The 71,573-nt window shown below is 40.9% G+C and overlaps 3 protein-coding genes across 7 annotated transcripts; 1 reads left to right on the forward strand and 2 right to left on the reverse strand.

Annotated features, from left to right (window-relative positions):
* Nucleotides 1-4,252: 4,252 nt before the first annotated feature.
* On the reverse strand, nt 4,253-34,544 carry tnrc6ba (trinucleotide repeat containing adaptor 6Ba). 3 transcript variants are annotated; one of them, XM_042507374.1, is made up of 22 exons: nt 34,287-34,544; nt 30,239-30,325; nt 26,911-26,932; nt 25,699-26,136; nt 21,513-24,398; nt 19,249-19,413; nt 18,891-19,087; nt 17,498-17,572; nt 17,113-17,328; nt 16,800-16,919; nt 16,460-16,585; nt 14,286-14,456; nt 12,784-12,897; nt 12,483-12,687; nt 12,082-12,249; nt 9,929-10,075; nt 9,663-9,806; nt 9,383-9,475; nt 8,167-8,370; nt 7,291-7,358; nt 6,939-7,078; nt 4,253-5,913 (listed from the first exon to the last, which is right to left on the reverse strand). In XM_042507374.1, exons 2-22 carry the CDS (start codon nt 30,293-30,295, stop codon nt 5,340-5,342), a joined length of 6,330 nt encoding a protein of 2,109 aa, XP_042363308.1. In that variant the 5' UTR covers nt 30,296-30,325; nt 34,287-34,544; the 3' UTR covers nt 4,253-5,339. The 3 variants fall into 3 exon arrangements, with proteins under 3 accessions (XP_042363308.1, XP_042363307.1, XP_042363309.1); XM_042507373.1 differs by having other exon boundaries at nt 30,239-30,328; XM_042507375.1 differs by lacking the exon at nt 34,287-34,544 and adding an exon at nt 32,397-32,479 and having other exon boundaries at nt 30,239-30,328.
* si:ch211-141o9.10 (probable endonuclease 4) lies at nt 34,333-38,199 on the forward strand. Of its 3 annotated transcripts, none has more exons than XM_042507378.1 (8): nt 34,333-34,422; nt 34,803-34,960; nt 35,621-35,830; nt 35,927-36,109; nt 37,140-37,271; nt 37,549-37,653; nt 37,759-37,888; nt 37,965-38,199. In XM_042507378.1, exons 2-8 carry the CDS (start codon nt 34,804-34,806, stop codon nt 38,023-38,025), a joined length of 978 nt encoding a protein of 325 aa, XP_042363312.1. In that variant the 5' UTR covers nt 34,333-34,422; nt 34,803; the 3' UTR covers nt 38,026-38,199. The 3 variants fall into 3 exon arrangements, with proteins under 3 accessions (XP_042363312.1, XP_042363311.1, XP_042363310.1); XM_042507377.1 differs by lacking the exon at nt 34,333-34,422 and adding an exon at nt 34,617-34,709; XM_042507376.1 differs by lacking the exon at nt 34,333-34,422 and having other exon boundaries at nt 34,666-34,960.
* Nucleotides 38,200-48,808: 10,609 nt separating this feature from the next.
* Nucleotides 48,809-52,099, reverse strand: LOC121959099 (transcription factor 7-like 2). The gene is made up of 5 exons (XM_042508281.1): nt 51,545-52,099; nt 50,329-50,396; nt 49,657-49,740; nt 49,214-49,367; nt 48,809-48,934 (listed from the first exon to the last, which is right to left on the reverse strand). Exons 1-5 carry the CDS (start codon nt 52,097-52,099, stop codon nt 48,809-48,811), a joined length of 987 nt encoding a protein of 328 aa, XP_042364215.1.
* Nucleotides 52,100-71,573: the final 19,474 nt, after the last annotated feature.

Consider the following 71,573-nt stretch of genomic DNA (forward strand, 5'->3'; position numbering starts at 1 on the left):
ACATAATGTGTCCAAAGACTGTTGGAAATGTGAAAAATTCGATGATAATTTCTGTTTTTACAGCTTCAGGCCGTGATGAATTGTGTAATGTTGGCTATTTTTAAAAATTTGCATTAAAATAATACAGCCATTTAAAGTTGGATGCCCCAAAGTTGATCTATATGTACATTACCATTTACCACAGTAATGTTTCAGTCTACCATAATCTCAGAGTAAAAATACAGTTTTACTGCGTACTCAGATTTTGTCATATTTTGAATGAGGTAGCTAATTAGCATGCTAACATGCTAGCATGTTCAGATATTGCAGATTCATGCAGCAGCAGTTAGCTTCTGAACTAAGCTGTCAGGTATTGAGGCGTAGAGAGGCACAGAGTAAGTTGTTGTTGTGAATTAATGTGCATGCAAATAAATTATAAGGGGCTTTATTAACAGTTTATGTTTGTAAAATTGTAAAGAAGTAGAAATTGAATTGAAACAAACAAACAAACAAAACCACAGGCCCCTCCCCAGTACTTACTCAATGACATGCCTCCCCCTTTTTGCACCACCCCCTCCACTCTCAAAAGAAACGGACAGTCCCTTACGCATTAGTAACAACAAACTGCAGCCCCATTACAAAAACTGTTGATTAAAGTTATGTTTTGTTGCTTATAATAACTAAATGAGCAACAAATAAGAAAAGGATAACAACATGTCGAAGCTGCTTAATATGAGTGACTTTATCACACTCTTTGAGGGACTGTTCATTATTTATGTGAGGGGAGGTGGTGGTGCAAAAAGGGGGAGGCATGTCAAATAATTTCTTAGCACTGGGAAAGGACTTATGTTTTTTATTTTAGCTTTGGGGGAGGGGGGCATACAACTTTAAATTGGTGTATTTTGCATTCATTTTAATAATCACATTTTCTTTAAAAAAAAAAAATCACCTTAATTACACAATTTATCATGGTCAGGAAGTTATCATAGGTTTTTTCAAATTTCAAACAGTCCTTGAACACATAATGTGAGGCAAAAGCTTAAGTCAGAAAAAAACCCCAAACATCATAACCAAATCCGAGCTTAAAATAGTTTAGATATTTCATCAAAAACACTCCTTTAAAGTTTGGCATTTTTACAAACCAATCAGCATGTATGAGTGAAAAACCTTGTTTTTTTCCCCCCACTGGGATTTCCTCTTCAAATTTTGACTTACAAACGCCAAAAGGTCAGGGTTTTTTTTTTTTTTCGAACAGCTAAGTTGTGGTAAAGATAAAGTCATACATTTTCCCCAAATCACTTTGGGAGGCTAAGGAAAATTTGGGGCTTCGGGTTAAAAAATAAAACAAGTCATACCACAGCCACTCCCATCCTCTGATAAATAAACAACAGTCCCTAACGGAGTTCAAAGTAGTGGCACCGTTTCCTAAACTTGCACAGAACTTGAAGGCTAATCAATTTCACGTCTGTTGGACTAAAACTAGATGCTCTGACTCACTGCAAGTAAAATATAAAACTCAAAGACATCTTTTTACCAGCATACGTACGTTTTTATAACCAAAATAAGTTAAAAGCATCACTATGAGGTGTTAAAAGCATAAAGAAAAAGGCTAAGGCGGCTTAGCTTTGCTAGCTTAACAGCTAGCCTAATTTGTCATGAAAACATTTATCAGGAGAAACATTTTAAATGTATCTTTCAACAGCAAAATTGTGTTTCCTTCTGCTAATATCTCACCAGGTTACAGCCATAGATAAGGTGGTTGTTTTGTTGTGATCTCTCAGTTTTCTAGGGGTGAAATTTTCCTGAAAAGTCTTTAAAACGCAAATAAGATGCTGCGCTTGCGCCTGAGTTGCTCAGACAACAACCTCGGTCCCTTTGGGCCCTGTTTACTTCCTGTCCGCTACCCAAGAAAACTATTTAAAAAAAAAGACTGATAGGTTCAAGCAAAATATTTTATTTTATTTACCTTTGTCAGCTACTGCATTTACAAACATTCCAACAGGAAATGCACATGGACTCATTTTGTCAATGTTTATATCGTCAAGTATCACACATCCTATGAACAATAAATCATTGTTCTAAAAATATCATCAATTACAGTATATGATGTATTCATAGTCAGCTCTCATTTGACTTTTGCTGTTATTTATTTTTGTGTAGACTTTTAAAATTCAAAATAATGAAAATAAGCTTTATTAACAGAAATTTGTGTTTGACCAGTCAGGCTGTGATTGGCTAAGGTTGTAAAGGGCTCGTTGCTGCGTTACAATTGGGTTGTGTTTACTGTGTTCTCAAGAAGAGACTATTTGTATGACTTTGTGTACAAGACTTTCCATGTCGTAAACACAAGCTCACGAGTTCCTTTTGTGCGCAGCATTTATCACAAATTATGAAATTTCTTTTTTTCTTTTTAAATCCAGGGCAATTGATTTTTAGGAACCAAAATGACTCTTTTCTAAAGCAGTAAAACAAAGAGGAACTGATGAAAGATTCTTTTCTGCAATGTAACTGTTTCACTACTAATTTGAAGTTTAAACAGAAACTTGAATTACCAGTTGTATGTCTTTGCACACCAGTCAAGTACAGTTTACATCCACGTCTGTGAAAACACGTCTCCTTCACACACATCTTCCCCCCAGCAGCACAGAAGATCTACAATATCAGCACAGTTTCGAGATTAGTGTCACCAATTCAGTGTCTGACCAAATGTCTCCTGTTTCATTCCTGTTATGAGGTTGAGTTTTGTTTTTGCGCAATATTATGATGTCACACTGAAATTAACCTTTGACCTTTTGGATTATAAAGTGTCATCACTTCATCATTTTATTTTATAGGACATTTGTGGGAAATTTTGTCTTAATTAGTGAGTGAATTCTGGAGTTATGCCCCAAAACATATTTTCTGAGGTCAAAATGACCTTTGTGCCAAATTTGAGAAAAAAAAAAAGTCAAGGTGTTTAATGAGATGGCATTCACGAGAAAGAGACAGATGGGGGTCATGGTGACCTTGATCTTTGACCATCCGGTTCCTACTCCCAGTTATTCATTCTTGAGTGAAAGCGAACGTTTATACAAAATTTGAAAAAAAATCCCTCAAGGCATTCTTGAGATATTGTGTTGACGAGAATGAGACGGAAGGACAACACAAAAACATGAAGCAGCGATACACATAAAAACAAGTCAGAGCGATCAGGGGAATAAATCAGGGACTGCTCCAGACTTATGCAGCGTTCAGCCTCACATTAGCTTTTCTAGCACTGCTGACAAGTGCAGGGAAGTTTTAGAATCTGCAAGAAACAGACTCATCGACCTGCTCCATTTACTGTGCGTGTAACAATGCAGCATTGCCTGACAGTGACTGACTTCACAGTCCCACGGCACAGGGATAACACGTGAATTCATTAGATATTTGGCATTTCACCTGAAACAACAAAAAGAAAATATGAATACCTGACATCCTGAAGGTCGAAGACTCATCACATCAAACCACAAAACACTACAGACTTCAATTCAACCTTTATTATCTTGTTCTTTTCTGCTTTAAATTAATTTCCTCTCCTTTTGTAACATCTGAAATAAATGAAAACATCCTGAACAGGAGTGATAATAAAGACTGACTTAATTTAAATTGATACATAATAACAAAAAAACAAACAGTAAAACATAACAGGTAATGTCTTTAACGTGTCTGTAAAACACTGTTCCAGCTCAGCTTGGTATGGTAGGATTTGGCATCTTTAATAGAAATGCCTTCAGTTGGTTGCTGCATCTTAAAACAAAATATTCTCTTATTGCATTTGGCAGAAAAAAAAAAAAAAAAACAGGAAAAAAATGCTGCTAAAAAAACACAACTTAAGAGACATATGCAATAGTGCCAATGTTTTTGAACTTTTTAGCTATCACAATATCCAGACAGTCACGCAAACGTGAGTACACACGCACACCTTTTCTCTCAAATGTAAGCTGTCAGATTAACATCGATTCACTTCCCTGACTGGAGCAGATAAGTGTTCAGAAGCACACATGCACACGCACAAGCGCACACACACACACGCTCACACACACACACACACACACAAACAAACACACTTCGCATGTATCTCTCATGGACAAAAAAAAAAAAAAGAAAAGAAAAAAAAAAAACATTCAACGTTGTAGCAATTAACACAGACACTCCCGATATCATCATCATTATCTTCATCGCATCCTCCTCCATTCGGTCTTCACTCCTTTCATGCACACACAGGCAGGCAGGAGGGCACCTTGTACAGCGAGTAAATAAGTGATCATCATTAACATCATGACAATATAGAATAACCAACTTGATTTCTTGAGTAAGAAAAAATACAATAGCGAGGTCAGTGTTTGAAGGGCAAAAACAAAAAAAAAAAAAAAAAAAAGGACATCTCTGAATTTCCACAAAGTTTCACACGTTTCTTTTAAAACAGAAAATGATAAACAACCGACGTACATCGACGAGGAGATACAATTTTGCTTGTCAAATATAAGAGCAGTGTGTAACTGATGAGAAGGTGTGAAGGCTGCTGACATGGCGGGCGGGCGGCCGCTGGTTGGGAGCCAAGGCCACTGCTGTTGTAACATTTAGTCGTCCTGTGTAGTTGTGTTGTAGCTCTGTTTTCAAAAAATGGAGGGATTTGTGGAGGATGTGTCAACAACAAACCCAGAGGCATATAGTGCAAGTTTGGCTAATTCTGTTTTGACTTTTTTTTTTTTTTTTTTTTTACCCTGGGTCCCATGTTGATGTCGGTACCGACTAAAAACGCTCTCCAGATCTCAAAGGTCGCTGATCGTCCGTTTGACTCAGTAGTGTGGCGCAGTCCCAAATTTCCTACAGATCCTTCCCCACTCTCAAGCTTCCAAACGTGAGAACTTATTGTACGCCAGCCAGGTCTACGAGGGCTCAGTCTGCAAGTCTGAAATTTTTTTTTTTTTGAGATTCGACCATTAAATAGTAATACAAAAGAAAATAAATTGTGGCACACTAAAAACAGCAATAGCTAAACTTGTACGACTCTGGCTGAGCCTGTCTACAGTGCATGCCTGAGTGATCGGGTCTCTGAATGCAGACGGTGGGATTTTGGAGTAAAAAGACAAAGAGCTATCCAGTTGAAAGAGTTTAATGGATTTCACCTTTTTCCCCGGTTCAAGTTTTACTGTTGACTTCATTTAAAGTTAAGCGGTTTAATGTGTGAGAATGACGTGTGTATAATGTACTGCATGTAGCCTCTGTGTGTCGTATGACCAGTGTAGCTTTAATTCATGTCACCGCTCTACGTGTAAATAAATACAGAGTGTGACATGTGTATTACAACTTGGGTGTAAAATGTGTCAGTCGGCCCCTCAGATGGAGTCAGCCCCCCCGCCCAGCAGGTCCCCTGGCAGCAGTGAGGCGGGGCTGCCCATCTGGTGACGATCCTCAAGCGCCGGGGAACCCCAGAGGCTACTGCTGGGGTACCCTGCCCCGCTCATCCCCCCCCCGCCCCCCCACAGACCCTGCCTTCCGGCCTCCACACCTCCCGCCCCGCCCACCGCGGTCCCGTTGCTGCTCCACTGGGCAAAGATGCCCAGCCCGGGCCCCTGGGTGGCAGCCTGGTCCGATGAGCTGCCTGTGCTGTCCAGACTCTGCCACCCGGAGCTGGAAGGCCCGCCTCCTCCGTTTCCTGCTCCTGCAGCTGTGGAACCTCCTTCTACTCCTCCTCCTCCCCCGCCGCCGCTGACTCCTGCTCCACCTCTCTCGCAGCTCCCTCCGTTGCTGTTGGCCCCCACTGCGGAGGACGTGGTGGGCCCCGAGCCTGCAGAGCTGGCTGTGGTTCCTCCACTCCCTGCTCCTCCTGCCTGGGAATGTGCAATGTAGCGGGCCACATCCTCCTCGCTCACAAACTCCGCCAAGATGGTGGTGTTACCCAGAACACACCTGAGGCAAACAAAAAGGCCTGTCAGTCACACCTGAACTGTGTACGAGTCTTTAAAAAATGGTTTTAGTGATTAGTGAGAACAATCCATCTGATCAAACAATGAGCAATTTCCACAATAAATTATACTGTAAAACACGTAATACAAATTATCATTGTGGTACAACTGATTGTTTTTGTGACATTTTTATTCTATTTTAATGGATTCAATCAATTTATTGATCATCTGTCAATAGGGATGCACTGATTCTGAAATCTGAAACTCAGAATTCAGAGAGGGGAAACGGAATAATACAAAGGGACATACAGACGTTTACATTTTTTAGAAAGTGTTGTTGACGTCCCTATCCTTTAAACAGCAATATTTATTCAAGTTTCTCACCAAAAACTACATTTTACAGATTACATTGAACACATAGTGAGAACTTTTTAATTTCCCCTCATTTTACTGAACAGAGCTTGAATGCAACAAAATGAAATGCAGAAAAAGAAAGAGAGGGGCTGAGCGGGCCAATATGCTGTGTGCAGCTGTACAACGAAATGAGTCAGAGTTGCGGTGATTTGACAAAATTGCAAGGCCATGCAGAATTCACGGGGATTGATTGATTTTGTGGGAATCGTTGTGATTGCATCATCATGAAATCCCAGCAGGGGGTCTGATTAAAGGCATTACAAACCCCCGAGGTGCTGGGTTCAATGACCTTTCTGTGCACGTTTTGTGACATTACACAGATTGTGACAATTTTTATTGTCATGGACAAATTATTAAAGACCTACAAACTACTCAATAACCCAACAAAGTTCTTTCTATTTATTCAATTGAAAACCGAACGCCTACCCAATTAACGAATATTTGAATGACCAAATATTTGGGTCTAGCCCTAATGATCCGTACAAAGACAAAGTGTAAAAATGACACTTCAGGTTTTGTAACAAATGTTTAAATTAGTGAGCTTTAGAGGATACTGGTGTCACTTAGATATTGGTCATAATTATAAAGATATTAAAACAACACACTGAGCCTTACATGTGGAGTGCGCTCTGGGCCTTGGCTGCCTCCTGTTTGGAGCTGTAGCGAATCAAAGCGGTGCCCTGGGTCAGGCCAAGGTGAAAGGTCAGCAGAGGGCCATGCTGCATGCAGATGGTCCTCAGAGTGGAGCCATCGATCTGCACAAATATAAAAAGTGGACAACAGTGAACTTAAACGGAAGAATGAAATGTGGAAATTTTTTTGTACAAAGTGCAATTAACAAAGACAACCGAGCAGTATTACAACAGCTACAACTCTAGACATTTACAAACATGTTAAAACCTAACTAAAAAAAATCTGTTTTTCCCCCACAGTAGTTGTTTTTGTTGCATGTGTCTCGTGTGTCTACCTGTGGTGTGAGGTTGCTGAGCACCAACCAGCAGCTTTCCCGAGAGCTGCCGTCACTCCAGGTCGAGGCTGCAGAGAGAGAGCAAACAGAAAAAGAAATGTGAGAGTTTTCCACATTCCTTGTAAACACAATCCAACTCTGTTTTTCCCCCTCGGCTTCTCAAATGTAATGAATGATGAATAACTTTTCCTGCTGCTTCAGCCGAGGCTCAGCTTCTCTTCCAAATCAAATATAAATGGACTCTTAAGTTCAAAAGAGCACTGTGTTGTTTCTCAGAAATCAGAGCAGGTCGTTTTATCTGCTGTGCACATTCAAAACAGTTGAATATTTCAAAAAGCACGGTGACTGGATCAGAAGGGACACTAAAACAACATGAACTAAGATTACCCCTCACGGTTTTATGTCTCTGTGAAACGGTCAAGGTCCAGTTAGTGTAAATCCATGTCTGTCAAAGTTATTTGTGGCCATGACACTGGCAGTGCTTCAAATCGGCTATGGATAATTAGCATATGAATCCCTGAATTATGGCCAAAACCATTTTTTGTGAGGTCACAATGACCTATGACCGCCAAATTTTAATCAGTTCATCGTTGAGTCCACGTTAACATTTGTGCCAAATTTAAGGAAATTCCCTCAAGGCGATCTGTAGATATTGCGTTTACAAGAATGGAACGGACAACAATCTTTGACCCATGACCACCAAGGTCGGTGGTCGGTTCAACCTTGACTCAAGGTGGTCAAACATCAAGGTCACAGTGACCTTGATGTTTGACCACCAAAATCTAATCAATTCATCATTAAGTCCAAGTGGATTTCGTGTTCGGGAGAATGGGACAGACAGTCAACCTAAAACCCAAAAATGCGTGAGGGAATTACCAGTGGTGCTTGAGCCACCGCCCCAGCCTCTGCCAGCCAGTCGAGGGGCTCCACCAGACCAAGGGGAAGGCGATGGCTGCTTTTGACTGGCTAGTCCTGGAGGTGGGCGGGACAGCTGGTTCTGGCTGCTGCCCCGGTTAGCTTTCCAGGACTTGTGTCCGATAGGCTCTGGGGGCCAGCTGGTCTTGTAGTCTGTGTACTTTGCTGTGAGGTTACATTAAAGGGAATGAGGGTCAAGAACAATTTAACAGTTAGGACAAAGGCAAAAGAGTATAAGATAAAGCTCTAAACTGCGATGCCACAGAGTATAATTAAGACGCCATGATGCCCACGCCTGAAGAAGAAGCCCTCGGCCCCTCACTCTATAAACTGATTCTCCTGAGATGCACCACAGAGCGCCACTGGAAGTCTGTGTAACTGTGTAACTCCTCCCTCAGAGTGTCTGACACTCTGAGCTAACAGACTGACACTTGGACTTAATTCACACATCTGCAATCAAAATTCCATCATTTATTTATAATACTTGCAATAATTCTTTTTTTTATCACTGTCTGAACTACAGTATTTGGTGCTATATTTCAACTGCAGCAATCCTCTGTGCAATTATTCAGATGCGCAATATTCTTCCAATTCTTGAATGTAAGCTATATTTTACATTTGACACATTATACTGTATATTGTATATGTATATATTCTAACCTATGTGTATCTCTGTTGTTCAGTGTAGCATTGCACACATATTGATTTTTTTTAATATTCTGAACTGATACAAGTTTCATATATTGTATTGTAGCATAAGGCTAATTGTCTAACGCACTTAGTATAAGCTTAAAGTGCTAATTGTCTATTACTGTATTTCTTCACATTTATATTTCTACACACTTACATACTCAGCATATCATACATACTTTACTTTTTTTTTAAAAAATATTTACATATTGTTCTTATTGCTTACTATTACTTAATTTCTATTTTTACATTTACATTGTTATATACATGTGCCTGTACTTATTTCTACTTGCTATAATTCTCTATGCTTGGCATCAGAGCAACTGTAACGAAACACAATTTCCCCCCAGGGATCAATAAAGTATTTCTGATTCTGATTGTGTCTATATCAAATAACTGTATTACTTTATAATACTGCCTCAGGCATACAGTTTTCAGCATTACAAATTCTCAAGCTTGAAGGAATGAGTTTTTGAGTTTTAATTACCTGAGTTGTGTGCGTTGTTGAGGGGACTGTCTGAGGCACTGTAGGGCCAGGCACCAGGTGAAGGCAGCAAGGTGTTGAGGGGAGGGGTGGAATCTGCAAACAAAAGGCATCGACCAATGCAAAAAACCCAAAAGGCTGACGACTATTCCAATAAACAGAATCATTTCTTGTGGTACAAGACTACAAACTATGAAATTAACAAGATTAATTAACCAACCTACTGCTATATATAGTGACAAACTTTATGAATGGGCTAATGAGGCGGCTGTGAAATACTTACCAGTATTGTCTTGTAACAACTGGTGCTCAGTATCATTGAGGTTGGGGGACACTGCGTTTCCCATCATGCTCCCTGGGGTCATGTAAGGGTCAGATTCAGGGTCGACACGGTCGATTCCCTTCCAGGGCACACCAGGCTGGAACTCTGAAGAAGAAACACACACTTGGTGTGTTAAAGACCATTTTTTTCCTTTTTTTTTTGATTATTTGAATCCTTGTCCGCTCCTCTAGCTGAGGTTATCACTTGAACTATAAACTTTCACTAACCGGGGGGCCAGCTGGCCGTGGTGGGAGGCTTGGAACCCATCTTGTTGCCAGGGGTACGATGCCAGTTGTCGCCCAGCCCGTCTCCAACCATCATGTCATACTGAGAGTAGGGCGAGCCCCCTGGCATCTTCATGGGGGTGACAGGACCTGGAAGGTGATGATAATGTATGTTACATCACTGAATATCAGATAGGCTCACTAATATGTGACCTGACAGCTAATCCCATTGACACTATCTGCCTCAACACCCTTTGATTATTATCAGTAGAGGTGAGTAATGTCGCCAAAATCATCTATCACAATATATGTAGATTTAAATCACAGTAACAGCATATATCACATAACCGTTCTGTAAGTTCAATTAAAACATGGTTTAAAATAACCACATCATCCTTCTACACATTTGATCTGCTTTTATTTAGAAATTTCATACAAACAAAAAAAACAACTGCCTCAAATGAGACAATACTTGAGTTAAAAACAAAAGGCTCAAAACTAAAATGATATTAAAATGAAGCTTCAACGTTCCTGAAAACATTCATTTCAGGTTTATGCATTTACAAAGTCCTCCTCCATGTCTGACCAAATCACGTTACCAACCCAGGGCGGGATTCTCGCCTGATCTTGTGAATCCAGCCTTTACTTGCTATGAAGCCTACCAGAAAAAGCTCCTGCGGTAGTCATGGTATTGTCCAGTCTCTACCAGTGGACACATTTCTACTGTCACATGGTATATCTGGGTTTTTCCTACATATAGAATTTTAAAAATTCTCCCTGCATACAGCTCTTAACAAAACTCTGCAGAGAGTCTTTATGGATGTGACTTTTTCTAACAAGCACGGCACTTGGTTGATTTCTGTCATTTGCAACTGCAATGGCGGCATTATGCCTGGAAATGTGGAGGCACAGTGTCATCATCAGCAAGGTGCACCAGAAAAGGTGCTGCCAAAACGCGCCAAAGTAAAAAAAAAAAGAAACGAGCTGTCTCCTGTTGACTGGGTGGCAGCAAAGAAGGTACCAGCTATATAAATGTGAAAGAAAGCTGATGAGGTTATTTTCATTTTAAATGGCCAGCTGGCACTTGAGCTGCTTTCACACCACCAAGTGTTCACTTGCTGCCTAGTCATTTCGATGAGTAAATGGTGGTAGTTTCCAACAAGGCTGTATTGGTATAAGGCAGCTTCCACCTACATGAACACAGCCCGATTTTGCTGAACTCTGCTGTGTGCCGGGTTCATCGTCATGAACTTCTGGTGGTTGCAGCCTGGCTTTGGCCGATAAAATAGCTGGCATTATGATAGCAGACAGAAGACAAGATGGAGGGGCAGATAATGTTGGTCTGAATAGCCTACCCAAAGTTACTGTGCTAATGACTTAAAAGGACAACCAGAAGAAAAACTGGGCCAGGGAAAACATTTCCACCAAACTCCAATGGTAAATATTTCACATATGTAAAAATCTTTGGTAATTTCTGTGGTTTTGCTACAGTATGCAGCTACAAGCTAGCTCGCACTTCTGCCAGTGTACACAAAAACACCTTCCCTCTATCGCAGCCATAGACCGCAGCAGCAGCAGCAGCTGCTTTTAAAAACACTTTGCTTTTAGGGGAAACCCTCTTGCAGATCAGTGGTTATCAGGGAGGTTAGTGGCAGCAGTGTGAAAACAGCTTTGCAAACTCAGCTGAAAATGGAAATCGGTGTTTCTGAATGCAGCTCTATGCAGCTCAGTAAGGTCGGAAAGATACTCACAGATTCAAACTTCCTGGATTAACAGCTCATAAGCAAAACATCGTTAAAACACAAACAACACCTTTTTCCTACTGTAAGCTGAATCCTACATTTCATCAAAATAAGCCCTCCTTTGAGTTGGACAAATAATGTTGCTCTCGATGTGCAGCCGGCTGCGAGATGAGCGCACAGGGGCCTTCTATAAGGTGCATCACCGAAAAGATGCACTACAACAATATTCAATAACTTCACTCTTAAACAGTGTAGTGTCCCCAAAATCACTTCACACACAAATAATTATTAGAACGCCTATAATGTGTTTCTTCTGCTGACACCACAGCGCACGTGATAGTATGGTACCACCTCTGCCTCATTTTGAGCCAATAATATGTCACAACCCTAATTCTAACTTAATAAGCTTCTCACCATTTTTGTGGAATGCGTTCTCAGGTGAGGAGGTGTCTGGAGAAGAGTGTCCCTCCATCATCCATTTGAAGCGGGACTGCTGAATCCCGAGGTCCTTCATGCCCCCAGGCCCCCCCACTATAGAGCCGCCCAGGTCCAGACCCGGGAGGTTCACCCCAGAACCAAACCCTGCTTTCAGGTGGAGACATAGTGAACAGGGGGAAACATGAAGAGGATCATTATTTTTTATAGTCGGTGCTACATGAAAATATCATGTCAACTTCCTCTAAATTCATGAACAGTAAAGTTAGTTAAAAAATATTTCACAGTACTAAGCTGATTATGAAGTGATCTCTGGGAAATGTAGTGCACACACACTACATTGGAGTGAGTTTCTGACTGGTCAAGGAGCAAGTGCTCACCGGAATATGGTCCGAGAGTTTTCTGATGCAGGTCAGCCACTGATCCCGCCAGGCCTGGATGGGGCAGGGGATCAGCCCCGGGCAGTTTGGGACCCCCTGCGACACCTCCACCATGGTGGGAGGGGGAGAGTTTGGAGCTGCCGCCTAAGCCCCCGACCTGCTGCTGCTGCCTCTGCTGCTGGAGCACCGCCATGATCCTGGCCAGCTGAGAGGAGAAAAAAAAATAAGCAAAACAGTCAGCAGCTGATCAAGGAAGTGATGAGGTGACAAGGATGGAGCAACATGGTTTGACTGTGTGTACCTGATGAGGATCAGCCTGCTGCCGCACGTTTGGTGTGAACTTCCTCTGGTTTTGCAGTAGCTGCTGTTGCTGCTGTTGTGGCTGCTGCTGCTGCTGGAGCAGAAGCTGACAAGCCTGAACAAACACGGACAGAATGAAACAGAAACAAAGGAGTGAGACGGCAACAGAGACAAAAAAACAACAACCTATTTTGCACTAACAAACCCACAGATCAACTGTAGACCCAGTTTTGGTTCCACTGGAATAAAACCATCATCATCTAAATATTTGAGCAATGAGTCAGAGCTGTAGCGAGTTTGTTTCACCAGCAAAATCCACATTTGTGTAACAGGATCTTGTAGTTTAAAATAGGTGAGATTGTACCATGACAATAATTTCTGAAGCCATCTGATGATAGCAGGGTTCCTACACACTTTCAATTTCCAAATAACATATTTTTTTTTTTACCTAATTGCTTGATATGATTTCAAGGATTTTGTGGTTGTTAAATAGGGGTGGGCGATATGAGCCAGAAAGAATATCCAAATATTTTAGGTTATTTTTGTGAAAATGATATTCTTGATGATATAACAAAAAACTGAAAAATAGTTTGTTAATTCCAAGAACACACAATTGCAACAAAATTCATTATCCGTCAGCATAAATATGATGTTTTTACTTCAAATTTTCATTAAAAACAAAACAAGGCTTAAAGATGCCACTGATCTACAGATTTGCTGCCCTTTTTGGAATTTAATTCTTCCACCACAGGGCCCGTGGCAATTTCACTTTCAGCCATGCTCATTGCCTTATGTAACATTAAGACGTCATTACAGAGTTACTGTGGCTTCGGGCAAGTTTGATTAAAGATTTTTGAAGTTATTTCTGATTTTTGTAAGGCCACTTACCCAAGTGTTGATTTTAACATGTCAAAATAAAGTCAGACAAATGTTGAAAAAAATATTAAAACTTTCTTCTAACCTAAAGTTAATGCGAGAGGCATTCAGTCAATTAATTAAAAAACAGACACTACCATCAAAAAAATGGCAATATCCTAGTTCTTATTTCACAGCATTTTTAAGACAGAAAGATTGACTTTAGACATTTTACATTTTAAGGTGTTATTTTGATATAAATGAATTCAATGCCTTTTCAGACCTTTTAAGGATTTGCGAGAACCCTGCATTATGTCAACACGTCAAAAATCTTGCCATTATCATGACAATTGTTTTTACATATAATTAGACTGGTTACTATTGTGAATGATATAAGGCACACACCTAGTGTCGAGTATAATTTAAGTATTTTACACCCCTCCTGATATGAAGAAAATGTTGACAACATTTGTTGACATGAATTGTATATCTATACACAAACAATGTGCAAGCAAAAAGTATTTAAAAATGTCTTTCTTTTCTATAGATTTTTGTGAAATTTCCAAACACCACATTCTCCATGTGCTTCCAGACTCATCAGACCTGGAACTCTGCAGTGAATTTCAGAGATATATTTTTGCTTCTCACCAGCTGAAACTGGATGTGAGGTGGGTAGATGCTGCTGAGCATGGCAATATGCTGGGGGGACAGCTGTGCAGGGAACACACCTCCCCCGACTCCTGCCACTCCTCCCACGCCGCCAACACCCCCTACGCTCCCGCTGGGAGGGGGCATCTGCTTCAGCACGGAGCCTGGCACCTGGAGACAGAAACGACGACAGGCAGGCACACCTGTTACCACAGAAACCCTGCGCTGCTGTAACCACTAGCAACCACATTAGCTTACCGCCTCTCCTCAATTAAACATTGATTCTCTTTCATGTTCTCATTAGCTGGCGTTAACAAGGGTCTCGACCCAAGTGACCAAATGAAATTGATTCAAGATGTGTGTTTGACTTTGTATTCTTTAAAAGGAAGCAAAATAACCCATGATCAATATTGTCCTAAAGAGAGATTCTGCACTCTAGGGAAACGTTGAGTAATAGATGCAATGCACAAAGCCAGCAGACCACTGTGTGAGTTTATAGACAGAACATAGACACTGTGTCAGAAAGTTGACAGCACTAAGACAAGTCTGTGAAGTTAACACTCGACCTCATGCATGATCTGGTTATATGTGTTAATCGCACACTGGAGTCAATTTACAAATGACAGTTTTTCCACCATTGCCTCACTGCAAGTTTTCAACTCCAATATGTGGACAACTAGTGCATGGAGTAAAGTTGGGTCAATTTCCAGTTTTGACTATTTGATTTTATTCATCTTTTCTTTCTGGATTTTTTTTTTTGTTGTTTTTGACTTATTGATGGGACAGCTGAAGATTGACAGTAACGGTAGGAGAGAGAGGGGGGATGACATGCAGCAAAGGGGCCATGGGTGGGTGTCAACCCAGGCGGCTGACTATATGGGGTGCACAGTCTACCAGGTGAGCTAGACGTAGTCCCTTATTTGTCATTATGACACATTCTCGCAAATAGAATGTAGTATACATGAGCAACTTTTGCCGCAAGCATCACAGGCTAAATCCAGCTAGTACTGCATTAGTAATCAGCAATATTACAATGTGGTGAACACAATATTGTGTTTTTTAATAAACTGGCTAACGGAGGTCAGTAGGTGTCTTACAAGCCGTGAGCCGAGCACGGCAACAGTGAAAGAGATCAAGTTTCAGTAGAAGTGGGAGGAGCAGAGCTGCACACACTGTGTTTGTTTACAAGAAAGTTCACGTGTTGTTTTGGGTGGTGACGTGATGGGACATGGTGCAGTCTCTCAAAAACGACGACTGCACAAGAAGGGCGACATTTTGGATCACAAGCTGATGAAGGAAGATGCAGGCACCATTTTGAGCTGAACTTTTGTCAGGCGGCCTCTATTTATAGGCTACCTGTCGCTTGCTTTGAAAGCACCGCAGTGGACGAGGAGTGGCTGATTCATGAAGTTGAAAGAGGAAATATTTGCAGATACCTCCTTATTTCACTACAAAAAAACAACAACGTAGATGTCAGCTGGCTGCAGGTAGATCACCAGGGAGCTGAAAGCTTTTAGTAAATAACCTTAACTGATAACAAGCCAGGCTACTTGCTGTTGGCTTTATAGTTCATCATTTCCAGTAAATATTGCAATATAAAACTTGTTTTCTGTTTTAAAAAGCAAAGTTACAAATGCAGGAAGACAAGTTGGCTACTCATTCATCTAGTAAGTGCTTACATCTCCAATCTGATCTCCAGCACACAGGTGCTAGCTATGTGGTCTGTTAACATGATGTAACAGAAGTGCACGTTTGACAGAGGGCTCCAGTGTTACACGATGCAACGTGATAATTGTCAGAAGCTAGTTTTCTGTTTGGACACAGTGTCATTATGTTCCACTCAGGAGCGACTGCTGAGTCAAGTAGGTATAATTCTGTGTATCAGTCTTATCTGCTCTGGCTCTTCATGTTAAACTGTTTGAACAATTTGACACAGGCAAAACCCAAGCATGGAGCTATAAATGTCATCAAAAGCAGATATCTACATTTACAGAAGCTGGTCATAACAATAACAACCTTACAAATTGCTGTCAGTAATTCTGCTTTTAATTACTTACTTAGCAGCAAAAATAAACTGTTCAACACTGACAGTCCACCCACACACTTCCTGTGTCAATGCCAAGTGTGAAACACAGCTGGGAAGAATCACACAATACAAGCGAAAGTATTAGTACCTGAGGTGACAGGAACTGATGAGGCACTTGCGCTCTTATCCCTGGGGACTGATTTATGGGTGGGACACTTGGCTGGTGTCTTGACTGAGCCATCCCTCCGCTACTGCCAAAGATACTGTGACCACCCTGTGATTGAAGAAAAGAAACCTCAGAGGTGCCATAACAGTGGAAACACAATATATATGAATATATATATATATCACAAAACACACAGATTACACAGAGCATGACAGCCTGCAGGAAGGACGATTTGGGGGGTTTAATTTTATGATTATCTTTCAGAAAACTATAAGAACCTAATACAATGGTGGGACAGAAACAAGAGGAGCAGTTATCTTACTTGTCTAAAGGGAATAGTGTGGTTGAAGAGGGAATGGGGCTTGTAGACAGTGGGTGGTGAGTACAGAGAGCAAGGACCCTCCTCCCCAAGGCACCAATCCTGATTGGTCAAAGGCAAGGGCTGTCACAGTGACAGCCAATGGGAGACCAATGTGAGTGGTGGTGAAGGAGGGGTGGGGGAGGGTTGAAACAGACCAGGAAGAAGAGGTAGAATCACAAGAGGAGATAAAGAACAGTAAGAAAAGACAAAATGTTATCTAGACATGAGAAAGACGTACAAGACAAAGGCTGCTGAGCAGGCAGTGTGACATTACCTTGTCATAGTAGGACCCGGCGTCCCCAGGTGCCACTTCTTTGGAACCAGGTGGACGATAAGACATTCCCCCTGCTCCTCTTCCTCCCTTCCTCATGTCTCCATTGTAATCGTTCATGCCCATCCCCATCCCCATGCCTCTTTTCTCCGCATCCATCTTCTTCTCCTGGAGAGAACCCGGAGCCAGATCGATGTTTGGACTGCTGGGATCATCATTCTGTCCAGCACGAAAGGACACAATCATCATCATCATTTGGGGTAAAAAAACCAAAAACTGCTCAGTGGTACAAAACAAATCAAAGCAACCAAGAGGAAGGTTTTGACATTGCCCTGCTACAATCACACTCAAATGATGAGTAAAATGCTTTGAGATTTTTTTTTCGTACCAGCAGCCCCATGTTAGAGAACTGTCTGTTGATGGGGCTCATCCATGAGTCTCCTCCGCTGGCCTTCAATGGACCCTGAGAGACAAATACAAAGTGATTAGACAGAGATTTTACAAGTTTCACAGGGATTTTAAAAAAGAAAATTAAAGTATAGATTCATGTCAGGCTGGGCGATTAATCGCATTTTATTTTCAATTATGGTTTTGGCTTTCCTTGATTTTCAAATAAATACTCGTATATAAAACAATTCTGTACTGCATGACGAATCTGTCAGTATTGCTTCCGTTTTGTCTTTTATTTTGTCAATCAAGTACACCCATTCCCAGCAAATGTGCTCAGCCCCTCGCCCCAGAGTCCAGACAGACATTTCAGCGCTTGGCGACTTTATCACTTTACTTAGTGACTGTCATGGTAAGTAAGAAATGCATACAAGTGTATTATACTGCATTTCATTCCTATGCATGCTGCACAGGACAGTGCGCTGCTCTGACGATAGAAAATAACCTTCGAATTTTCAGGTTCATTCAATGTACCTGAATTACTGAATATGTATGATGTTACAGTAAACATTTATGTAATGTAAAGCTAAATGTCATCCAGCATTTTTGCTTTCCACAATTAAATGAACATGGTTTTGAAATGATGTCTTAAGTGTGAAAGCTCCACTGCATTTCAAATAAAGCACTTCCTAAACTAACAGCCAGCCTGCACGTTTCTGGATTAGTTGTTTGAAATCTTATCTCGCTGTACAGTGTGTCATAGTACTGTGACCACTAGACAGACTAAAATAACTAATCCATACACATTTGGCCAAAAATATGTGTCCAATAAACACTGTTTTCATTTGGTTGCATTCTGTAATGGTACATTTATTTTTAGTAAGCTTATATTTCAGGTATATTTTTCATTTAAATTTGTTTTTAGAAGATGCACTGTGAATAAGGAGCAGTCTCATTTTGATGCAGAGATTTGTACTTAGTGGGAATGCAGCACAACATGGAAGAGAAAGCAGTTCTCTGTTTATTTGGATAAGACAGAAGTATACAAATATTTTGTGCCTAAGATCAATGAAAAATGTGTTAATAGTGATTTCAATATTAATCAAAATAATCCTGACAATCATTTTGGCCATAATCGTGTGGCCCTCGTATGTTAACATTAAGTAACTTTGATCATTTCAGGAAATGTCCATGGCATCAAACAGTGGCTAAGTAATGGCATAAAATACATCAATGCCTTCATTCACTTTTTCTACATGATTCTAAAAACCACACAACTCCTTAAGATTTATTTACCCACATAACATTGTGTTTTTTATTTTTTTTTCTAATGCATCTTATTTTTTTTGCTATTTTCCTTTTGTAGAATTCATATTCCCGCCCCAGTAACCCACCTTGTTGCTGGGCTTCTTCCCAGGGTGGCTCTGTCCCCAGCCCCCATTGCTTCCCTGTCCCCAAGACGAGCCGCTTCCTTGGGAGCCGGCGCTGTTCCACATGCCACCTCCCTCCTCCTCATCCTCCCAGCTTGAGTGGCGTGAGGCAGCCACAGAGCCCTCTTTGTCCCCCCAGCCATCTTGCATAGACTTTGAACCTGCAGCAGAAAAAATGTTCCAAATGCAATTACTCAAATATCTTTAGGCACAAGCAACACAATCCTAAAAATCAGACTGTATGGACATCCCACATGTAAGAGCTGTGTTTCAATTCAAACATTTCACCCCATATGCTTTAATTTTGATTTGATTTTCTCACCAGATTTGATGGGGTTGGGAGAAGGATTTCCCCAGCCCGTCGTCTTTCCTCCAGCATCGTCAGGGTCTCCCCAGCCAGTAGGGGCATCAGTAGGCTTTCCCCAAGCTGCAGTGCCGTTGTCTACTGTAGGACTGGTTGGAGAAGTACCACCCCAACCTGATGGACCTGCACACACACACATGGACAACACACGTTTGAGATGAGCAACATGGTGGAGAATCTTTGAGTAAGGACACAATTATTGCTCTCAGTTCAAAGTCTTCACTAAGGTTTGTTTATGTAGTTGTCTGACCAGGTGTGGATGTTAACTGGAGGTGAACAATTGTGCAGGAGTTTAAAAGCGATTTACAGAAAGTCTTATAGCAACTCTCTTCTTTACATTTTTGCTGAGTTATCAGCTTGCTGTAGTCTGGCACACTGATCCAAAATCAGCATCTTGTCTGCAGTCACAGTATGGCCCAGAGTATATTCACTGACAGAAAATGTTTTTTCACCTCATCTGTGCTCAGTCGGCGCACCCAATGAAGCTAAAGTGCTGTGGCTGACTCCTATTTATGTGGTTTTGAGATGAAACTGCAGAGATAGCAAGCAGGTGGCTGGCTTAAAAACGACTTGTCTCTCATGACTCAGTTGTCATTCGGATATGCTCAACTTCCACGCTAATCTGTAAACACTTAATCAACATTTCTCCTAAAACACAGCAGCTGTAGTTGTACATTTTGGAGTTGTTAACTTTTCTGTGGTAGAAGATGAAAACCACAGCTGACTCAGAAACAAACTTGCACAAAGCCTGCAAGTGCAAACACACGTATTCTGTAAATTAAATTTGTTTGTGTACTGTTGTCAGAAGATTTTACTGTCTACAAATGATTACTTGCTTTAGGTGGCTGTTTCCTTTACACTGTGCGAGTGATTGATTAAATTACCGCGACCAACTGCAGTTCTATGCCTTGTGCTCTATTGCAATGCTACGGTAATCTCCATATTCAATGTTAGTAGCTGCTTTTAGTCTGCCTGTTCAAGGTAGGAATATCGTGCCTGTTATGCCGCCTTGCCGCTGTCTAAAACATGCAATTGCAGAATGAGGGGACAAAGCCGTCTCGCCTTTGAGCCAGCAGCAGAGGTCCCTTTTACATGACATCTTGATGACGTGCTATGCATGTGACCTGCCGCACGAGATTTGCCAAGCAGCTGGTAGCAGCTAGGGGGCGAAATCAAAGAAGTAGAACAGCAGCCGCAAACATCCACAAATAGTGAAAACAATGTTGCCAGGAGCTCCTTACCCTCTGAGCAGAGGATGAGATCAGCCACTAACAGGAACACTAAATGATTGTTATTGACATGTTATGTCATTATTATTGTTTATAAAAAGCTGCTGACACATATATGTCATACTATAAGCCGATGGTGTTGTGTTACATGTCACACCTGTCTCGCCTCTTTCGCATTTGCGATGCCAGCATGCTGTTTAAAATCACACACTGGAGCGACATGATATGGCTGTTGTTTGTTAAGGATGTGTAAAAAAAAGGGGACTTTGTAGGGGTTCTACAGCGCCACCTCTGTGGAGAAAGGGCTTGGTTTTACTTAATCCTTGTGATTCATTTACCTGATGATAGTTTTAGCACAATCTTCTCTATCTTTAACAAGAATTTAAAAACATGCTTAATTCAAGCAAAGCAAAAATTAAAGCCTGTTTTTTTTCTTTATGACGTTTTCTAAAGCACTATATTTTGCTACATCCACTCCGTTTCAAATTTAAGACTGAGCCTTAAAGCAAAGATGATAACTATCCATATGAACATTTTTAGCTTGCCTAGTGCAGTAGTGGCGTAATAAAAAATGCAAAATTTAACTGCACAACAGCTGCTAGCAGAGAAAACAAAGTCAGCAACGGTTGTAATTTGTTATCCATGTCAAAATAACGCCAGGTAATCGAGGTTCATAGATATGCACAGGCTAATGAAGCATGTTTTCTTCAAGAAAATGGTCCTATGTATTGGGCGTGACCAATCAGAGAAGGAAATGCCCAATCAGAAAGCAGGGGTGTCCGCGTTTCTAAACCCCTGTATTTCTGCCAGTCCACAGTAAAACAAAGCACTGGAGTTTTCCAAATAAAACGGGGACAGTATTAAAAACCTCTCAGTTTTCCTGCTGCTAAAATGCCCATTAGTGAAGCTGCCAGGCTGAAATGTAGCATTATTAATGGATCTTAAATTTAGTATGGAATAATGTGGATGTAGCCTGAGTTTGTAGTGTCTTACTAATAGCTGAAGATTTTCCAGGTCCATGGCCAGTGTTGAAGTCTCTGTTACCTCCGAGCCCTGCAGCCTGCCTGCTAGGCTGCTGCTGTATCGGAGGCGGCTGCTGCTGCGGTTGCTGCTGCGGCTGAGCCTGGGCCTGAGGCTGCTGCTGCCCAGCAGGGGCGCAGTTTTTATCCCACAGGTTGACCGGCTTGTAGTTGTAATGTGTTGGGTCTCCCCATGCTGATGTCCCGTCGTCTATCTCGTTCTTCCTGCTTATAGACTGTGGCGAGGGTTCTTCCCAGCCACTTGGTTCAGTTCCGCTTCCACATCCTCCGGAGCCACCAGGGATGGGCCCCGAGGTCCAGCCTGAGCTTTGGTTCTGATTCTGGGCTTGAGAGATGGGTTTCCTCCCCCCGCCCCCTTGCATAGCCCCTTGGTCCAACGCTTGCTGTCGCTGTGGATGCTGATTGCGGGGCTGTGATTGTTGCTGTTGCAGTTGTGCCTGCGGGCCTGTGATGGAGCCCGACTGGCTGTTTGGCATCTGGTGCATTTTGTTTCCTCCGCTCCAACTTTGATGGGGTTTGGACCCCATGCCCCCGACAACACCCACCCCTCCTCCTCCGCTTCCTCCTCCCCCTGTGCCCCCTGCTCCCCAGGTTCTGCGGGGAGCGCCATCGTCCCAGCTCCCCCAACCACCCGCACTTGAATCCCCACCTGAGTTTCCTCCTCCATTCTTCCTCTCATCCTCCCATCCCCCTCCTCCGCTATTTGATTTGGACTGTTGCTCTCCCCAGTCCCTACCTGCCCCGACCTTCTGCCCCGATCCCCACCCACTTCCTCCTCCTCCGTTTCCTCCCATCTCCTTCCACGCTCCCGTCCCTTTCTCCTCCTGATTTCCACCCCAGCCTCCACTCACTGGATCATCCTGTTGTCCAAGATCACCCCATCCTCCTCCGTTTCCTCTTTCTCTCCACTCCTCAGTCCCCCAACCCTTCCCCTGCTGGACATCCCCAGCCCCCATCCCTCCTCCACCCCAGCCTGTAGCCTTCCCCTGCTGGCTGTGTCCTGGCATTACCCCTGACACCATACCAGGTCCCGTTGTGGTCACTGGCCCAGATTGTGAGACGCCAAGATTCCTCATGTTGGGGCCTGAAGGTGGTGGGGCTCTCCCGGGCAGAGAAGCCCCACTACTGCTACTGTTGCTGCTGCTCTCCCAGCCCTCTGCGGAGGACCCAGCAGAGGGAACCAGGGGCGGATTGACCCCTGGACCCATAGGATCAGTGACTAGAGTCCTGGGGCCACCAGCATACTGAGAAGATGGGTGTTTCGATGTAGCTGATGACGATTTACTCTGTCCTCCATGTTCTTCCAAGTCCCAGGACGTGTTTTGTCGGATCTGTGTTTGGCCCCAGCCTGTGTTGGACAGGACCCGCGGGTCCAGGTCAGACCGGCTGAGCAGGTTCTGTAAGGCAACTTCAGCATTAGGTGAAGGGCGACGAGGACGACTGTGACTGCTGTTTCTGGAATTTCCACCACTGGAGGAAGATCCTCCCTGTGCTCCCTGTCCGTCTACTCCCCCACCCCACTCCCCCGTTTCACTCTCTCCCTTCTGATTGTCCCAAGCTCTGGTCAAAGTGGTGGCTGTTGATGAAGAGGAGGAAGTGGCGGGGGGGTTGCCAGCTGTGCTGCCCCCACTACTGCTGCTGTTGCTGCTGCAGGCTCCGCCCACCCCCTCACCTCCTGGATTAGCTCCACCAATACCAGTGCAGCTCCCACCCCAATCACCACCTCTCTCCCCAACTCCTCCTGATGACCCCCACCCTCCCTGAGATACCCCGGAGGTTTGACTACTGTTCCCCCCAGTTCCAGAACCGCCCCACGCATTAACCGCACTGGTGGAACTCGGATACCCCCAACCCGAGGTCCCATTATCCCCTTCAGCAGCGCCGAATCCCCCTGTGCCACCTCCTCCTCCCTCCCATCCATCAGTCCTTGAAGCTCCTGTTTTGGAGTTAGCTGCAGGGAAAGAAGACTGGCCTCTCCACGAGGAGGCAAGGCTGTGGTCTCCCACGCTCATCTCACCTCCTCCCACCCCACGGTCCATTCCTCCCCCGATCACTTCTCCCCCTGCAATTTTTGGTCCCGCTGATTCGCTGTCCCACTTCCCCCCTCCCATCTCTCTGTCTCTGGATTGCATTTGGTGAAGTTGCCGCTGATGGGTGCTTGATTGATTCACAGATAAAACCGCCCCGCCTCCCAGCCCCAGGGAAGCAGAGTTGTTGGCAGACAAAGACCCTCCGGGGCCCTGGTGATGGAAGGAAGACGGACCTCCTTCCCCCGCGACGGGGCCATCCTGCTGCACCAGGGCAGGCCAGGCCGAAGGGTTGGCATTTGGATTGAAGTTGGCACCTGGAATCCCGCTGCTGCCGTCGATGGGGCCACTGGCGTCGTGGCTCCCTGGAGCAGCGGAGGCTTTGGAAAGTGAGGAGGGCTGTTGTAGCAGAGGCCCAGCTGCAGCTACTGTATTCCCTCCTCCAAGATGACCCTGGGAGGCAGCCATCCCCCACGCCACGCCGTTTGACGACTGCATACATTCATTGGGCAAAGAGAACGAGGAAGTGGGTGAGGATTGGTTGCCAGAGGCACTGATGCTGTTCACAGGCATTCCGTTGTTGCTGCCGCCCCCTCCAGTCGCGGTGAACGAAGCTCCTCCCCCATCACTGCCAGCGATGCTAGGCCACTCCTCCAGGTCGTTGCCATCGACGATCACCTTCTCCCTGCCCTGAGAGGAGGCCTGGCTGCCTGAGCTCGACCCCCACATGGAATTTGCATAATTAGAAGTAGTAGTAGAAGCAGCAACTGATGATGAGGTGAGGGCCAATGAGGAGGCAGCTGCACCAGAATCTAAAAAAAGCAAAGAGAGACTTTAAGGGTCAAAAGGAAATTATCTAAATAATCTTTGAACAGAACTGATCGATTCTAAATGTGGGGTTCATACAGACAGGGAGCCTCAATCAAAAAGCGTCAAAGACTTAAGTACTTTTTCAAGCAATCATTTTTTTAAGGTTGAAATTGTTGTCTCAACAACCATCGGTTTCAAGAGAATTGTGCAATTTCTCTCAAACATCCACAGTCAGACGCACAATGCAGCTTGTTTACTGCCAAACTACGGCTTAACACTCGTGCTAACGCCTGTAGCTAGTGTGAGTGTTTTCAAGTTAAGCTAAACAGCCAGGTGCCGATTATTTACAAGATTTGACCAATCCATTGCCTCTCTGAGCACCTATGAATCACCCGGCATTAGAAAATAATGGACAGTCTTGGTTTGCTAGCCTAAAACCTTTATTGTACACTTTTCATAAAATAACTCAGTCTCAAGGTTCCTACAGCTTAAGGCAAGTTAGGTTTAAGACTATTTTAGGATGTTGTTAATGCCACTCGGAATCAGATGTAAGACCAATTTTACAGTAACCAAATTTGTGCAGAGTTCAGTCGTGCCGCAAATCTTAATGTGCACTTCCCCATGTTGTCCAAGGAAGTGACAACTAGCTTGCAGCAAGAAGATCCTCTGCTCTGAGCATCCTGACCAAACACAAAATATGAGTGTTATTGGTTCAGCAGTCCTGATCTTTGTGATGTTAATGCAAGAGGCATTTGGATAATATATATGTTTTTTAATTCATGTTACCAATTCTTTTGAGATTTAACAATGCAACTAGGGCTACAGCTATGAACTAATCAAGCATGAAGCTATGAATAGATATATCAATCAATGAGGTAAGAAATAAATACATAAAAGAGAAAATAAGTCAGGTCTCTTAAGTGAACAATTAATTGGTTTGCTTTTTAGAAAAAAATAACATTTTCATTGCTTACATTAGATAAAATAATTAGCTTCAATTGCTACTTAACAGCACCAGCACCTGAATCGAAACAATTTGCAAAGATTGGATGCAGTCAACTTGCATCAATGATCTTCAGTTTCAGCTCTAAATGTAATGTCAAAACAAAAAACGATTATTAAAATGGTACTTCCCATGTTTCCCATTTTTAAGACTGTTCATAGACTGATTTCAGACTTTTTGATACTAATTAACGCTCTTCTTTTAGATTTATGAATTCAATGTCCTTTCAGACTTTTTAAGGACTGTGGGAACCCTGTGGATCGATTCTAAACGTGACTTTCAGCATTAGTGACACTTACCTGAGACAGCAGCCATGTTTGCATTGGGGCCATCCCCTCCTCCTCCCCCTCCCAGCAGCATGGAGGACAGTGGCGGCTGACCCCTCTTCAGTAGCACTTTATGGTCCTGCTGGCAGCGGAATCGCGGCGGCACTTCTCTCGGCATGTAGCGTGGTTGCTGCTGAGGCGCCTGGGCTCCGCCTCCACTACTTGCACTGCCGTTTCCGGCAGCGCCGGAGCCGCCAGCGGTGGAGGAAGAAATGGTGGTGGAGGTGGGCTGTCCGTTGGCCACCGCCAGGCGCTTGGCATTGTTGCCGCCCTGTGACGGGGTGGCAGCACTGCCAGGGCCCAAGGTGGCTGGGGATGGGGAGGCAGAGGGGGTGGGTCCAGGGCTGGGGGAGGCAGAGCTGCTCTGAGTGGCAGGAGATTGGACAGACGCCGGCTTGGTCAAGTCTGGCACTGAGGGAAAGGTAATACAGGGAAAGAAACGCAGGGAATTAAATTAAGTAGCATTTAAGAGGGAACAGTGTACACAATTTTCTGTAATTGTAAGTACTAACCATATATTAGTATGAAGAAATTAAGGAAAGAGAGGATGCTACAAAGAATTCCCTGATGCAAATACATTGGAGTCAGATGTTTTTATAAAGTGGGATTCATACTTTTGTGTCGAAGCAACACTGTATCTACGGTGTAGCCTCCACAAACATGCATACCCTATGCTGTAGCCTGAAGTCCACCTCTCTAGAAATGTAACTGAACATTGAAAGGTTTCTTTTTGTAAACTGAAAAACAATTAGTGTAAACAAAGATTTTATTTCACAAATAAGAATCAATTAACAGTGAAGACAGTAAAGCCCCCACACAATAGTATTTTATGTCCTTTGTGTGATTTATTCTGGTTTTATATGAGTCGAAGACAGTCTGCAAGCCACTAGGTTAATGTACGCAATGTACAATGTCATAGGCTTGCGCTAATAACATTAGAATGATGTATTTGTGGAGAAAAAGTTTTTTTGTCTGTAAATCTTGTGTTGCAATGAATCTGATTTGTAATGGGGATGCCAGTAATGTGAAATTCAAGAATAACCAGAATTTATATACTGTCCCAATCTATGTGGATAATAAACATAATAAAACTGAAAATGTAAGATCAAATATCAGAAGACAGATAGATGAACACTCTACAGTAGGCTAAATATTAAAACACACAAACACCACTGTGCTGCTTACCTTTGTTTTTTTGTTCTGTGACCTACAATAAAAAAAAAACAAAAAAAACATTAGTCACTAAATCATTCATCGAAACAGATGAATATGACACAGATAAACATGATACATTTCACTCGTTCAAATGTCAAACAACTAAGATAAGTTACAATGTATAACGGCGGGTTCACTCTTGATGCAGAAGCACTAAAAAGCGTGCTGACTTTCCATTAAGCGCTGCCCGCTTCCAATCGACACCCCTGTTAACTTATTTACAAGTAGTATGTCGCAGCCCAGAGCTCTGCGAACACCTCTCAATACGCAGAGATAGTTTCAGTACCTAGTCTATTTTATTCTGCCAGGCAATCTGAATAAAAAAACATACTGATAATCTATTAGGAATGACTTCGAGGATTTATCATGTATAGGGCAGCACCTAACGATTATTTTTTATCAATTATTTTTTTATTGATTTAAATATTATTTTTTAAATTGATTTAAATTTTTTTTTTTTTATTACTTGATTAATATAACAAATTTACCAAAAATAACATTTTAAAACTTGTCATACGCTGCAGGCTATTATTCTCCAACAATAAATAGCCCAGTCTTAACTGGTAATCTGTGTTTTACAGTCTGATATAAAGTCTCTCCAAAATAAAATTAATGCAAGAGCTTGTTCCACTCAAGTAAAAGGAATGTAGTGCAATCTACATTTAGCAATCCAACAGCAAAATAAATAAATCAAAGTAAAATTCACAGTATTTCACAATTTGTTACAGTAACGAACCTCAAATCTAGCAGTCAAACAAAACATCTTACATTAAAATTAGTGCAGTTTGAATAACACTAACTTTTCTCAAACATAAATAATTAGAACTAGTACATTCTTTCTACATCAGAATAGTCCAGCCTTAACTGGGCCTTAAGGAATACTGCTGCCTGCAGATATGAGTGCTGTATATTCGTATTTATAAGCACATATTCCACTTATTTATGAAGTTATACAAGCTCCTGCACAGCTGACAACCCCATCCTGCAAATGTTTCAAAATAAAATGCATTGTATCTGCAACTGGTGGCATTCTGTCCAGAGACACAGTCAGATAGCTTTTGTTTTGAAAGGGAAGCAAAGAAATTGAGGTAAAACAAACATCTTTACATTTCCTCACAGAGACTTTAAACTGCAATATAAAGGGGTATAAGTCAACAAACGCAAGCGTCTCGCCTAAAAAAACAGCAAGCCACCGTTTCTCTGTGCTGCAGCTGACACGCAGCTCAGGCGCGCCTGACAAGCGCTGCTCAGGCGAGCCGTGTGCACGCTCTAACTTGATAACATGAGCGCCGAAACAAAAAACAACACGCTCGGCGCTGCTCACGCTCTCATGACGTACGCTGTGTGAAATGGTGTGACGCGTCGACGCATGTTACGTGAATTGACGTATTGACGTAATCAATTATGTCGATTACGTTGATGCGTGGCCCCAGCCCTAATCATGTATGCTCAAATTAGGATAAATGATTAAATATGCCCCCATGGTTCCACATACAAGACAAGCAGAGACACACACGCAAACAGAGGCAGGGCTGTACATGTGATTTGAAAATAGCAGAGGAGCAGAATCTGGTGTGAACGGCCAGGCGTCTTCTGACAGGTGGCTGCACGAGAACTGACATATCAGAGTGCTTTTGTATCCAGCGTGAACATGATATAAGACAAGAGACAGACACAAGGGTTCATAGGAACAAATCTGTAATTGCGGTAGAAAAACATCTTATCTGAGTCTAGGAGTGCCAGGATGATAAATACATCACAGTGCTGTTGAGACTTGTTTTAAATGGTGTTCTTGTAATACTGACAGACGTAATCCAAACTCTAATGTTCACTGTCAGAATTTGGTCTATTTCCATTTGTTCCATTTCATACTTTCAAAACGGTGCAACTTAAAACTCTTCCAGGGTCAATGAAATCTTTCAGATTTGTGCTGAATACAATGTTTTTTTTAAGAGAAATTATCATTGAAAGTCCCCAAAAGACAAAGCTTCATTCTGAATTGCCATCACTCTGCCCCCCCCCCCCCCCAAAATTTGCAAGTTCAAACTTGCAACTACTTGCAATGTGCCTGTCTGCAATGTTCTAAAAACCCTGCCCATGTACACCCATGTGACCAGACGAGACAGTGTATCATCTCCATAGCAACAACTCTCTGTACTTCCATTCTGATTTCCAGCATCTCAGGCTTATTTCGTAGTTGAATATAACTTGTAGCTTCTTAAAATAAACCCCAGGTCACACTACCTCCAAAAGCAGCACATGAGCGTCTCGCTGTTTTTTCTTTCTATCCCTGTGATAACAAATTAAAGCGGCCACACTGCCTGCATGAACAGCTCCGGCACTCCACATCTGGAGATGTCTCGCTGATTTTTACCATGTGACACGCACATATTTCAGCAAAAACAGACAGTGAAAACTGTCTTTCGATGGTCATACTAACTTCCTCAACCTTTCCTATTTCTGTTTTAAAATAGAGGCCCTTCTGACAATGTTTCTGTCAACAGAATCCCTCAGTTTTTAACACAAGGCATTTATTGTGAAATATTTAAATAGCTGCGTTGTTGACAATGCAATGGCTGCACGACTCCATAAATTAGTTGAGTACCGGATTTTAATTGTGGAAAAACAGCAGGTACAGTAGCAGGCAGCTTTGTAGCAGCGCCGCAGTAACAACACTGCAAGTGTGCAAGGTGCAGCAGTTCAGCAAGGTAGCTGTCACATGCAGCCATCTGCATGCGGTGTGGCCTGAGCGTAAGACTGAGGATGGTAATGGTGAGACTGCGAGCAGCAGCAGCAACCCACCGTCAAAAATCGCCAAACCGTAAGGGACGCAGACAGAGGGCTAGATGGGGGTGGTGGACTGTTGTCTGAGAATGACGCTGCATTTGAAAGTTTTAGCTGTGGTCATGTTGACTTAGCCAGCAAACTTCACCATGAGCACTACGAGCACCTGCTGAGACAGATGACGTGCCATACGTTCTAAAACCAGCCGCTGGCAACTTGACAAGCTCAGTCGCCGGTGACGCCATCAGCCGGCTTGAGTCGAGCTCAGACCAGCCAGCTCACACAGCTGCAACATTTCTCTGCAGTTTCGTCTTGTCGCAAGTATTTGTTCTGAACTGTAACTCAATCCAAAAATTGCACAGCCCCAACTCGTCATCAACTGTAAGGCCATCAATACACTCTGAACATAAAATAACACTGTTCTCAAACTGCTGTTGAACATGGCACTGCAGTATTTGTTCAATGATGTCCAAATCCCATGGAGGAGCCTGCAAGTCATTTTGAACATGCTCACCTTCTGAGAGGCTTCCCTTTTCCTTTTGTCGTCTTTTTTCCTTTTCTTGTCTTCCATGAACTACTGCTCCTGTCCCGATACTCCTTTCTTCTAGAGGGAAAAAAACAGGTATTACAAAATGTGTCAATGTCACCATTTTAAAATCACTGAGTGTTTTTTGTATAGCCAGTGGCTTTTAACTGTAAAGTTAATCAGTGCTCACAATACACTGACCTATAGTTAGCAATGACTGCAGCATGAGTCAAGGGAAAAAAAGAAACATAACAGTTGAACTGTGGATGTAGGCTCGTGGCCACGTGAGCTTCCATCCATGTGTGAAAGCGACAATGGACTGCATGCTCGATTGGAGGAATCAGTGGCCATCAGGTGCTAGAGCCAAGAATACTGCTGGCCATGTGGGCAACAAACAGTAATTATCCCGATCATGCACATGCAGAATAATGTAAGCTGATCACACTGGTGGGTTCAACTAATTTAGACAGTTTACAAGGTGCCTGATTTAACCATATAGTCTGACTGAGTCTGCAAGTGGCTTTGGAAGCAACAACAAGTGACCAACAGAGGGTCTGCTTGTGCTTAAATTGTTTCTAGGATGAAGTGTGTGCATATCTTTCGGATTAGGCTCTTTAACAGCTGTGAGACAAGAAATGCATGCAATACAAGAACACCAAACAACACATTGTCATCAGAACACCCAATATAAGAACATATATAGCAGGCTGTCCATGATGTGGACAAATCCAACTAACAAAATAATTTTGATCAGATACTGCAATATAGATACATGCAGATAAACTGTAGAGATATTTTAGTGGTTAGCTTTTGTTGCAAAAAATATATTTATATGAGATTTTTTCCCCAAAGAAAACCATTAAAGAAGCATTTCCCCACTGGAAAAATGATATTTTCATATAACTGGTCTGTCTCTGCCACAGAAAGCCACAAATACTTTTGAAATTGATGCTACATGACAAGAAAAAACTGAGACATTCACTTTTGCTTAAGAGGTAGGGAATATACAACAACCACAATGCACTGCGCTGCACTGGACAAATAACTGCTCCTGCTGGCAGGTGACTTGAAACAAACTTGTCTGATACAATGGCAGCCAACTGGTAACAAGCAATCTCGCATTACACTTAAACGGTAAGCTAAAACATGTTTCTGAAAACATCTGAGCAGAGAAATAGACCACGCAGTAACAGAATCTTAATTTATATTTGATCAGCACTACCTAGAGATGTCTCGCCTTTAAGACAGCATTGGAGGTAACAACAGCACCGAAACAATGTGTGTGTAAAAGAGACAACTAGCAAGATGGCACAAGTGTGACATTTTGATGGCATGTTACGTGTGCGACCCACTGCAGGAGATTTAAAACGCACATTTTGGAAGCCAACTCAAAGAAGAAGACCAGCCAGCGAAAATGTCCACAAATGGAGAAAACAGTGAGGTCCAGGAGCTCCTTAACCTTAGAGCAGAGGACGAGATCACGCGCCATATAACAAGGCCCTAAATGATTGTTAATGACAAATTGTTTATAAAGCGCTGCCAACGCATATGCTATATATATATCACACTAAAAGCCAACGCTGTTGTGTTAAACGCCATGCCCATCACATCTCTTTTGCATCTGCGATGCCAGCATGCCGTCTTAAATCATACACTGAAGCGGCTTGATGCCGCTGTTGTTATTATCTGTGTAAAAATAAAAAGGTGATATAAAAAAGGGACATGGGCGGCTCTATTGTGCTATCTCTGCGTAAAAAGAGGCTTTTGTGTCCGATGGCGGCATTTCGCTTGGAGGGGAGCAGGACAATCTAGACACTGATTAAATGAAGGAAAGTTTACCACGGTACATTTACACATACTAGCCACATTATCATGATACAAAGCTGGTTGGAAATCAACAAAGTATCCCTTTATTAATGGAGATACGATGGTCAAACAGGTTAAGACATTAACTGTTAACTGAACTTAGCTTTAACAATATAATAGGCTTTTAAATTGTTGTCACTCAACTGTAATGTAGCAGAGGAACCACCCACTTAATCCACCAATACATTATGACAATAACCAATGCCCCACAGGATAGCCAAGCTCACATAACCATGATGTAAATCTTATTATCTTAGATGGTTTAAATGCATGAACTTACTGAAGTGCTACGCCCTGACGGTGTCTGTTTTACTTGGTTTCGTTTTTGCTTAGTGCCACAACACATCCAGCTGATTCACAGACACCAACCTGACATCCTCCTTGAAGCATTTCTGACCTCAGGCCTGCAGGATCACACACCCAGACCTCAATATGATGTTATTACCGGCTGTCAAATCTGCATTCAGCTCTGACATAAACTACATCAGCTAATGTTACCTTACTGTCAATGTAACACAAGATCATCCGCATTTAGCGAGCTACCATTAGCATTAGAAGATTTGAGCTTTCTTGCGCTAAAAATGGTGAACGAAAATCGCAGACAGGTGATTACAGTCGCTTAACTCGACCCATGCATAACCGGGTTAGCGTTAAGGTTAATAGCCGATCATCCCTGAAGTTTACACAGGCGACAAGTTTAGCGGCAGCTGCTGGTAAGATAGTCCGTCGACGGCTAACATTAAGGAGTGCCCATACTCGAAAAACACGCAGACACTCAACAACGCAAGCATTAACAAGTTTAATCAACGAGCTATCTCCCAGTGTAAGTTAATGTTAGGCAACTAGTCTGTTCTGCGCACACGACGGTCCTTAACAGCAAATACACCGAGCTATTAGCTACAAATCTGCTAATGCACAACCACCAGATCGCCAAGAAGCTAGCTTACGATTCGTGGCTTCCGATTCAGCAGTTAAGGGCAGAGTTAAGGGAAAGTTGCATTGCTTAACGACCGATCCTCGTTTTTTTGCATCTTCCATTGTTGTGGAAGCATGTTAGACATCCCAGGTAAAGTCTCGACGCTGTCTGAAATTCACTTTCACATTTGTGAAACTTTTATCCTATTTGTGAAAATGCTAAAAAAAGAGATACACTGCGTTTTGAACACGTAGACCACAGTGGACCAGGTCCAAATCAAAAGCCACTAAACTTTAACTGGTCAAATCTGGACTAGATTATCGCAGAGAGGCTAACAACTGTTTCAAATACTGTCATTCTACTTGTGAAAATGCATTAAAAAACGGCATTTCGCCTCTTTGGGATTATCTAGTCATGATTTGAGAGTACAGTGACATTTGATTAATATGGTCTACATGTTAAAAAAAAAAAAAAAATCGATATGCAGTTATTTTTAAGACAAACGCTGTTCAGTATGATCTACGCATGGATAAAAGATAAATATTCCCTTTTTGCACATTTAACAAACAGAATAGAGGTTTCACAAAGCTGAAACTGAATATATTTACCCTCTCTAGGATAATGTAATAATTGAACCTGTCAGTGAATAGTGGTTTTTGATTTGCAGGTTGAATCTCCCCTTTTTGCATTTCACAAATAGAACAAGGGTTTCACATGTCTGAAACTGTCTTTTAATAACCCTGTAGGCCCTCTGTAACAATCGAGTCCTAATTTGACGAGTCTACATTGAGTAGATTTTGATCTAAACTTAGATCAATATGGTTTATTTGTTCAAAAAAATGCAGTAACAGCTCCCTTTGTAGAGTCATCCCATATAAAATAAATATTTTCCAATTGCAAATATGGGCTTCATACAGCGTTGAGGCTTTACAATATTTGATTAACATGCTTTCACAACAGTAAGAGGTGCAAATAACCGAGGTTCAATCACTCAGCAACATAAATTTCCCTTAGCTATCCCCTTAACTGCTGAATCGGAAGCTACAATTCGGAAACTAACTTCAGCGTCGTTAGTGCTAATGCTATCGAGGGTTAGCTAAGTTATCTCCTGACAGAAGCTACAAGTAGCCGGGCTAACGACGTTAGCTCGGCCAGCAAACGCAGTGGCATTTCATTAACAAATACATTGCAGTCATTTTGCATGCATACAAATTAAGACAGAGTGCCGAGACACATTATCTCAAGTTTACTCACCTCTGGAATCACATATGAAGAAAAGCTAGCGTGCTAGCTAGCTTAGCTAAAGTGCTTCAGTGCGATTTTTTTCTTTTTAGCTTTTTGAGGCATTCGTCGAGGCTACAAGAACAGCGACGCCTGAGCGGACAGTCAAGTAAGTTGATGAAAACACACGCTACTGATTTGTAAATAAGTACTAACGTTGTAATAGTGTAAACCCTAATGTGCAGAAGAATTTAAATTTCAAAGCGCTGTGGAGTCAGTCGGTTGACGGGCGGCCATTTTGCTGCTCAGCATGAAGCGTCTCCAATGGGCAGCCTGTGGCAGCTGCGTGGAGGCGCTCTGAGTGGCTGCTGCTGACGAGAGGGATGCACAAAAGACGCATTTGACCTTCATAAACTTTTGACTGTCAAACTTTGCACCACTGTTCCTGCACCAGAGGTTAACAGGCCTCCAAAATGCACATTTTAAATCGTCCCTAGACAGCCTTTTGCACAGTTTTGCATGTTCATCACTACAACTTTCTCTCGATAGCATGGGTCCAAAAAAGAGAGGAGCGAAGAGGAGGAAAACCGAGGGAGGAGAAGAGGAGGAAGAGGGTGCTGAAGAGAAGGAGGCTGAGGAGAGAGGAGACATTAAGAGGAAGGACCGTGGGAATAAGAAATACATTGGAGCTCATGTTGGCATTCAAGGCAAGGCAGAGTTCTTTAATTCTTCAGTTCCTTTAAGTGTAAGGGACTGTTCGTTATTTATGAGAGGGGAGGGGCGGTGCATAAAGGGGGAGGTATTTCAAATCCTTTTTTAAGCACTGGGGAGGGGCTTATGGTATTTTTGTGTCTAAGGGACTGTGTTTTGTGTTTTTCTTTTCTTTTTCAGATGATCAGAATCTCCAAAATCCAATCCATTTTCACTGTTTCTGGCAATGATATATGGGATTACCTTGAGGATTTTTGAAGAAAAAATATCTTCCAAACCTGCGACATGGTTTGGAAGATATGAAAAAAATCAAAGTTAAAAATAAACCGTTTGCGCAAACTAATCAGTATTCACAACAACCGTGAAAAACAGAGCCTTTTTTTTCCCAACTCTGGGATTTTGTCTTCAATTTATAACTTCAAACACTGAGGGGTCAGTCTTTAAAATCTAACAACTAATTTATGGTGGAAGGAGAGTGATGCGATCTCCCCAAGACACACAGGCAGGCATAAGGAAAAACATTTGTAGATTCGGGGAAGGTAAAAAAAACATACCCCAGCTACCCCCCTCCTCTGATAAATAAAGAACAGTCCCTTGATAGAGTTGGAAACACATGCTCTCACACTTCCTGCGCTGCCTCTTCTATATGTCCTCAGGAGGGATCTGGAAAGCGGTGGGGTCCTGCACAGAGATGGGGGGCAGCAGTTTTGCCTTGTTTCTGGGCTCCCAGCGCTCCTGGAAGAGGCCTGCACTGGATCACGCAGCTGCAGACAAATTTCGGGAGCAATGTTGCATACAGGAGTACGACCCGGCTCACATCCTGCCTCATGGGTCTTACCTAATGAACTGTGGATCTCCTAAAGAGGGTTGGTCAGACGCTAATGGCAGATTCTGTCCTTCGCTTCTTGCCTGAGTTATTTCCTCTTTTCAGCCGTGTCTCCTCTGGTTTGTGTCGCACGCAGATGTGTTTGAGAAGAGCCAGGCCCTGCTCGTGGATGAGCTCAGCCGCTGCAGCCTCCTGGGCCTCACCCTCTACAACTTCCACCCCGGCTCCTCCCTGGGCTCCATCACCACTGAGCAGTGTGTGGAGAAGATAGCAGGAGCCATTAACCACGCTCACCAGCAGACACCCGCTGTAGTTACAGGTACAGGAGGCTCCGTGCAGGAAATCCTGGCTTTACGCCTGCACTGACTTAACATGAGTCCTGCTGATCTGAGAGCGAACATGAAATGACATGACAGTGTATCTCAGTGTAGCGAGAGAACTCAGTGATATAATAATAACTTCATTTATATGGCGACTTTAAAAACAGAATAATAAAAAGAACATTAATAAAAATGCCAAACAGAGAAAGGTCTATAAAAGTCAAGAATAAATGTGTATACAAAAGGTTAACAAAAATAAAGCAAAACAAATTAAAGAAAATTTAGAAAAATTTAGAAAATACAAGAATAAATGTAGGGATAAAACAAAGATAAGAAGATAAAAACAGATAACAAGCACATACATTTACAGTATGAAAAGATGGTGAGAACAGGTCATCAGAGGACTGCATAAATAGATTAAGAGTAGCAAAATGAATGAAAGGAGGAAAATGAATTAATAAATAAACAAATAAAGGTGACATCACACAAAAGCAAGTCTGTAAAAGTGGGTTTTGAGAAGTGATTTTAAAAGATGTCACTGATTCAGTAGTCATCAAACCCCAGAAATTAAAATACGTGTCCCTCAAATCTTAATTGGTGGGCTAATTTTTTAAATAAAACTGTACCCACATATATTCATGACCCCAATTAGGAGGATTTAGGAGGATTGAAATTTTATTACCACGAGTCAGTGGACAAAAAAATGAGTCAAGCATTTGAACTCAGACTGACTTCTGTGTACGTAACTTTGAGGAACTGACTGCCAGCTTGACACCAGCGTTGCGTCACTTGTGATTCATGATAACGACCACAGTGCTTTGACTAGAAATAACCCAAATGCCGCCGGTGTGACGGGAACACGCTGCAGTAGAAATACCTGCAGAAACACTGACGCACAACTGCCCTCAGGCCGGGCTTCAGATGTGAGCGACGGCTCGGATGTGTGTCAGGTTGTTTAAGGAGACGCAGGAGTTAAATTGCTGTGTCAGACCGTTTTTTTGTCTTACGCCTGCCTCCCCGTGTGGTCAGTGTTGGAGAACATGAGCGGTCAGGGCAGCACGGTGGGCGGAACGTTCTCCGAGCTGAAGAGCATCATAGACAAAGTGAGAGACCAGACCAGAGTCGGAGTGTGTCTGGATACCTGCCACGCCTTTGCAGCAGGTGAGTGAAGCCCGAGGTTCATCTTTTTTATCCCTCAGAATCATCAGAAAACATCAACATCAAAACTTATTGATAATCAAGCTTGTCCAAACTAAATGTTGGCTTCAAGGGTGAAGCGACTCTAGTCTGTTGTGCTAAAGGAAAAAAAGCATGTAGACAACAAAAAGGCCGCTCTATAGACTGCCAACATGGATATGTTGATATTTTAGACTACTTAAAGTCATGAAAATGCAGTAAAATAATGTGGAAAAGTTCTGAAAGTGTTGTTTCTGGGTAGGATACGACGTGGCTGCAGAGGGAGGAGTGAAGGCCACGCTGGATGAGTTTGATCAGGAAGTGGGGCTCGGATACCTTAAAGCCGTCCATCTCAATGACTCTAAAGGTGCAGCAGGGCTTTCACAGGACATTATCACAAAAATGATCAAATAGATGAGTTTATTGAATTGTCTGAAGTTTGAATTTTTTGTTTTGTTTTTCGTATTTGCAGGTAAACTTGGCTGCAACCTCGATCGCCATGAAGACATCGGCAAAGGTCACATCGGAATCTCTGCTTTCCGAGACATCGTCAACGAGCCCAGACTGGACAACATCCCTCTGATACTGGAGACTCCTGGACGGTGAGACAACTGTTATGGTCTTATATTGGACAAAATCTCTTTATTAATGTCTGACTGTTGTGTTTTCTCCACGCAGGCCGGGATTCGAGTACGCCGAGCAGATCGAACTTCTCTATTCCCTCTGTGAGAAAAAATAGTGAGCACTGTCATTGTTAAGTTGGTGCCGCTAAACTAAACTCTGCAAAAACCCCACAGCGCACGAGAGAATTTGTCAAGGGCCAAAGTGGATGACGGTGGAGCTTTTTTTGTTTGTTGATCACTGTGTGAACCGTTCTGAACTCGAGTGAAATAAATGTGTTGTTGAAAGTTTATATTGGACATGTGAGGAGTCGTCTTGTTCACAATGAGCCATTAGAGGGCAGCAAGCACACACAAGTACAACACAAACCCCATTTCAGAGTCCATGTGATGCCACATGTTGCACACAGACTGGAAAAAGAATATTCAAGTCTAACTTACTGCATATTTGCTTTTTGTCACTTTTTTAATAGTGCTGTCTCAATTCATAGGACCTAATATTCTTCATTTTGCCCATTTGGTCATACCATTATTTGCAGATGGCCCTTCTTTTATTGCTTATGTACATTTTTGATGTAAATTTATGATTCACATAACTACTATCAAGGTCATGTGATTTATTTAAAGTTGATTCCTTTAACAGTAAAAGCATAAATTACATTTCATCTGAATGAAATCACATCAGTTTGCAGAGGAAGTTACTGGTGACGTATTGTTCCCACAAGGAACATTTGCAGAGTTAGCAAGAAATCCAACATGAGGGAACAATCATGGGGTCGTATCCAATGGACATGATATTTTATTTTATTATTAACTGTTATTCAGCCTTTATTTATCCATTTGAAACTTGAGTAAACTGGCTTGATTTCTTACAAAACGTGAAGAAGGCAATGAACAAAGAAGGAATGACCCAAAGATTAGCAAGAAATTAGTAAAAAACTGAATAAGAAAATTACCTGAAAATTAATACAAAAGAAAGAAAGAAAAGGAGTGTTAAAAGGGCAAACAGGGCTTGGAAAAACGTTTTTAAAAATAATAATTCAGTAAAATAATTTTAAATATGTAATTATGATCATTAGAAATGTTTTTTTCCCCTAGCTTTTTCTTTTTCCCTTGACATTTTCCCTAGATTTTTTCCCCTAGCTTTAAAATAAATAAATAAATAAATAATGTACTAATTTCTTGCAATTTGTGGAACATTTCTTATCAAGTTTGCTCATTGTCTTTTCCCCGTGTTTTTGAAATCACACCAATTTGCCTGGGGTTCAAAGGTTTAAATACATGTGAAATGTTTCTGAAAGGATAAGAAAAGTGATGTCACCCCAGGTTTCATAAGGTGAATACAGATTTTGAATATAGAACATCTATTTTTTTCACATCTTGTGTATATCTACTGTATATCTAACTGATGGATGGTTTTATGAGTAACCCCTAAAACACACACACCACTCTCATCCATAATAAACCTCCACATTATTTCTCTAAAATGGTCCAGCTGTCAAATACCAACACCTTGGTGCAGCTGTTGACCCCTGGGAGGACACCAGGTGACTGTCACACCTATTCCAACACCCCACAGAGTACATAAACATGCATGTGCTCACACACACATAAAACAAAAACACATTCCTTGATTTGAATCTTGGAAACATGCAGCTTTCTACCTGTAAATGTAGCTGAGAAAACAAAACGAGACTGCAAATACAGAGAAAAATGCTGATATGTGTTGACTTCTAACGCTTAAAATCGTGTAACCAGATGCAAGTTTGATCAAGTTTTCTGGAGTCTTCTAAGAGTCAAACACAAGTTTGATTACCGTTTGTATCCAGGTGGTTAAGACACAAAGCAGTAACATGAAATTTATTAAAGGGTAACATCAGTATTTTTCATCAGATATCCCTATTGTCATAACTTGTATTGCATCTAAGTGACTACTGGGAACAACACTTTTTAAGACTGGTCCAGTATTTAGAAAGAAAGCTGCAATAAAAACAGGCCTCAGTGTAACCAGTTGGGGCATTTGTGCATCATCAATTTATGTTAAGTGTTTGTGTTTGTCACTGACAGGCTCTGATTGTTATACTAAATATCTGATAACATTATGGAAATGCTCCCTACAGAGACAGACCTTTTGTTAAAGAGTAATATCTTTTTTTGTTTAATCAGAAAAAGCCCCAAAATCACTAATGCCAAATCCACCACTTCATTTATCTTCATTTAAATTAACACTAACTTTATCACAGTAGAACACACTTAATTCAAAGACAAAATAAAATAAAACTCACAGAAACTGTCCTGGTTTGTCTTTCCACTGCTGCAACAATCACCAACTCTGGTTTGGTTGAAATGAACCCTTAATTCACCAGTTAGATGTGAAAATTATGCTGTCTCTAAACACGATAAAATGACTGTTATTTATATGGAGTCTGGTGAGTTTCGCGATGGCGTTTTTGGGTGCAGTGCTCTCTCTGGACCAGTTTCAAACACTGTTGTCCAGATAAGTCACTTAGACTTATGGAAAAAATAGGGTTGAACAACATCAAAATTACCCTTTAAAGCAGAGATGTCAAACTCAAGGCTCATGGGTAAATGAACCATTTGAGCATTGTATTTAAATAGCATATAGAAAGATCCAAACCTTCAATTAAAATGCAGGAAGTCAGAATTACGTTGGTTTACTTTTCAAAAACTAATGTTTACACCACTATAGTCATATTTTACTTCCTAAAAAGGATAGACAGTTTTTTAAATCTATTTTTATTATTATTATTTTTTATATAAAAAAGACACAATGTTACACATTTCTATAAAAGGAGACATGCAGGGTAAACCCAGAAAACCCTCAAGGGGCTTGACGGATGAGGTTCCCCATGAAACTATCAATCAGTGCATACAGTCTCTTATCATAACGTTTTATTTTTAACACTGATGCTTGTCAGGACAGGCTTCTTGGCTCTTGTAGAGGTCTTCATTTTGGTTGACCCAAGAAAAAACAGTTGAGAGATATGATAGGACTGCTTTCAGCAACCATCACTTTTTTTACAGCAGGCTAGAGACATCCAACCTTAGGTTTGTCACAGATGTTTAAGAGTCTATTAAATGAAGCAAATCTGACTTGTGTAAAATACCAGTCGGGATTCTCTGTCTTGTATTATTTCTTGAGTGTAACCTAAGAAAATTAATTGAAAAGTATGTTTGTAAATGGCTTTGAAACCCTGAGAGAAAAACAGTGAAGCAGCGCAAACAACGAATGGCAATTCAAATAAGATGGCAATGTCATCATAGCTATAACAAGATAATGAAATAGTGAAATTTCAAATTCATTATAGAGATGTCCCAATCTGTAAAAACTGCACATTAAACATTTAAATCCATCAGCACAGTCCATGCTCTGTCTCCCTCAGGAACCATATGACCAATCATCAAAGGGAGCAGTCTAAGCAATGTAACATTTTCATGGCTGTTGCCGTCAATGGTGTTCTTTGCAGCAAAGGTCTTAGGACTAGGCTGAGGTCTGTCAACTTTGTCTGCGTGCTGGTATGGGATTGACCCAAGTTTGCTGTTTAAATACTCAAGGGTAAAGTATTTGCAACAGATCATCTCACCAATACATAGAGCCAGTTCTACTGGCACAATGCCCCCAAAAAGATCATGGAGAACATCAGGTGGGAGACCAGTGACTGTGAAAATGTTTAAGAAGAAGAGTGTGTCCAACTAAGGACACACTCTTCTTTAACACCATGATGACCCTGGCTATCCTCATGCATTACAGCATGCACGTCTTTGTCATGGCTGGCTTTAGTTGTAGGACTAAGTTCTCCACTCTTGACATCATGAGGCTGAACTCTGTCTCGAGTAGCTGTGCAGAATCTGCAAATATATTGTGCTCTGAAACCCTTGCAAAGCCTGCTAATGTGTAGGCTGCAAGGTTTTCAGAAACCACAAACATGACTGTGCCACGAGCTGCCTTACCAGTGGACTCAGTGAAAATGCCAACTCGCTCAAGAGTATGGAGGTCTTGTAACAAAGGGCTGAAGAGCTCTTTCATAGCCAAACATCTCAATGTCAGGCACTTTACATGATGCTGCTAGCTGAATCACATGCAAACCTGATCTGTATTTACTGGGTAGATCAGCAAGAACCCAGTACACGCAACTGAGTTTGTGGATTTTCCATGATGTGCCATGTGGATTTGCTATTTCAAGGTCATCAGCGGACAAAATAAGTGGCAGCTCTAGCCCATCTGAGGACGACTGCAACACACTCCTTTATGGCATCAGCTCCACCTCCATCATTAGACTCCAACTAGTCCAGAACGAAGCTTCCCAACTCCTCACATGCACCGAATCTTGGCACCACTTCACCCCGGTCTTAAAATACCTTCACTGTCTCCCTGTCTCCCACCAGATTACCTTCGAGATCCTGGTCCTCACCTTCAAAGCCCTTCACCTTCTGGCACCCCCTTACCTCACTGACCTCCTCTCCCCTTACCAATCCTCACGGCCCCTCAGATCCACCTCCACAAATCTCCTCTCCACCCATAAATCTATCCCCTGCACTTTTGGGGACAGAGCCTGCTCCAGGGCTGCTCCCAGGCTCTGAAACTCCTTCCCCCAAGAGATCCGTGACTCTGAGTCCCTCCCCGTCTATCAGTCCCACCTCAAAACCCATTTCTTCTCTTCTGCCTATTCCTAGCGCCCATCCCCCCTTCTTTTTTACTTTTTACTTTGTTTGTAAAGCGACATTAAGATCAAGAAAGGCACTATATAAATCCAATATATGATTATGATTATGGTTATGATTATGATTATTATTAGTAGTAGTAGTAGTAGTAAGACCTGAACTCATTCTCTTTAAAATAGAAACATCTTGGTGGCTCAAATACATGACCTTTTTGTGTCATCTTTGTGTCTTTAATCTTGTCCAGAATGTCAGTATGTCTGAAAAGTTTCTGGATCATCTCAAGAATGGGAATGTGCACTGCTGTGTGTCCAGGCTCTAGTTCATACTGTACTGGAATTACCACAGGGTACATTTTTCTCAAAAAAATACTCTTCTTCTCTTGGTTAAAGATAATGCTTCGCCTTTTTCTGTGGCTCTGACAAGAATGTTGCTGTCCATAACAGCACTTACTACTTCATCCAAAGTTGTTTCACTAACAGTGACATCATGACTCTGTAGGATTTCTCTTATAGTGCTTTTCAGAAGAGGTTGGGACAGAGAAAAAATCAGATGATCCACTATTTCTTGAAATGCTATGTCAGACGTGTGAAGGATAGTTTGCATCTTTAGGAATAATGATGCCAGGTTCAGTTTTAAACTGTCAGTGTCACACTATCTGCCTCAGAAAGATCAAATGCCTCTGTGCTCTCACACTGAGCATTTCCCTCACCAACACATTCACCAGCTGCTTTGACTTAATCACTCACACTTTCCGCTGATAGAACTCTATCACCAAGTCTGAACTCTCTCCGTTGCACATACTCTGCTTGTGTCATTATGATAATGTGACAAATGAGTTTTTATTGCAATAAATGACTGAAAAGTTTTAATACATCTGCTGTAGAAGCACGGCAGGGGGCTGACTCTTGAATAATGGCTATGCTGCAGGTATTCAGGGATGTAGAACACAATTTGCATCTCCAGTTCATGTCAAGCCTGCAATTAAACTTTTTTTTTTTTTGAATAAGCTTGTATTCAGGTTAGTACTGTAATGACAGAGTACAGATCTAGATGCAATGGGATAAAAAACAACAACAAAAAGCAATAATTTTAGAACTCAGAGTTAAAGTACATCTTCTGTAAAATGTCAATGGCAACTTCTTCAAGCAATGTAGTATTTCCTTCTGTGCTGTCTAATGTACAGTTGGGTTCATGTATTTAGTGTTTTTTTTTCAGTGCTATATTCAGTAAGGACGAAAGAGACAATGAATGTATTTGTAATTGAGTATTCAAGGAAGACCCACTTATGGTTGTATAGTGTTTTAAATGCATTTTATAGTTTTTTAAATCTATGCAGTATAAAAAGCACTAGATCCACATCCTCTTAACATCACAGAGTGACTAATGATGAAATATAAAAACATACTTAGATATTTGTGGTGTTGCTCAATATCCAGTTAAATCCTAGAGAAACAGATTAAACAAAAAATATGAAATACTTTACTTACTTATTTAATACTTTAAATACTATTATTCCAGCCAAGAAGAACATCGTAATGAAATGCTTACTATTATTTAATCTATTTTTATTTTACAATTAATTTGACTCACCAATACCAATGTTGCTATTGTAACAGGTGTGTCTGGCCCTGTAACAGTCTTGAATCTGGCTGGATGCACGCCCGTCAACTTCTGTATTATCTGCGTTGTGTTCTGTGGTGATGCTGACTGAAGGAAGGACCCGGACCACAAGGGCTGCTGGCTGTTCCTTTAATATGGACTGTACAAATCATAAAACAAAACGTTCTGTAACATGCAGCCTCTTCCACACACATGGGTCAGCAATGGCCTTCTCTCAGTGAGCAAAGCGCGGACTGACTTTTTAAATCGTGCATTTACTGCAGTACATGACAAATGTAAATTATGTTTTATACCGTAAAAATGCTTTTTCTTAAAAATGGTATGAAAATCAATGAAATAAAATTCACAAAATCTTCATGCAATTCATTGCATATGGGTTTTCAACATATCAAATACAACCAGCATCAGTTCTTATGTAATTAATGAACAACAGAATTCACATACCTGTACAAATCATAAAACAAAACGTTCAGTAACATGCAGTCTCTTCCACACACATGGGTCAGCAATGGCCTGTTAGTACATAAACACACAAAAGACCCTGTAGCACTTGGAAGCTTATGTCTACAGTAAAACTTCTGAAAATGCATTTACAAAGTTTATATTCGAACGACACAGCTGCTGCATGTTCACAGTCTCTTTACTAACACTATTAATTCCATACTGTGAAGTTTTCATTGTAACAAGGGTGAAATGTGCTAAACTATGAGCAGAAAACATGAACCACACCTTCTCTCAGTGAGCAAAGCGCGGACTGAGAGTGGCGCTGCATGGACGTCATAGACACCGCGACTTCTTAAAGAGACAGTGCAGGTATTAACACTACAGCTTAAATGGGCTGCAAAACAGAACTTAATGTACACAGAACAGATGCCCTTTACTGTTAATCAGGATTTGGTGAAGTTTAAACATATATATATATAATTATATATATATATAATATAATATACATACAATTTCTACCTGGTTACACTATCCAGTGAGTCAGGTGACTGTGTGAATGTTAAATTGCCTTCAGCAGTTCTCGCTGTTTCCCTTATTGGGCACAAAATACATGAAAACAAGCTTTAGATTAGAATACAATACTTTACAAAATAATGGTTATGTGAGAACTAGTTGCAATACACATGTATGAGAGAGAGACTTTAGAGATTTTTTTTCGGTATTTTTGCCTTTTATTAGATAGGACAGATTAATAGCATGAAAGGGGGAGTGAGAGTGGGGATGACATTCAGCAAAGGGCCCCGAGCAGGAGTCAAACCCGAGGCCACTGCAGCAAGGACACTGCTTTTATTCATGGGGCACTTGCTTTATCCACTCAGCCACGACACCCCAAGAGAGAGACTTTAATCTAAAGTCCCGTTATAAATTGTGCCTGGCGAAAGTGGTAATGAAATCTTACCTTGCATTCCCGCAAAAAAAAAAAAAAAACCTTACATTCACAATATTGTGATGTTTAATTTGTGTTGATACTATTTTACAAAAGTGCTGATTCAGCTGAATGATCACATTGGAGGCTTCTGTTGAATTATGTCACATTGAATCACATTGCATTAACAGTGTTCTGTTTTACAAAGACATCTCTGTGTGGTATGCAATTCAGTTCACTAGACCGCAAACTACAATTTCGAAAAAACTGACCATCACCAATGAGAAAGCACAGGATCAGCACAGTGGAAAATGATCTAATATTAAAATGCAGTAGCATTTTCCAACATGCTTCAAACTGCTTCATAAAACATCTTACCAAGATGTCCGAAAAATCCGAAATCAAGTGGAGTTAAATGTTTAAAAAATTCTTCAATTTAACGTCTATGGTAAAAGTAATTTTTAAAAAAAAGTAACGCTGATAATTCACGATTTTTGGATGTGTGCCCAGCTCAGGTTTAGCCTGAAACCACAAACACAAAATACCGCTGTCGTGTAAAAGGACAGCCAAATCATTGTCATGTGAACAGGACCTGAGCTCCATTCTTCTTTATCATGCACAGTTTGACAATTGATAGACAACTAACATTATATGTTACTTCAAGCACATGACATGCAGCGCAGCAGCTTACCTGCCTCTACAGTGTAGGGCTACATGACGATCTGCAGGTGAATGATTCATAGTATCCAGAGGATAGATTATATTAATGTTGATCTCCTGACTTTTCATGTAGCACCACCACTGGTTTAAATATAACTTTCTTTTTCCAAAAATGTGATTTATGACCAAATACATTTAAAAGTAATGACATCCCAATCAGTTTCAACTGTGTTAATTAGCCACTATTAACATGCTAAAATGCTAAAAGCCCTCTTTTAAGGAACTCATCAGAGTTGGCAAAGTTGCATCATATGGAAAAATCTCTTCTTATCTGTATGGACAGGACTGAGAAATGTGGGGCAAAGTGGAGAGACCTCTTGGAATACATTGCTGACATGGACAGTTACTGAGGTAAATCACACACCATGTGCACAAGACTCACTTACACACTTTTTGTGTGTCTGAGAGCTAATCGGCTGCTTGTAGATCAGAGCAGATTCTAATGCATATTTATGTAGGAATATGGATTTTTTTGTATGTATATTTTTTGTCTTCTTTCATTTTGAATAACAATCAGTATTATTTAGTTATCTATCGTTATATATATATATATATATATATATATATATATATATATATATATATATATATATGCATGAGTCATTTGATTTTCAAATGATAGGTGACCTTGTTTAAGTGAAGAAATTAAATTAAATATAATATTAACAAGAAAAAACATCAATAACATTATTTTCTGCAGTTTATTTTAGTTCATATCACAATTTCACAATAGCAGTATGAATAAGTGATAGTAGCAAAAGCTTAGCTCTGCCATAATCGTGGCTCTGGCTGAGGCCACGGCTCTGGCTGAGGCTGTGACTGAGGCTGTGTCGTGGGGGAAGGGGCTCAAGCAGCTCTGCAAGCAGGGGATTGGACGTGGAAGTCCCCAGGTGGTGGCTGCTGCTCTGGCTGAGGCTGTGGCTGTGTCTGAGGCTGAGGCTGAGGCTGAGGCTGTGTCTGAGGCTGTGTCTGAGGCTGAGGCTGTGTCTGAGGCTGAGGCTGAGGCTGTGTCTGAGGCTGTGTCTGAGGCTGAGGCTGAGGCTGTGTCTGAGGCTGAGGCTGAGGCTGTGTCTGAGGCTGTGTCTGAGGCTGAGGCTGAGGCTGAGGCTGTGTCTGAGGCTGAGGCTGAGGCTGTGTCTGAGGCTGAGGCTGAGGATAAGGTTGAGGCTGAGGCTGAGGCTGAGGATCAGGTTGAGGCTGAGGCTGAGGCTGAGGCTGAGGCTGAGGATGAGGCTGAGGCTGAGGCTGAGGCTGACGCTATGGCTGAGGATGAGGTTGAGGCTGAGGATGAGGATGAGGTTGAGGCTGAGGCTGAGGCTGAGGTTGAGGCTGAGGCTGAGGATGAGGCTGAGGCTGAGACTGAGGCTGAGGCTGTGGCTGAGCCCATTGTTGTGTCTGTGGCTGAGACGATTGCTGTATATGTGGCTGAGCCCATTGTTGTGTCTGTGGCTGAGACCATTGCTGTATATGTGGCTGAGCCCACTGTTGTGTCTGTGGCTGAGCCCATTGTTGTGTCTCTGTGGCTGAGCCCACTGTTGTGTCTGTGGCTGAGCCCATTGTTGTGGCTGTGCCTGAGACCACTGTTGTGGCTGTGTCTGTTGCTGCAGCCACTGTTGAGTCCAGTCCTGTGTCTGTGGCTGAGTCCAGTGCTGTTGCTGTGGCTGAGTCCAGTCCTGTGGCTGTGTCTGAGTCCAGTACGGTGGCTGCGTCTGAGTCCAGTACTGTGGCTGTGGCCCGAGGGGAAGGGTCCCTGCTGGCAGTGAATTGGACCCAGCTGTTGCTGGTGTGTTCAGCCGGTACAACTCTCATTTACCTGTGGCAGGTGAGACACTCTGCATGAAGGTGCAGGCACTTTAGTTTTGGCTGCCTTGCGTCTGACATTCGTTCTCTTTTTCTCCTATACACAAAAACAAACACTTTAGATTTCCTGTCTGACATCAGCTTATAAATTACATATACTGCCACTCGGTTGTATGCCTCCACACTCCGGTCAAGTTGCACTGACAACTTACATCCATTTCTGTGACAACATGTATGCTTTACACTCAGAAGATCTATATAATCAGCACAGTTTCAAGGTGGTTCTTGAGTTATAGCCAAAAACATGTTGCATGGGGTCACTGTGACTTTGACCTTTGACCAGCAGATTCTAATCAGTTCATTCTTGAGTCCAAGTGGACACTGGTGCCAAATTTGAGGAAACCCCATCAAAGCCATTTTCAATATGGAATAAAGGTCAAAAGTGACTTTGACCTTTGAACATCAAATTTTAAATCAGGTCATCATTTAGTCCAAGTTAATGTTTTTGCCAAATCTGAAGTAATTCCTTCAAGGGGTTCTTGAGATTTTGTGTTTACAAGAGTGGACCAGACAGACATTTTTGGGATAACCCAAAAACATAATGCTTCCGCCTACTGCCGTCGCCAGCATGGAGGCATAAAAAAGAATCTTTTCAGTGTGTTTGTTTTATAAGCTCTAGTGTAGAGACGTTCATATGAATGTATTGTTTGTCAGCAGAGTGTACATACGTAGTTATCAAGGCTTGACCATTCTGGGTATCTCTCCTCATGGAGCTTCTTCTCTCTATGAGCCTCTTCAAAGTATTTTTCCTTCTCCTCTGTGGACAGTGCGTTCCACTGTGGACAGACGACAACACACTGTCAGCACATCCATACCAACACACAACTACAGTGGATATGTGTTGTAAACTTCTGAAAATCTTCAGTTTAAATGTAGGTGTGTTTTTGGTAATGTGACATTAGAATAAAAATATTCAAAAATTACTGTCAAGATGTGAAGATATAGAATTACAGAAATAAAGAACGAGCACGCCTGCTGCAGAAAATTTGACCAGTCATTACTGTCAAGTGTAACATTGCTGTGAAAAATTTCACACACAGAGCTAACGCACATACCTTCTCTCCAAGGAAAGCATTCACTGTCGCAGTTCCACTCCTGTGCATTTCAGCCGAATACTTCGGCCTCTGCTCCTTCATGTACAACATGAAGGCGTTCAGTGGCTTCTTGATATGTGGACGGTCGTCCTGTGAGTCGTCACGCTTTCTCTTGCTACGGGCAAACAGAAGAATTTCAGAAATACGCAGTAAAGTAAGCAGAAAAATACAAGACATGGACAAAGTGCATCCCTCTGTGTGCTCTGTTGCACTGATTTTTAAATCATATTCATGCTGACATCTTTATAGATAAATAACACCTGCAATCAAGCAACAAGTGCAAAAAATGAAATGTGAAAGTGATGATTTAGTTTGTTGAGGGTTTGTGACCATGGCCATACATTATGAGCCAGTCACACACAAAAAAAGGACATTCTGAGTGAAATAGGCCACTGTTGGCTTACTTTGAAATGGAGGTGTTTAGTGGCGGTAGAGGAGAAGCAGAGTTTGAAGAGCCTGCTGGAATCCCATAGACCATCTCTCCATTACTATACACACAAAGAGACAGAGATACTTTAGATCATTGAAATATTGTGCTTAAAGATGCAACAGGGCCCTGTTTCAGAAAGCGGGTACTGTGAAAACTCTGAGTAAGTGACCCCAATATGAGGGAAACTCTTTATGACATCTTTTGCTCGTATTTATATATCGCCTTTTAACCTACCTTTACAAGTGATCTACTGGCTGATATATAAATGGATGTACATGATTGGTTGTATTTTTTATTTTATTTCATACCTAACTATTTAAATTATCTCTAAATGAAGTAATTGACACTTTCTCCGCTGTGAGTCAGACTCTTTTTAAAGATTAATGTTTGCAGTCCACAAATACTTGACATATCTGTCATAATCTATCATAATTTTCGTTCAGCGCACTAGCTTAACTTAGTGTGAACATATTAAGAATTTACTGAACAAACTCTGATCAGCTGCTCTGAAACCGAAAAGTCAGAGTTGTCCACTAAGTCAACTCAGAGTTCAAGGTTTGTTAAACCCTCTTTCTGAAACACACACCCGAGAAGTTCAATATCTGTGTACACTTGTGTGTGTTTCTTTGTATTCATGTGTACTTACAATACTCCAACAGGACACAGGTTCTGGGTCAGGTCTTGTGGTAGTGTCACAACTGGTACATTGTCATACTGGAGACACAAACATATGCAGAGCAGATGGTTAGATGAGCTGCAGTGTAACTTTGGTGTAATAACATTCACTTGTAAACTTTAGCTTTTAGACTTTGAATTATTGCCATTATATGCCAGAAAAAAAAAAAATAAATAAATTATGAAAGTTTGCCATTTTATATAGAAAAAATGTCATCTAATGAATTATTTAGGGAGCATTTTCATTTTCCCCTCAAATTTAATTAAATAAAAAGTATAACTGATCACAGAAAAGTTTGTTTTCTACCACGCGCTTTAACAGCTTCCCTCTGCTGCCCTCTGCTGTAAGAAAATTACCTCAAAATAAACAAAAAAGTTAAAAAAGAAGACAATTACCTTAAGAAATTGCTAGAAATTAAATAAAATATTATTTTTCTGTAAAATAATTTTGAATAATTGTAAAGTATTTTCCAGAAATTTCTTGCCAAGTTGCTCATTGCCTTTATCTCATGTTTTTAAAAGAAATCAAACCAGTTTCCTCAGTTTCCAGAGGTTTAAAAGCTTTTGAAAGAGGGCTGAACTGATGCTGATCCAGGTTCTAAAGGGTTTAATTATTACTTCTGTAAAATAACTAATAGGCAATTATTAAGATTATTGATGAGCATAGCCTTACAGGGCTGTTGTACAGTTTGTTACATTCAGCAACACATTGATTAACAGAGCGGGCTTAGATTACAGTTAACCCTTTGCAGTCCTTCTGTTGGCCTAAAGCATTCAACTTGACAACAGTTTTTATTATTAATCTGCAAAATATTTTTTCTGTTAAGCGTTTGGTCTGTAACATTTTAAAAAATAGTCACAGCTTTCCATAACCTGTAATAACATCTTTAAATTTCAATTTTGGCTGTGAGATAGATAGATAGATAGATAGATAGATAGATAGATATCAAAATATTACCAGACCTGTTAATATTCACATTTGAAAAGCTGGAACCAGTGAATTATGACAATATTTGCTTTAAAATGTCATTTATCAATTGTTAAAAGGGTGGTCAATGAATTGTCTGTCATTCAACTAACTGATTAGTGTGCATATCCTTTTACTTCCAATGATGCAGATCATTTGTGATGCAGGTATTGATAAAGCTCTTCTCATATCTATCCCTAACCTATACTTGGTATCTTACCTGTCCCTGGTTGTGCAGGTGACCTGGCTGCATCACAGCTTGCGTTTGCTGGATAGGAGCAGCATGTACAGTGTTCACTCCTGCAGCAGCCATAAGTGGAGCTTCTCCCAGCGGGTTGCACCCGTCATATCCTCCAGTAACCTGACTGTTCACTGGCTGAGGGTGGATGTCAGATTCTTGCCCTGCAGGGACAACAGGAGGTGGAGGCGGAGATGAAGATGCTCCAAAGGGGCTCCATTCACCATATCCACTATCAGCCGGACTTTGCACTGGCTGAGGGTGGATGTTAGAGTCGTGCTCTGCGGGTGCACTGGAAGGTGAAGGTGGCGATGGAGATGCAGAATGAGATGGAGATGCTCCAAGGGGGTTGCACCCATCAATTCCACCATCATCAAGATTTTCCAGTGACTGAAGGAGGTAGTCAAAGTCCTCCCCTGCGCGCATTATAGCGTCCATTTTTGCAGTCGCATCCAGGGGGCTGCACCCATCAATTCCAACATCATCTGTATTTTCCAGAAACTGAAGGAGGGCGCCAAAGTCTTCCCCTGTGCGCATTATAGCGTCCATTTTTGCAGTTGCATCCAGGGGGCTGCATCCATCAATTCCAACATCATCTGGATTTTCCAGAAACTGAAGGAGGGGCGTCAAAGTCTTCCCCTGTGCGCATTATAGCGTCCATTTTTGCAGTTGCATCCAGGGGGCTGCACCTACCATTTTCAGCATCAACTGGATTTTCCAGTAACTGAAGGAGGAAGTCAAAGTCCTCCCCTGTGCGCATTATAGCGTCCATTTTTGCAGTTGCATCCAGGGGGCTGCACCTGCCATTTCCAGCATCAACTGGACTTTCCACCAGCTGAGGGAAGAAGTCAATCAATTCCCCTGTTGGCATAACAGCCAATCGGGATTGAGATGAGGCTGGAGATGGAGGTGTAGATGGAACTGGTCCAGATGGAGACAGAGTTGGTCCTGATGGACATTGGGTTGGTGGTGACTGTCTGGCAGGCATTTTGCGTGCTGTATCAGTGAACTTATCCAGAAGAATGACTGACTGGTGTCAGATTCTGTCTGAAGTTCAGTGAGCTCCTGTGAAACACATTAATAAGAGACTGATTCAGAGACACTTGTTTTGGGAGCAGATCAGGATTAAAGGTGCAAACTAGATTCTGCAGCTTATTTAAAATGTTTATAATATATGATGCATTTTCAAAGACTGAACCACCAAATAAAATCAATTTGAGAATTGCTTTTACCTTGACAGCTTCCACCATTTAAATGCACCTTATATCTTTATGTATCATTATTTATACTAAGAAAATAATATAAAATATGATTTTGATATAGATTTTTACTTTTTAATTTGGAACAAGTGTTGGGAGGGTTACTTTTGAAATGTAATTGGTTACAGATTATTAGGCTACCCTGTTCAAACACTAATGAGTGATAGGTATTTTTTATGACTTCATCAAAATAACACAATATCTTACATTTGATTTCTTTTCTAAAAAATGTTTTAAACTGGACAATAAAACTGAAGATGCCCTAAAACGGGCAATGCAACAATAAGACATTGCTACACTGCAAAAAGATGCAGAGCCACAGGATCACTTATTTTCAACTATACATTTTTCACTGAAAATAATATATCCGGAGGCAGGCCCTTCGTATTAGTACAATTTAGACTCGTAACTGTAATTTCGTTACACTTCCCCCCCAGAAGAAGTAACTGATTACTTATTTTTTGATATAATTACATGCAGGCTCGCTCGTTACTTCCGAACACTGTTAAGGACTAGCAGACCATAAGAAAAATATGTTTTTAAAAATGTTATCTGTTTGTTTAGAGAGCCACCAGCATCACAATCTGCATAATAACAGAATGAAATGTTTCTGTGTTTTAAAGTACCATATTTGTTTTTAGCTGGGCTATAAGTTAACTGTTTGAGTACTTACTTTATGCGCTCGGTAGTAAACAATATTCTTTGTCTTGGTAATGCGGATTATTTCAGTCTTCCCTCGAGAAAATGAATGGCTCTCACACTAAAGTCGACAGTAGAAATGAGCAAAAAGCTGGATTTGCTTGGGACATAGTATAAATTCTTACGTCATTCACGTTCTGATCGAACATGGATCATAAATTGGAATGTCGACGTCACTTTAGGCCTATGTCAACGTCACTGCGTTAGGTCGGGGTCGGGTTAGGTTGATGCTGTTGTTTATGTTATTGTTCATAATAATGTTTTCAACACCTCTTAATCCAAAAACAGTCCGTGGTGGAAAATATACATTTCAGTCAATAATTGCCTAATGTACATTTTATGCGAGGCTACTTCTTCTACTCCCCTAGCATACATTTCTGATGGAAATATTAGCCTACATGATTTCACAGCTGTACCATATAAAATAGTTACATTACCATGTCACTATTTCTATACATAGGCCTACCCTGCTGTCAAAATTAACCCCAATCCCCCTAGCTGTCCCATTAAGGCCTATATGATACCATATGATATATGATATGATATGATATGATATGATATGATATGATATGATATGATATGAATATGATATGATATGATCTATGATACTATATCATGAAGCCCTTTTGGTAGTTCACAATGAAATGGGTATGCCCAGCGGTACATCCCTGTGTACCTGCCACTGATCACTTATAATGGTACACCCCTGACAAACATATTAATAATTATAAATAATAATAATAATTATAATAATAAAAGTTTATTTATATCACACTTATCAAAACCAACATTACAAAGTGCTGTACACTTAAAATCACAAAACACACACAGGAAAAATGTCAGAAAAGCAAAAACAATAAAGAATAAATAACAGAAGAAAACTTTAAAATCTGAGGTTGAAAATGAAACCAAAACAGTGCAGTGCAAGAGCTAAGTGCAAATTTCAGAGACCATACATTTGTTACATGCCATCTGATGCTTGGGGACACATGGCACCAAAAGCGTTTCTTCATAAGTCTGGAAATGGACAGTAGTCTTCTTTCTTCTTTAAACCCCCCATCCCCCAAAAAGTACTACAGAAGAGTTAACAACAGAGAAAAAAAAGAAAAAGAAGAATTCTGAAACATATTATTCATAATAACAATCACACCTTTTATATTTGTTTCAAATATCTTTATTGTGAAATATCTATACAGCACTAATACATGTTTCCATATAATGGACATATCACCTCATTTTGATATCCCACTATAGAAGAAGAAAACAAAAACAAACAAATGTAGTGATAGCAAAACAAATAACATATAACATAGAGCCTTCCTCTCAACCCCAACCCCAACTACTGAGGTCTGAAGCTACGTATAGACAATGCATCCTAACCCTTTCTATATATGAGATCACAGGTTTCCAAATCCTATCAAAGTCTTCTAATCGGTCATTGAGGGTATGTCAAATCCTTTCCAAGTGAATGGTGTCAGTCAGTGTTGTTATCCAGGCTTTAAAAGTTGGTACGTCTTTCTTTTTCCAGAGCAAAAGAACATGTTTCTTGGCGCAAAGGAGGCCATAGGACAGGAGGTGGTGCTGTGCACTTTTTTTTTTTTTTTTTTTTTTTTTTTTACAGTTTTCTGATGCAAAAATTGCAGCCCAGAATCCCTCTATTTTGGGGCATCATATATAACTATGCTGTAAATCTGCATCTGGTTACATTTTTCACAAATTGGTGACATTTCTGGGAAGATTCTATGTATTTTTACCTTTGATTAATGTCATCTGTGTAAAGTTTTAAACTTGATCAAACAGTGTCTAGAATTAAGGAAACATCTATTCACATATTTTAGGCCCTTGTTCCCAAATGTCCTCTGCTATTTCCCTCCCTAGCTCCTTTTCCCATTCCCTCTTAATACCCTCCATGTTCACCGTCCATGTTCCTGCAAAAGATCGTATATAAATGAAATTGCATTTCTCTCTGCTGTGCAGTCTTTGAGACACTGGTTTAGTTTGTCAGGTGCTGCGTTTTCAAAATTGTCCAGGTGAGTCTTCACATAATGTCTGATCTTGAGGTATCTAAAAAAGTAGCTCTTTGGCAGGCCATATTTCTCCTAGAGTTGCTGAAATGATGCAAGCGTACCCTGGATATATAAATCCCTAAAACAGTACAGTCCGCATTCATCCATAACAGAAGGAGCAAACGATGGATTTACAGATAGGGGAAGTGTAAAGGAAAGAGCTCTAAGCTTAAAATGTTTTCATATTTGTCTCCAGATCTGAATAGTACTATGAATAGTTGGATTATAGTTATAGTATGATATTTTTGAGACATTAAGATAGCACAACCTTTTGTTGTACATGGAGAGTATGGTGTAGAGGTTTTATATCATGTACCAGAAATGTTTCATGAAATTTCATTAAATGTATCACAAAAAGACTAATTCAAAATATGCCCACGACTGAACTTTATTGTCATTATCTATGACAATAAAATGACAGAATACAGTATATCTAGAAATGGCCAAAATGCATTTTCAATGGAGGCTCCTTAAAGTTGCAACAGTGATTGCAAAACCGAACAAGTTGAGAATCCTCAAAATGTTTGTCGTGACCGATTACATAAAAGCTTTTGAGTAGTGGAAATAAAAATTTTGAGTATAAATGAAGTTAAAAAACATAATTTAGGTTTTATCAATTATTGTCTTTTTTAAAAAAACAAAACAAAAACAAAACTTTTTTACAGGTTTCCTCAGCTCAAATTTATTACCTAAATTTTTAAAAATATTTTTAAGTTATGCTTACTTGATTAAATATCTTAGGTAATACTCATTGTGTTGGTTGGTAATACTGGTAATACTCATGTTTTATTTGTTTTTTATGTATAATACCTGAATTTTAATTCTTTTCTCAGAGCTGTTTTGCATTTAGGTTAAGTTTTGTTCCCTTTATTATCAGAGCACTGTGACTTTGACCTTGGACTTTTTACTCTTGTTTACACGCAACAACAGTAATCTTGGAATTTACATTTAATCTGTGGCTGCTTGCACTGCGGATAAGAGCACCAAGTGTAAAGTCAGAGCAGGTCCAGACAGTATGTCTTTGAGTGTGGTGTTAACAGAGACAGGAAGTGGAGGTGCCTGGCCCAAGAATGTCTCTGCTCTCAGGTCCCACCCACAGGAAATGCCTGTCCAGCCTGTTCAAGTCTGTACTTACGAAAAAAACTGTTAGCGGAGTTTCTGATGGAGTAAAGGATGGATGGAGTTTGACTAATGAGGAGGCTGGTTCTGGTGCTTGTACACTCTGTAGTTTAGATAAGCAGATGGTTTTCAGAGGTGTTCTGGTGATCTGGTCGGGTCAGGGGTTACAACCCAGCCAAGACGAAGACTAAACACAGAACACACATTCCTCAACTTTAAATTAATCATTTGCTGGAGGAGGAAGACACCGATGGGAATATAAAAATGCCTTTCCATTCTCTAATTATCTTAAGATGTGTGGTATTAGCTGGTTCTAGTGCCTGTGTTTTCGTCTCCTCTTCCTCTGTCATTACATTACGCTGTGAATATTTTTCCACTGCAGCCTAAAGCCACTGATCTAATTATACAACTTTGTAAATACTTCCACAAATCTCTGGTTTATAAGGCTTGTGAATAGCCAACTGATGATCTCTCTCTGGACTCAGTTTCCATCAGACTGATAGCTGCTGTGAGCCTCTCGCGAGCTGCCAAAGAGAAGCTGGAAAGAAATCCCAAACAGTTAAAATGACGACATTGTTTCTGCATTTTCCTCAGTGGCTCAAAGGGAAGGAAAAATAATCAAAATTGAACCGGCATTCATGCACCTCAGTTTGTCTTTCTTTTGTCGTCCAATTTTTATTTTTACATGAATGCACAAACTGAAGTTTGATTTTCAGTTCCTCAGTTTCTGTATCCCCCTTTATCAAAGCATACATTGGGACTGCTCAGTAAAACCACACTCTTCCACTGAACAGCTCCACTGGGACAGCTGCAGGGTTTTGGTCATGAGTGTGGCCAAGCAAAGGGAGGCCGATTTCTTCTCTCTCACAATTCATACATGGATTTTAATTTTAAGGTCATAAACCCACCTCAGTGACCTTCAGGCAGTGGATTGTAACTGTTAGAGGAATTTAACAACTGTCAAATAGCCACCAAATTACTCACAGTCGTCTCACTCACTTCAATCACACGCTGCAGAGAAACAGCTTGTATCATACATACTGTATTAGAGTGGAGTTTGTCTACAACAGATGCTTTGGATTAAAGAATTGAATGTGAAATAAATATATAAGTGTATAAAAGAATTTTAAAAGTCCAAAAATGGGCCTAAATAAACAATGATATATCTTTTACAGAAGCTGAGAATGGCTGCTGTTAAAATTATATTTTAATGCTGTTTATCTCGACTTAGTTATTTCATTATCTCGGATAACAAAACTTGTGCCCTCATGATAACTGGTAAATTAATTCCTGTCCTTAAAGCCAAAGGCCAGTTTCTCAAGACAAGAGTTTCTCACAACATTGAAATCAAGAGGGAGAATTATTAACTATCTTGAAAAAAAAAAAACTAAACTAGGAATAATTACCCTGAGATGTTGAGAAAACAAAAGGGGTAATTATTATCCCGTAACCAGGTATTTTATTTTTGAGAAAAACAAAAAAATGTTGACTTGACTTGTTGACACAATTTGCAGACAAACTCTGGCACACTGTCCAACTTGCAAAAGAAATAAATTTATTACGACATTTCGGTTACCAGACCTTCATCAGGCAAAATTAGATAAATGATGTCATTATCTCAAGAAATCTGCCGTTTGTTTTGTTGAGCATTAACATGAATTTCCCTGTTACCACAAGAAAAATTAGTTTTGGTCTCTTGAGAGAATCAGTTAACTTGTGATAACAGCATTAAAAAAATTAATGCTGTTATCTAATATAAAATTAATATAATGAGTACAAAGGCCTTTCTTGGCCTTTGTACTCATTATATATCTCATTCTTATTAGTGTTTTAATTTCAATAAAGTTGAATTATTCCTCAAAGTATACACATGTGAATGTTACAATATTTTCTTCATACAATACAGCCACCTGGAGCAGCACAAGCTGGATGTTTCATTTAAAAAAATGCAGGGTTTTTTTTTCATCCCTTTCAATCTCAGCACTTGGTTTTAAGTTGTTTCTGGCTGTGATGGGTTTGAAATTAGATTTGTGAGTTTTTTTCCCTTAAACTCACTTCACTCTCCAAGTGGTCATTTGAATGCTTGGAGAAGCACTGTTAACTTAACCCTTTGAAAAATTGGAATATGGGCTAGATTTATTTTAAAAAAAACATGGAAGGAAGGCAAAAATCAACTTTAAAAGAAATGACCCAGAAATTAGGAAGAAATTATTAAAAGTAAAAGAAAATTACCAAAAAAAAAGGAAAAAAAACAAACAAAAAACAAACAACAAAGTTAAAGTAAAAAAACAAAACATTTCTTGCCAAGTTGCTCTTTGCGTCCCCCTGCCCATGTTTATGAAAGAAATCTAGCCATTTTGCTCAAGATTAAAACACTTAAATACTTGTGAAAGGTGTGTGAATGCAGCAGAAGAAAAGTGACGTTGATCCAGATTTCACATGAACAAAAGAAAGAGATGCAGGTGTTGAGAAAAAGCAGAGCAGATTTCTTTCAGTTTCTTCAAATGACTCATGGGTGTGTGATTTGAGGAAGAACACACACATCATGCCTGCAAAAGAACAAAGGGAGGAAGGTAAGTTATATAGCCTCTCATTAGTGAAACTGACTGCACCTGAAGGAGGCGGTCCCTTCCAGGTGTGTTTGATTTAGCCACTCAGGTAAGGTCATCAGCAGTGTCTTTCTGGAACTTTGAACAGTATATTAATTCCCCCCGGTGTGAACTTGAATTTGTGGAAAAAACAAAAAAGAATTGCATAAATGGCGAATAAAGGATTCAGAAATGAAGAAAATTCTTGAAGAATTGATGTAAAAGGGGACCACATTTCCATTTTCAATCTCTCATACCACTCATGCAGTATAATCCAAGTCTCATTCATTCTATAATATGCTGAGTTCTTCACATACACATGACTTTTAACTTAAACATTACTTTAAAAAAATGTTTACACAAGTATGTGGATATATTTTTTTAACAAGTTATGGTTTTTAGTTTAATTCTTTTCATTCTAAAATGTCCCATGTACCCCCTGGTAACTAACACCTTACACGTTACAAAGTAAAACATTACACTCTTACTCTGTTTGTGCTGTTTTTATGTCTCAGATGTGGTATGTTTTCAGGTTGTCCTTCTGATTCTTGTGAGCACGGTGTCTCAAAAGTGACTCAAATTCGACACAAACGTCCACTTGGACTCGAGGATGAACTGATAAGAATTTGGTTGTCGAAGGTCGAAGGGCAATTACGTTAAAGGTTTTCAATAGCAAAATTTCACACACATGTTAAATAGAATATAATGATGACATTTTATATCCAAAAGGTCAAAGGTCAACTTCATTGCGACATCACAGTGTTCTGCAAAAACACTTTTTTTTTTTGGCCATCAACGTCATATCACAGGAAAGGAAGGGGAGATATTTGGTTGGATACTGAACTGGTGACACCAATCTTGAAACTGTGCTGGTTGTATAGATCTTCTGTGCTGCCGGGGGAAGATGCACGCGAAGCATCCATGTTTTCACAGACGCCAACTCTAGTTTTAATCTGTAAAATTATTTTTAGAAGAGATGTAATGAACAAGATCAGTATGTGTGTAGCTAAAACATCTGATTTGGGTGTGTTGACCCGCTCAGAAGAACAAAAATACATGAAGTATCATATTTAGTTTACCGGTAAAGACGACTGCAGAGAGAGAAAGAGAGAATGAAAGAGAAAGGGCTGTATGCGTGGCTCTTCTGCTCCAGTGTGGCTCGAGTTGCACACTGAGCCAAACTTTATCCGTCCCTCTGAACCCACAGTCTGACTGCTACATCTGCCAGCACTTCCAAGAGGAGATGCCACACACAAACACACTCACAGGCAGAACACACACACACAAATCCTCTTTATTGGCCTGCACACACAAGCTTCTCCAAGCCTCAAAACACACACACACACACACACACACATATAAAATGAAATGCTCAGAAGAAATAAGAGCTGAAGGCCAGGGTGGAGTCCATTTTGCCTTCTCAGCAAATCTTTTATTTTTGCACCTCAGCAGCAGCGCAGGCATCATAACTTACCTTCAAGATATGGCATTTCATTTCCCGCTGTGAAAAAAGAAAGTGAGCGAGGCTGTGTGTATTTTAGTAGACCCCTGCGTGGTCGAGCTGTGTGGGTATCCTGTGGCCCGAGTGAAAGTGTGGTAAAGAGTGAGTGGCTGTTTAAAAGTGAGAGTCTATAAACGGAAAAGGACGGTTTATGAGCAGTGGGCGCTGTGAAAAAGCTGGAGAGCGACGAACAATTTGGAGAAAAAAATTTGCTCCTCAGCGAGGTCACTGATATAAACATCACACTCTATATATGGAGGCCCGCTGTGGTTCTTTCTCTCATTCCTTCCATTTGTCCCTCTCCTCTTCCTCCCCCTCCGATTCCTCTTTTCCCGTTGGCTCGCAGTGAGGAATGCTACCCAGTGGTGGCTGGGCATCGGGCCACAAGGAGACAGGCGATCACAGCAGCAGCGCAGGAAAAGGATGAGGAGAAAAAGGACGCAAAGACAGAGGCTGGAGGAGAAGAACGAAAGAGCAGAGTGACGACGAACACTGCATAGACCATTACTGCTGAAGTTGTCTGTAACAGTGTTAACTTTATTCTCTGCATGCTGTTGCTTTTTCTTACTGTGCTCTCAAGGAAAACCTGAAAGACTACAGCCCTTTTTAAAACACAGATGGCACCATAGAGCAACTACGAAGGGCCTTCTTTACACCTCCTTTGCATTTCTACACAGAACCAAACAATAACGGCATCATGTCACTCCAGTGTGTGATTTTAGACAGCATGCCAGCACTGCAGAAGCAAAAGAGGCATGACAGCCATAGCATTTAACACAACACCGTCTGCCTCTGGTTTTACACAACATATGCATCGGCAGCACATTATAAACAATAACAAAGACATAACATGTCAACAACAATCATTTACTGTCTCTGTTTTATGGTGGCTGAAATTAGGGAAAAATATAGTCGATCTCTGACAACCTTACTGTTTTGGTTCACTCTCACAGCTCTCATCAATCTTTTTACTGTCAAATCTTTGCTAAACCCACTGTGCACTTCCTGCTGTGCACCAAACAACAGTCAAAATAAGCAACAAGCTAGGGAACTTAGGTTAGCAATTAGCAGCTAAAGAACCAGATATTTCCTTCAGAAGATGGTGGAGACCAAAACAGAGGGACGAAAGTCAATGATGGACTTAAATTCATTAGGTACACACTAACGTGCAATCAGTGTTGTGTTTACAGGCAAAATGGCAAAATGCCCAAAGTGGTGAAGAAGCCACAAGTGGCCAAAAGCCTGTTATACTGCCCCAAGTAGCAAAAAAGGCCCAAATGGCTAAAAAAAAAAAGAAAAACACCCCTCAAGTGATGAAAGAAAGATGAAAAATATATATATATATGTATATATATGTATATATATATATATATATATATATATATATATATATATAAAACAAATGCTAGTTACACTGTCCCAAGTGGCCAAAAAGCCCACAGTAGGAAAAATAGGTTAATGCAGATATAATCCCTTTGAGTGTTTTTTCCAGAAACACCAAGCAAATGCAACTTTTTGTACTCACAATTTACTTAAAATTTGGGAGCAACAGTTTTTTCTTCTTTGTTAGGAACCATCCATGACCAGTGTTTTTCCTAAACAGAAGTACCAACACAAGCACTAACATCATTCAAAATGTTACAAAATATAGTTGTCATTCTCATTCACAGAGAGCCCTATGCTTAAACCTGTTTTTTTCTCATCATACGGAAATAGACACTCTATACACACACACACACACACACACACAACACACACACACACACACACTTTTATTTTCACACTTCAGTCTCACCACTGCATCTCACACTGTTATTTAGATGCCACCGAGCCAAACATATTGAGAACTAATTACAGTGAGGTGAGTGAAATCACATCACTGACTGAGATCAGCATCCACTTTTTGACACTCAGAGAACATGTGCGGCATGTTTTTGGTTTGCATGATTGGGGCTTTTGCTCTCGCTTTAAAAAAGAGGCTTGTTAAGTGTGTGTGTGTGTGTGTGTGTGTGTGTGTGTGTATGTGAGTGAAGCCAGCACACACAGGTCTGTCTTCTGGGTCAATCATCCATACGCGAAGAGCACAAAGGTCAGACATTGACATTCCTCACAGCACACACACACACACACACACACACACACACACACACACACACAATAACCATGCCCTGACCTCCAGTATGTTGGGGCCACCATCCTTTGGATGAACTAAGTAAACACATAGTTCAGCTTATATAAGAGTCTCTATTATCACACCTTTAGATTCAGGGGCTTTGATGAGAAAATACACACACAAACGCACGCACACAGACACACACACACAGAGCACAGAAAACAGCATCGCTCCGCCACATACCTCCATTCTGTAAATAGCCTCCCTTCCTCTTGCTCTTTTGACAGCCGGTGTGAATCCATAGATCATTTAGCCTCAGAACTGACCCGAGAGGTGACATGTCCGAGGTCACAGGCTGAGACATGGACCTGTTAGAGGACTGTGTGTGTGTGTGTGTGTGTGTGCAATGAGGTAGGGTTGGACATTTAGAAACAGGCAGTAGTGTACAGAAGGTGGTGGTTGATAGAAAAAATCGATAGATTTTTCATGTTAAATCAAATGCATAGCAACAACAGAACAACTGATAAGCTTTACAATTAACCCAAATAGTGAACACAATAACTGCAGGAAGTTTGTGCAAATGGGTGATTTAGATGAATTTGGAGCACATTATTCACTGTGAATATTTCATCGGATGATTTTCACTGATATTTTTAGGAGTTTTTAAATACAATTCTTTGTTTGTCAATCACACAGGCTTCTTTTTTTTGAAAATTTTCCTCTCCCCAACTCTTGGTCATTGTTCAATCGACTTTTTGCCTGTTTAACTTTGTGCTTTTCCAATGCAGAATGAGGCTGAGGAGAGAGTAAAAGCTCAGTGAATAAAGGTTGTGTCCAGGTCTTTACTGTGCCCTTTTCCCTTTAAGATTATTTCAAAGTTTATATTTCAAATTATCGCAACTTTAAAAACTAACAATTTTTATTTAGATTTATCATGTGGATGTGACAGGTGCCTTTCAGCGGTCTGCTGCCGTATAATAACATCGCAGCCATTCTGCCCAGCCACACTCTTATTTGACACTATCCAGTGCTGTTTCATGTACATGAGAAAGGTGCATTTTGGCATCACAAACTTGCCAAAAGCAATGTCAAAGCGGCAGTATTTTACAAGTTTGTAATGATAGCGGGCTTGTTTTGCCAGACGGTGTCACTGTTTTTCTTTTGACCTTTTGAACCACTGGTTCAGGAAGGGGTAGACTTTTATTTCTGACATCAAGTTTGTAAAGTTAAGTTGTGCTTCTCAAAAAGGTAAGATCAGGAGAAGTTGAATTTGTGCAGTCAATGAAATATCCTCATAAGAAACAGGACGGGGAACGTGACAGCGTTTGCTCTCTGTGTGTTCGTGCAGGTTAGAGTGTGTGTATGCATGTGCCCGTCTTAGCGTGTTTTCCTGTTTTAGTCTCACATGGATATAAAGTGTGGTCTTACAATAGCCCATTGTCCCATCTCCCCTCCACGCTTCCTGTCAGGTCAGAATTCACGGAAATCGGGACACAGTGCAAACAAACAGCGGCGGCTACGGCTCTCCACCCACTGTCGGGCCCTACAGGAGTAACCCGGCTTCCACTCCGGAGCTGGGTGGTAGTGTTCCTGCCAGGAAGCTAATCAGTGTCGCATCCCAGGTTGACGAATGCAAGAGGTCTACAGTACGCATGTGTGCACTGGGGTGCGTGTGAATGTGGAGTGATGGAGCAGGAGGGTGGAGTGCAGAGGAGTTGGGGTTTGAAAAGCAAAACTAGGAATGGGGGGGATTTCCAGCCGTGGTCTTTATGGTTTATAGTCTATCAAATAGATTGTGATTACACCTAGAATGAGTCGGTTTTCTTTGGTGGGAAAGTTTCACATTTTTAGGTTTGGCTGCAGAAATAGACCACTCTCTTTTTAAGCAGCCTGGGTTTAAAAAGTAAACATCCCTTTTATTTTCTTTACAGATATTTCAGAAAACCTCTACATAAAGAGTTATGAGCCTCAAACCAAACTAAGTAGCGATGACATCAATCTGACCTTGTAAAAACTGCCTGATACAGTATTTGCTGTCCAGAAGTCCAGGTGACTGAGCATGTGCTTGTTTGTGCCGACTGAGCTTGAATGACATCAGTTTCACCTTGACAAACAGTGTGACCTGGAGGGGGTAACATGCCAGATTTTGAATAAATTGCTCTGAACATGCCTGGTGTGAGTATAAGCCTTTATCTGACAGCCTCTTCCTGATTAATGCTTGTGGACTCCAGGCTATCGAGTTCAGTGCAAACATGGCAGTGAATTGGCTCAGGAAATGCTGTTTGTTAAGTCATTGTCGTTTGGATTAAGTGAATGATATATATTAATTAGTGAGATTTAGATGTTTTAGTATTTGGATTTTATGTTTACCAAACCACGCTAGCTCTTCCCCCCTGCTTTAATTCTTTGTGTCAATTTAAGCATGTGGTTAAGTTTGAAAAAAAACAAAAACCCATTGTAGTTTGAGTTTCAAAGAGAGACTGAATAAGTAAGAGATTTATCAAGAGAAGTAACCATTGTTCAGTTTTCACAGACCTCTGTCGATGCTGCTTTCTACTTTTAACAATTCCTCCTGTCTGTCCATGACGTCGGACAGACACACCAAAACAGCACCCACACACACACACAGAAAGGCCTACTGGTCTGCTGCAGCGCCGTGTACACAGCTCTGCAATACTGGCAAATGGGGAAGCAGTCTATAGCCTGTTTTTACTGGGTTTACCCATACTGTAAAAGCCAGTGTGCATGTGCTAATATAGGTAGGAAAAGGGAAGAAGAGATACAGAAAAAAAGTAACCATTTTAACATTTTCACTGGCCTCCATGCTGCTTTCTTCTGTTTACTATCCTGTTTTTTTTGTCCTGTCCATGACGTCAAACATGACACATCAAATAATCAAACAGAAAGGCACAGGCCTACTCATCTGCTGCAGTGCTATGGCAGTCAAAGGTGTCTATTGCTTTTTTTTAAACAGGTTTTCACCTGTATAAAAAAAAACCTACGTACATACACTATTTTTTGTGGAAATGGGGTATTATATTATAATGTTTTGGTGAAATTGCAAGTGTTTGTGCAAAAACAATGTTTTATAGTATTACTTTGATTTTATAAACTCTCCTTGTCTTAACCAAGTGGGCCGAGTCATACCATGAATCTGCGTGCGCGCGCGTGTGTGTGTTTGTGTGTATGTGTGTGTGTGTGTGTGTGTGTGTGTGTGTGTGTGTGTGTGTGTCAATATGTTGTGTCAATAATGGCTGCTCAGTTGGAGCTGAGCAAGTGCTTTTTGAAGACTATTATTATCACTGGACTTTCCTTTGATCAGCTTTGTTCATCTACTTGTGTGTTCAGTGGACTTATGGACTCGGCGCTTGTGTGTGTATAACCGGCCAAGAGTCTCTGGGTGTGTGTTATGGCAGCTTTTGTCTATACATGTCGTCCTACAGATGAACAGATGACAGCACTGATAAATATATCCTGCACATAAATGTTTAGTTTTGCAATATCCGGTCAGTAAAGAAACTAAAAAAGTCATTTAAAAAAAATCTATTTTCAAGACGAAAAGTAACCAAAACTGCTGGTTACAGTTAGAAGACGTAATCTGTAATCTGAGAGGGATTTACTGTGAGACGTGCACTCATGCATACACAGACATAATACTCACACCCACATGAGCATAGACACACACACACACACACATACACACACAAACGTGCAGCCAAATCTAGACTGGAGAGTAAAAATCCAATCAGGAAACACAGTTGATAGAAACAAGACATTTGGGATTTTTTCTGTAAAATAGTAAAACAGTCCCTCCTGAACACATAATTCAACCAAGAGGATAGAGAGCGAGGGAGCACCTGTGTCCACTGCAGACTCCCCAGACAGACGTTTGGTTCCAGACTCCTGAAAAACACAGTAGCTTCTGTTATTCTAGGAGTCAAATTAGCGGACGGGCCATTGAAGGTTGGAGAGGCCTAATTTAAACCAGTCTGGCTGTTAAGGAGCAGAAACAGGATTTACTAACTGGGACTGAATCCCTGTTTGAATGCTGTGAAAAAAATGAGGATATTACCCTGAGAATTTGAATTTAATTAAATTTGTTTGAAAGTGAGAATTTTTGCTTTATAAAACAGTCTGTTGGCAGGCAGAACGTCTGCTTCAGTGTCCAAAACTCACACAAAGGACACTGGGACACTTTGAACTTTACTCTTTTCCTTCTTTACTGGTGATAAATAGTCCTGACTGCCTTTTTTATGACCCAGCATGCATTTTTAAAGGTATGCAAAATTGTAAAATTAGCCTGTTTTAGCTTAATCCATGCATGTTAATAAAACTCACACAAAACACAACTATAATTGCTGTAAGTGCACACATTATAACAGCACATAAATGTTGGTACACAATTTTGGAGGGATACTTTTCTTTCCAAATCATTACTTATAATTTCAGAGGGCTGTTGCTGATTACCTGAAAATGTCTCTGGTCTAAAATAAAACTATGCTACAGTGCACAGCTGGCTCAGCAGTGATTTTCTCTGAAAATTACTTTGGTAATTGGCTGAATTTCTTGGGCTTGGGCTGCTGGAAATGCTTTCAGATCTGGCAGCCGTTTGCACTGTGTGAAAGTTATTTCCTGGGAAAACGTCCCTGCGTTCTGCCTGTTTCAAAACCTCACTCTCCTTTCCTTTCCTCGTCTTCTCCTCCAGCCTCCCTCATCATCTCTTCTGCAGCCCCACTTCCTCTCCTTCTTCCCTTTTCCCTCCTCCAACCCTTTGTCAGGTTTTAAGATCTCACTTTGACATTAGATGCTATAATTTGACTGATTAAAGACCTATACCCCTTAGTAAATACAATCTATCTTTACCAATGGGCTAACAATGGGCCTTTATTGTTTTCAGGCAAAAGAAGACAAAAGCACATCATTTCTAGCTGTTGATTTTGCTGGCTTAATATGCTTTGTCTTTTGCTGACTTTTTGATGATGATTTTTTGGCAAACTTTTTTTTAATACAGGAATGCTATAACAGAGTTTTAAATATACATTTGATAACTAGCCTATATGTTGTTCTAAAGCTGCATATCCATGTAGAGAACATAGAAGTTTGTGCCAAATTTGAGGAAACTCCCTCTTATTGCATTCATGAGAATGAAACAGAAGCAGAGTCACGATAACCTTGACCTCTGACCACCAGATTCTGATCATTAAGTACAAGTGGACATTTGTGCCAAATTAAAAAAAAAACCCCAAAAAACAGGGTGTTCTTCTGAGATTGCATTCATGAGGATGAGACCAATTGGGTGATAATGACCTTGACCTTTGACCACCCAGATCTAAACAGTTCCTTGAGTCAAAGTGAACATCTGAGCCAAATCTTAAGAAATTTCCTCAAGTTGTTCTTGCAATATCAAGTTCACATGAATGAGAAAGACAAGGTCACTCTGACCTTGACCTTTGATTACCTGTTCCAGGTCATACCAGTTCATTCTTTAGTCCAAGTGAACGTTTGTGCCAAATTTGAAAAAAAATTCCCACCAGCTTTTCTTTTGCGTTCACGAGAATGTGATAGCCGTGGTCACAGTGACCTTTACCTCTGACCCATGACCACCAAAGTCTAATCAGTTCTTTGTTGAGTCCAAGAAGGCATTAGTGCCAAATCTGAAGACATTCTCTCAAGATGTTCTTTGTATATCAGGCTCACCAGAGACAGACAGACGACAGCTTGTAAACATAATTCTAATAATGTTGTTTGGATGAGCAGTTCTTGAGAAGTGTGTAAGCAGCAATACCAGTGAATAGGCAATTGGCTCGTTCCGAAGAGGTTCGTTATGAACGAGCACTGAACTAAATTCTCAGATATCAGTTGCAAACAATTCTGCTTTCGTTCTTCAAGGTTAAAATGGCAAAAACATCTCCTTGTTCCTGAGAGGATTGCTATGATTCATGCTGGTAGATTCATCACACAACATTATCTGCACACTCCAGCTGACAGAGATCACGGGTCTCTCTTCCAGACACCACATGGAAGGACTCACCGAGGAAACAAGCCACAGACAAATTGTTTGAGGCCAGAGAGATGGCTTCAACACTCTCACAGACACAAAGTAAATCACAGCGAGGGGTTAACAAGCACGTCAGACTCTTGTCGTCACACACCTACTTATGAGGCAGCAGGCTGGTTTCAGGGGTTGATGCTTTGGGCCGAACACAAACATGTATTTTTTATCATCATCACTACCACTAGTGGCCGTAGGGAAAATATATTTGACACTTTAATGGTCTATGGGTCTGAGCTCCAACACCCCTGTCTTCTCTCCTCATCTCTCTCTCTCTCCCTGGTTAGATATAATTACCCCTTCATCATGCTCAGGAAGGCAAAACAGTGATCTGTATCTCCATATAGGAATGATGGCCTAGTCTAAACACAGCCGCTGTTTTGTTGTGTAAAAGGCGTGTATGTGTGTTGGAATTTAAAAAGATCTCAGTGTGTGTCACTAGCACATAGAAGTTAGTGTCTTTTCTGCGTGTTTTCAAGGAATAAAGTGTGTTTGTCACAAGATGCAAAAGTACAAACACAGCTGCAACCTCTGAGGCTGAAAAATCAAGCCAAAGCCTGCAGTTCCTCTAATGGCCACTTGAGGCTGGCTCAAATAGCGAGTCAATCCCCATAGACACCCACATTAAAATGTCCAACTTTACAGCAGAAAAAAGCATGTTTACAGCCTGTTACAAAAAAATGGTTTTGGTCTCTACAGCTAATTTAAACATTCATAACAACTGGACGGGGGGAATTTTTATGCAAGTCCCCGGTTTACACTTTGTTAATGCTTAAAATATGGTCACTTCTGACTACAAAAAAATCAAGAGGCAATAGCCAAAATGCCGAACGCAAAGCTCCAAAACCAGAGTTCACAAACCAATGGATAACATCACGGTAGCTACGTCAATTATTGATACAGTTTGTAATACAAAATCTTTCATCACCAACTAAGCACTGAGCATGATGGGGAACCTGTTTGTGGTTCCGTCAATTCAAAATGGGGAAACACAAGTGGTGGGACCAAGTTACATTTTTGCAAGTCAAAAGTAAGTTCCAAGTACTTTCACTAAAGTCTGAGGTCAAGTTCCAAGTCCTAAGCTAAGATTCATGTCCCCAACAAGTCATAATGCTCTCATCACAAAATGTAATGCCATTTAACAACATAATACATTTACAAAAAATCATAAATACTTTTTAAAAGGTGCTTGTTAAAACAAGTTTGATAAAGAGTTGCTTAGGTATTAAGCAAACGTAGGTTAATTATTAGTTCACTAACTATGTTAATATCCAAACCATTCTCTTTCCAACTCATCAGATATCATTGCTTGGTCAGTGGGCTATCACGTCTACATATGACGCACTAGGTATCCTGCTGTGTCTGTTGAAGAAAGGCATGTCAATTTATGCCTTTTACATTTACTGGGTCTTTTTAAAATGCACTTGATTTTCACTGGAAATATACAGTTTCTGCTCATTACTTGCATACAGCCTTTATCAAAATAAACTCATGTCAGAAAAACACCTCATATTTACATTTACTTTCTTAGGTTTTTAAAACAAAAGCACTTGGTTAGATTTAGAAATAAAAATCATGGTTTGGCTTAGCATTAATATAGGAAGTGAACAGCGGGCTCCTGGGTGAAAGTCCAGAGTTTGTTGGACCCACCCACCACCACCCCTCCCTCCTGCTCTACAGGGACTCTCCAGCTCTTTTTATTTTGTTGTTACCTGTGGTACTTCAAAGTGATGCCGTCTGGCGGCGTGTCATACCACAGTGAAAGGTGCCTTTCTGCGTCTGTGTCTGATGTCAAAATCATTGACTAAGCAGCAGTATTTGATGAGTTGGGAAAGAAACATGCTATAATAAATAGTTTTGTTGCAAAATCTTTAGATCACATACTTCATAATCTTGGACTTGGGGTAAGATGTCAACTATTTTCAAGTCAAAAGGCTTAAGTTAAAGTGAAGACACGAGTCATTGGTGTTAAAGTCCAAGCCAATTTGCAAGTCTTTTTTTGTTTTTTCAAATCGAAGCTAATGGTCGTGACACACCAAGCCGACGCTCAGCCATCCGCCAACGTTGAGCCGTCAGCAACTGTGTCAGCAATTCCCTTTTCATTGCGGTGTGTCTCGCACAGTTGACCTTCGCTGACTTTTTCCATGGTGGCGGCGGCCATGGAGCATGTCGTGAATGAAATCACACTGATGGGCCATTGAGCTCAGCACACGAGAAGACAAACGGAAGTGAAAAATGTAAACAAACAGCTAAAGGTGGTGAGGTTGAAACAAAGTTGTTATATGAGGTAAGATTGTTTTTCTTTAACCATTGAGTTCTTAAGAGGGACGTTTCTCAATGGGTTGTGTTGTTGTTCACTGGCACACAGTAAAAATGCTTTATTCTATTAAGATTGGGTTGTGTTGTTATTGTGCTAACTGGCTAACTAGCATCATGGTGGTCTTCATGTTTCTTGTTTGAAATGACTATTATGGACGACTGCCATCTGCTGGTATGAAGGGGTACGTCCTATCATGCAGGCGCAGAACGTACGTGGTGATTGGCCGTCAGATTAGTGTGTTCCTATGTAACTTTTTGGCTGAGACACGGCAACGTGAGGGCAATGCAGCATGGG

Source organism: Plectropomus leopardus, chromosome 19 (assembly GCF_008729295.1).
Source record: "Plectropomus leopardus isolate mb chromosome 19, YSFRI_Pleo_2.0, whole genome shotgun sequence".
Taxonomy (NCBI): domain Eukaryota; kingdom Metazoa; phylum Chordata; class Actinopteri; order Perciformes; family Serranidae; genus Plectropomus; species Plectropomus leopardus.

What these genes read in the sequence shown, in the direction of transcription:
- tnrc6ba (XM_042507374.1), bottom strand. Translation starts at nt 30,295, where the DNA reads ATGGAAGACAAGAAAAGGAAAAAAGACGACAAAAGGAAAAGGGAAGCC. An exon ending in AAAGGGAAGCCTCTCAGAAG is followed by an intron (nt 26,933 to 30,238) that starts GTGAGCATGTTC and finishes TTTTTATTGTAG; the next exon opens with GTCACAGAACAAAAAAACAA. An exon ending in CAACAACGCACACAACTCAG is followed by an intron (nt 8,371 to 9,382) that starts GTAATTAAAACT and finishes GTAACCTCACAG; the next exon opens with CAAAGTACACAGACTACAAG.
- si:ch211-141o9.10 (XM_042507378.1), top strand. Translation starts at nt 34,804, where the DNA reads ATGGGTCCAAAAAAGAGAGGAGCGAAGAGGAGGAAAACCGAGGGAGGA. An exon ending in CTGTGGATCTCCTAAAGAGG is followed by an intron (nt 35,831 to 35,926) that starts GTTGGTCAGACG and finishes TGTCGCACGCAG; the next exon opens with ATGTGTTTGAGAAGAGCCAG. An exon ending in CCATCTCAATGACTCTAAAG is followed by an intron (nt 37,654 to 37,758) that starts GTGCAGCAGGGC and finishes TCGTATTTGCAG; the next exon opens with GTAAACTTGGCTGCAACCTC.
- LOC121959099 (XM_042508281.1), bottom strand. Translation starts at nt 52,099, where the DNA reads ATGCGCACAGGGGAAGACTTTGGCGCCCTCCTTCAGTTTCTGGAAAAT. An exon ending in CTGTGTCCTGTTGGAGTATT is followed by an intron (nt 49,741 to 50,328) that starts GTAAGTACACAT and finishes TTGTGTGTATAG; the next exon opens with TAATGGAGAGATGGTCTATG. An exon ending in ATGCTTTCCTTGGAGAGAAG is followed by an intron (nt 48,935 to 49,213) that starts GTATGTGCGTTA and finishes GTCTGTCCACAG; the next exon opens with TGGAACGCACTGTCCACAGA.